The 72,089-nt window shown below is 44.8% G+C and overlaps 1 protein-coding gene across 1 annotated transcript; it reads right to left on the reverse strand.

Annotated features, from left to right (window-relative positions):
* Positions 1–11,351: 11,351 nt before the first annotated feature.
* On the reverse strand, positions 11,352–41,061 carry LOC139211585 (sodium- and chloride-dependent taurine transporter-like). Its single transcript, XM_070841846.1, has 15 exons — positions 40,914–41,061; positions 31,361–31,590; positions 30,998–31,132; positions 26,862–26,950; positions 26,154–26,299; positions 25,624–25,756; positions 23,935–24,069; positions 23,551–23,654; positions 23,317–23,441; positions 20,643–20,755; positions 19,128–19,265; positions 17,225–17,327; positions 16,563–16,663; positions 16,311–16,481; positions 11,352–16,161 (listed from the first exon to the last, which is right to left on the reverse strand). The coding sequence occupies exons 2-15, from the start codon at positions 31,587–31,589 to the stop codon at positions 16,003–16,005; spliced, it is 1,881 nt and encodes a 626-aa protein (XP_070697947.1). The 5' UTR covers position 31,590; positions 40,914–41,061; the 3' UTR covers positions 11,352–16,002.
* Between the last annotated feature and the right edge of the window lie 31,028 nt (positions 41,062–72,089).

Below are 72,089 nucleotides of genomic sequence, written 5' to 3' on the forward strand. Positions count from 1 at the left end.
CTTGCAATAATTCTACTGAAACACACACACACACACACACACACACACACACACACACACACACACACACACACACCTTTGGGTTGAACTGCTGTCACACAGTGTATTTCTCTATGGGAGCAGGAAAACCACCAGAGACTCTCCTGAAGGCCTCACGGTGTTGTTCCAACATAAACAACCACTTACTTGGCACTTTAAGCAGCCGTTTAAACTGATCTGGCTCTTTAAATATTGTTTTTACTTAAAACAAATGAATGAAAACCTGCAATTTGAGTGAGGTAATTTCAGCTGTGTTGTAATACCAGGCCGCAGGTTTATAGACATCTCTGTGGTGCCAGAGGGAGCTGCCTTATTACATAATAACGTGAGGGATTCTTGGAAATTTCAAGTGAAACTGTACTGATAGATTAGAGAAACTGCCTCGCCAAGTTTGCAGATTTCATTTGTTCTAAGAATAAAATAATGAGACTCAGCAGGAGACTGAACCAGCGGTCTCTAAAGGCCTGTGTCCAAACAGATGTAGCCATTGTAGAAGTCCATACTGCTGCTCACATACTGCTGCTCCATTGTGTTTCCTGAGCGTCACTTTCTGGAAAAGGTCAACTTAGGCTCTTTTTCCAGCTGCTGTATGAACATGGACTTGTATATTGGATACCTCTGGTCAGCACAGTGACACAAACCCACATCATTACAAAGTCAGGACAATGATGTCATCTTAACTGCCGAACTGTTCCTGTTGAATCTGGTCGTCGAAGGGATCGACCGGCTTCCCTCTGCTGACAACATGGCATCTTCATTTATTAACAAAGGCACCTTCAGCTGCGACACAACTGATGCCCGGAAAAAACTGTGTTGTCCAACAGAAGAACATCTTTCTGTGACTTTTTTTTTTTTTTTTTTAGGGTTTTCTTGCTTTCTTGCTGGAGAGGTGCCCGTCCGTCTTCATTGGCCAGTCTACAGTCTGACAGCACTGGGTTCATCTCACTGTGGTTTACCAAGTCAAAGAGCAGTAGCCTCTGTGTTTGCATTTCAAACAGCACGATCGGGCCGGTGGTCCAGCATCATCAGAGGTAACACAGGCCTCCCGAGGTGCTGTGTGTAGCACTGAGGAGACATTCAGGCCCACATTCATGAACAAAGGAGGAATAAAAGAATGTCCCACAACAGCCGACAGAGCTAACGCTCGTGACTTTCTGGTGAAAACAGATGGTAGAGGAAACGTCCAGCAGGGTCCTCTGGGTGCACATTGTTCTGTGGAAACGTAGACAGGTGGCCAGCGCCGCTCATGTCAGAGTGAACAGCGAGCAAAGTCAAAAAATAGTCACTTCCTCTTTGCTGTAGAAGCAACAGGATTCATCAGCAGCTCGTCTGTCTGGTGTAGCTGTTACCAAACACCGCCATCACCGCAGTCCCGTTTAGAACAAGCTCCACACGGCACCTTCAGGGGGTGAGGGAGACCGCTGACCTGTCACTGCTGTTTGGCTTTGGAGGGAGGCAACAGCATCACCTGCAAACTCATCAGGATCTCACACACACAGTCAACAGGGCCAACATGCACTGACAACAGAGAGACATTAAAACAATGCAGGGTGTGTGTGTGTGTGTGTGTGTGTGTGTGTGTGTGTCTACATGTCTGTGTATGATGTACATGAGTGCATCAGTCCGTTTCTTCCTGAGTGTCTGAAAGAGTCCACATATGTTCGTGCCGTCACCCACTCGATTTGGCTCCCAACTCTTTGCTAACAGAGTGAAGCACCGATCGATCGACCAGGTTCAGCTTTGATCAGCTGAAGGGCCTCAGACGGTCGATGGTGTGCTAGTTTATACAAATGCGGTCGGCAGGGTTGCACAGTAACGACTATTATCACAGCCAAGCTGAAATTAGGACTGAAAACACTTCATGTGTGCAGCTGAAGACAGAACACGTCGTCACAGCTGCTGAAATCATCCAAAACTGACTGCAGGTCGTTAGCTCTGTTAGCTCTGTTAGCTCTGTTAGCTCCGTTAGCTCTGTTAGCTCTGTTAGCTCTGTTAGCTCTGTTAGCTCAGTTAGCTGCACTAACTGTCTTTAGCTTCCAACAGATGTTCACCTGAGAGACCAGATATTTTCTAACACAGCCATAAATCTTTTGCAGCGATGCCCCTCGGCGCTCCAACTGTAAAACCTGGACCCATCATGATTTAATGACTTTTCTTAACTCCTCCTCATCTCCTGTTTTTGGTGTGTAAGCCCCCCCTGTTATCTGTGGATTAACAGGAACGACACAAGAGAACTAATAACGTGACAAGAGATAACACACACACACACACACGGGGATAATGCATGTGTGTGTGTGTGAGAAAGCGAGGGGACAGAAAATAGTCTTTGTCCTCTGAAGAATTGGAAACATTTGACACGGGAACAATCACAACCTCTGTTCCCCCCCCCCTCCTCCGTCTGTGTGTCTCACTCTTTACTCATGTTACATAATACAGTTCGACTCCAGCTGCCCCCCTTTGAGAACAACCGTGTGTGTGTGTGTGTACAATACATGTCTGTTTACACATGCCTACAGATGTCAGTTGTTTCTGTTGGAGTGTGTGTGTGTGTGTGTGTGTGTGTTGCGTGTGTGTGTGTGTGTTGCACAGATAAAGAGCTCGGTGGTGTACATTTCATTGTACAGTACAGTTTCAGGGCTGTGGGCCGTTACGAAACCCTGATGAGACAGAAACAGTTGTAAACTCAGTTTCTGTGAAAAAAAAAGGGACATTTACTTCTCTCCAAGCACTTACTACAAAAAAAGAAGCACACTGTTGAATACCATGCACTGTAAGTATTTTCATGTACAACGGAACAAATTTGTCTGAGTGTTTTTTTACGCGATGTCAAGTGGCCAAAAGACAAAAAACTAAAAAAATAACCTACAAAAAAAAAAAAAGTTTTGTAAAGCAACAAAAAAGAGAACATGCTGAGAAAAGCCTTCCAAACTTCTGTTGGTTTTTATGTATGTATGTATGTATGTGTGTGTGGTCATCCATACTCCCTATGCATCTCGGGGTCAAAGGTCAATTTAAAGCCCAAACCGGAATCGTAACAGAAGTGTCACAGATGAGAAAAACTAAAAACTCCCTCCCAGTTGTATAATGTCGGCTAATGTCCACATTTAAAGGGTAACTCAGTGTTTTTAAACCTGGAACCTCGTTTGACATATTCTGGGTCTGAAATGACTGATGGGTTATAAATATATTGTGTCAAATCACCAAAGTCACACAATAACACAAACAAACTAACCAGTCCAGGCAGCAGCAGAGCAGCAGCTCCTGTGCTCTGAGAGCTAAAATCACTGTTTTTGTGAATGGAGTCTGGTGTGTTGGAAAAGAGTGATATAACAGCTGTTTGTGGTTAAACCAAAAGGATCCTCCAGGATCACGTTGCAGCCCGTTTGGTGGCTGCTGGCTGAGGTGATCTACTGGACCAGTTCCAACACTTTTAGTACCTACCAGTCACTCAGACACCAGGATGTGGACACAGAGGAGCCTGATTTAAAACTACCAGAATGACGCTGTAAGTTACTTTGGTGGGAAGACGTGCTGCAGGGTCAGTCTGTGTTATTACTGCGGCCTGCCGTCATTACCCCCGAGCCTGTAACAGGAAGTCATTACATCTGACGTGTTATTATATAATCTGACAAGTATTACATCATCAGCCGCAGTTCAGGCGCTCTCACGTGCAGCCCCCCCCTTCGAGCACACACTCACACTGTGGTGTGTTTTTCTACTTCATCTTAACCTAAAGCTTAAAGATGAGTCCAGTTCCCTCCTCTTTTCTCAGTCACACCTCCAGATCTCTGCTTCCTGATTCTGTTCAACCTCATCTTTCTGTCTGTGCCGTTTGACGTCAGGAGGTTCTTCTGGGTCATAGCAGAGGTTCTTCTGGGTCATATTAGAGGTTCTTCTGGGTCATATTAGAGGTTCTTCTGGGTCATATTAGAGGTTCTTCTGGGTCATAGCAGAGGTTCTTCTGGGTCATATTGGAGGTTCTTCTGGGCCATATTGGAGGTTCTTCTGGGTCATATTGGAGGTTCTTCTGGGCCATATTGGAGGTTCTTCTGGGCCATAGTAGAGGTTCTTCTGGGTCATATTAGAGGTTCTTCTGGGTCATATTGGAGGTTCTTCTGGGTCATATTAGAGGTTCTTCTGGGCCATAGTAGAGGTTCTTCTGGGTCATATTAGAGGTTCTTCTGGGCCATATTAGAGGTTCTTCTGGGCCATATTAGAGGTTCTCGGCTAGACTAGTTTTAGCAGAAAACTAACTTCTTCTTGAGAAGAAGCAGAATGGTTAGTTAGTTTTCTGGGCAGTGGGCTAACAGTTTTCTGCTAAATCTAGTCGAGCCAGAAGAACCTCCAATATGGCCCAGAAGAACCTCCAATATGGCCCAGAAGAACCTCTAATATGGCCCAGAAGAACCTCCAATATGACCCAGAAGAACCTCTAATATGGCCCAGAAGAACCTCCAATATGGCCCAGAAGAACCTCCAATATGACCCAGAAGAACCTCCAATATGGCCCAGAAGAACCTCCAATATGGCCCAGAAGAACCTCTAATATGGCCCAGAAGAACCTCCAATATGACCCAGAAGAACCTCTAATATGGCCCAGAAGAACCTCCAATATGACCCAGAAGAACCTCTAATATGACCCAGAAGAACCTCCAATATGGCCCAGAAGAACCTCCAATATGGCCCAGAAGAACCTCTAATATGGCCCAGAAGAACCTCCAATATGACCCAGAAGAACCTCCAATATGGCCCAGAAGAACCTCCAATATGGCCCAGAAGAAGGTGTGGTTGAACAGAATCAGTAAGCAGAGATCCATTACTAATATTAGCTAAACATTAGCCTAGATAACGTTTAACTAGCTAAATTTAGCACCTTAGCTGCTAACCGTTATGTGGTTAGCTCGTCGTTAGCTTGCTACCTGGACAACTAGACAAAACCTTGTTATCTGGTTTGCTAAACATTAGCAGTTTCCCACATAGATGACTACAGTACTACAGTACTACAGTTAACCATAATGACTGGACTCTTATTGGATTCTTTAACGTCTGATCACTTTAAAAGATGAGGTCACGAGCTGTTGCGTCTCCGGATTGGGCCGTTAATAACGTATGCGTTGATATTGTGTATTTTTTTTCAAATTGTGTAAAGTTCTATTCTATGTAATATAGTATTTTTCTATGACGATATTACTCTTCCGAGTCGTGGGAGAAAACAAAACAAATGCTCAAAGGGAAAATAAAATGTATAACTTTGCTGTTGTTGTCGTTTTGTTTCTTTTTTCCATTTTCTATGAAACAAAGCGTGTACTGCTATACTTCTCTTTTGGAGAAGAACCTGAGAAAAGATGAAAAGAAAGAAAAATAAAATGTCTAATTTTACGTGGGGTGACTGGTCTGTTATTCTGGTGTGTGTGCACTAATAGTGTGTGTGTGACTGGTTGAGTGTCGCAGGATGAATCACATCTTTTCAGGCAGAATTCAGAACCGAGCTCACGACTAAAAGAACCTGGTTTTAGTTTAGAAGTCACAAACTAACAAACAAGTCTTAAATCACGTGTTTATTCCACCTTAACGTTTATAAATGCAAACATGCTGAAGACGCTTCTGCAGCACACACACATTTACATGCGCTGTGGTTTGTGTGTGTGTTTTCTTCCCTGTGTCGAAATGGTGTGTACACGTGATGTTTTTTTTCCTACTTCGCTTAGTAACATGGCTCATTTTGTGTGTGTGTGTGTGTGTAAACTTGTACATTCTGCTTCTGCTGACTTAATTATCCCCAAGAGTCGACTGTTATATAACACACACACACACACACACACAGAACACATGGAAAAGTATTTAAACAGCCAATGGACTCTACTGTATGCACACATTTGCACACACACAGTCTGACAGAAGTAGCTTATGAACACGCCCGCCCACAGTTCTCCTAAACAAACAAGCCAGCGCTGAAACACTGAGCGTGTGGACGGTATCTCAGGTGGAAACTAACAGATCTGAAACCTCCAAAGAGACGAAGCACACCAACAACTGACTTCCATCATCACATGCAGGAGCACGTTCTGACACACTGAGTAAACACAGAGGCGACACACTGGGCGGCAGGTGAAGTATGATCAGAGCTGTGTTGCTAGGCAACAGGCCAACACAAGATATCGTGTGTTTCTGTGCAGAAACAGAAATGAGAGAGAAAGATTGTTGGTCTGATAAATCATCACTCCCAAATCATATTCATCATCTGCTCAACACTCACAACGTATACACACACTTCAAAGGGTAACTCCAAGATTTAAACCGGGGTCATATTTTTACCTATTTAGGTGTGTGAGTGACTGGTAGGTAGTAAAAGTGTTGGAACTGGTCCAGTAGATCACCTCAGCCAGCAGACACCAAACGGGCTGCAATGGCTGCAACGTGATCCTTTGGGACAACTGCACCTGATCACAGTAGGTCCACTAAAAGAGCTTGTTTGATCCACTGACAGGCTCAGAGTGTTATTCTAAGTGTGTGACAGCATCATGGAAAGGATCCCTACAGAGAGAGACCTGGAAGATCCTTTTGGTTTAACCACAAACAGCACACACACCAGACTACATTCACTGAAACAGGGATTTTAGCTTTTACCTTAATATAGGAGTTGCTGGTCGACTGTGACCATCTTGTTGTGCTACACAGTTGTGTTGGATGTAACCTGTAAACATTTTAAAGTTTCACAACAACACAAACAAAACTAAGTGATTGAAGCAGCAGCAGCAGCAGAGCAGCAGCTCCTGTGTCCTGTTCTCTAAAATCCCTGTTTTAGTGAATGTAGTCTGGTGTGTGTGCTGTTTGTGGTTAAACCAAAAGGATCTTCCAGGTCTCTCTCTGTAGGGATCCTTTCCATGATGCTGTCACACACTTAGAATAACACTCTGAGCCTGTCAGTGGATCAAACAAGCTCTTTTAGTGCCCTTTAGTCATTTAGACACCAAATTAGGCTTAAAAGTGCCAAAGTCCCTGCTGCCTCCAAACGGCCAATAACAAATCAATAACTACAGGCGTAAGTAAACTAAACTAGGGGGGGGGGTACCACCTATGCTTTATGCCCACTTTCTACTGGAATGCTAAATGTGCAGCCGTCCACAGTGAGCAGTAACCCGACTGCACGTGGAGGGAACTGAATGTACCACACGAGTGTAAACAGAGGAAAAATCTGCAAAACCAAATGGAAAAAAGTGCTTTCCAGTGTCCCTGTGGTCGGCACCGAGCAACCGCAGCATCCTGGGATCAAAACCACGCTGGATTTTCACATCATCCCTCTCTCACTTTGCCCTTCCATTTCCTGTCTGTTTCTATTTTTGACTGGAGAACAAAAGGCGAAAAGCATCATGAAACACTAATCTAACCAAAAAAAAAATGATTTTGTTGTTTTTTCTTTCTGTGTGAAGGCCAAAAAACTGTCAGAAAGATGAAATGGAAAAAGAAATTCTCAGCAGCAAAGTCTATTCTTGGAGCTGGCAGGCGGAGAATGGAAATGTCAGCGCTGTTTCTTTCTCTGGAGTGCCGGTTATTTAAAGCACCGACTGCGGCAACGCAACAGCTAAATTACCATTTACATTGTTCAACAGCAGGTTCGGCTTCCCGCTGTTCCTGCACAACCAACGGGCTTCTGTTGGGTCACATGGGAGCGGTGATGATGATGAGAACCGAGGTGGAGTTTGGGCACTACTTTTCTGGGCAGAATGATAAATCACGACAAAATAAGGACACATGACCGAGTTTGTGCCCGAGAGCGTTTTGTGTCTTCACTGAAGCACAAACAGGACTATTTAGATTAGTACTTTGTGTAGGACTCATGTAAATGCTTTCATGGGAGAGAAGAAGAAAAAAAAAAGGGGGGGCTCATGTAACCGCAGCTATTGAGGGAAAATTACAGTCTGGGAAAATTAGCTGTGTTCGGTACCCAGCTTCTATTAATCACCAGCATGTCTGAGCCTTTATTTCCCGTTGTGAAACGGATGTTTGGGTCAAAATATTCCATAAACTGAAGCAGCAGCTTCACAGAGCTGCTTAATGCCGTTACTTTAGCTTAAAAGGGGAGGTGGGGGGGTTGTGTATGTTCTGTTTGTCTCCTGTTTCCAGTACTTAGGAGCTTAGGTAAGTGATTTGTGTTTTGATTTATTTTTCTTTGGTTAGGTAAGTGTAGACTGGATTGATTTAGCTCGGTGTCTGCGGCTCATTCTGCCACCACAAAGCCCAACACGAGCTCCTGACTTTGGAAAAACACATTTGTAAAAGGAGTGAGAAAACAAACTTACTCACCCCAACAGCTCCCAGGGCTGCAGAGGGTTCTGGAGCAGATTATCTCAGACAGACTGCTGGCAGACGGCCTCATATCCTCATGCAGGGACCAATCACCCACCACCAAACCACCCAATCATATCGGCACACCTGCAGCTCATCACACACACAGCCAGGTCTGAAATGTCAATACAAGCTTGGTTGTGACAGAGGAAAAGGTTTATCAGTGCTGATAACTAAATAGACATGTTAGAAAAACAAAAATCACCATAAAGTTTGACTCCAGTATTTTTAAACCTGGGCTTTATCTTTTAGTATTTTTTGATGTCTAAGGTACCAAAAGTTTAGGAACTGCTTCAGTAAATGGCCTAAATAGTACATGTACATCCACTGAAACTGCTTGTTTGTGTCTCACAGCATCATGGAAAGGATCCCGACAGAGAGAGACCTGGAAGATCCTTTTGGTTTAACCACAAACAGCTGTTATGTCACCCCAGATCCCATTCACAAAAACAGTAATTTTAGCTCACAGGACACAGGAGCTGCAGGTCTGCTGCTGCCTGATAGGTTGTTAGTGTGTTGGTATGACTTTGGTTTTAAGGGTTAGTTTAAATCCAACACAACATTATATGAACATACAAACAGTACAAACAAACTCAGATCTATACAGCAGCAGAGCAGCAGCTCCTGTGTGCTGTGAGCTAGAATCCCTGTTTTAGTGAATGTAGTCTGGTGTGTGTGCTGTTTGTGGTTAAACCAAAAGGATCTTCCAGGTCTCTCTCTGTAGGGATCCTTTCCATGATGCTGTCACACACTTAGAATAACACTCTGAGCCTGTCAGTGGATCAAACAAGCACTTTTAGTGGACCTATTGGATCTACTGGACCAGTTCCAACACAACAAAAAAATTGGGCCCAGGTCTAAAAATACAGGAAATAACTGATATGAATGTTCTCTGTAGCATTTAAAAACAGTATTGAACTAAAGTTAGGCTGCTCTTTGACTTTGTTGACCTGTAACTCAGTGTTTAATGGTAACAGCTCTATACTTTAAAATATATTAGAGTATATAATATAATATAGAACAGCAACAGTTGTAACTCCTGTAGGACTCTGGAGGTTTAGCATTATGATAATACAACAGAAATATAATCAGGTACCAGATGATGTGTGTCTTAATCACAGCAGGTTGCCGTTGGAGCATATGATTATTTTCACATATTCAAAGGAAGCAGGCAGCAGTGACTGTGTTGGAATGCGGCCTCCTGTGTTGGCAGGAATGCCTCCAATCTTGTATTACAGGCTTTGTAGGATTGAAATTTATTATGTTGTCATGGGGATTTAGGTACATAAGTCCCTCGAGTTGGGAAAATGAACTTGAATAGAATGATCTGTGTGTGTGTGTGTGTGTGTGTGTGTGTGTGTGTGTGTGTGTGTGTGTGTGTGTGTGACACATGAAACACAGACTTCGTTTTCTGAAGACAAATTTTTTATTAAGAAATAAAAAAAGTTTTACACATTTGTAAAACCTGTTCAAACACGTATTTTTTTTGTTTTGTTTTTTTCTAGCTTACAGGTTGGCCATAGAAATAAAAAATAAAAGCTTTCAAATTCTTTTAAAAATGTTTTTTTCTTCACCAAGAATTAAAAAACATTTTCCCGTGTACATTCTGAAAAAGGAAGGGCTGGTTTACAGGATAATGCAGGACAGACAGAGGCATTGTCATTGGAGACCATGAGCAGAAGGAGTCTGACGACAGAGAGGATGGGGAGGACGAGCGGAACTCCATTTCCCAGAAGCCTTTGCACTGTGACCAGCATCATTTCAGTTAAATGAAAAGAAAGAGTCACTTTCACAGGCTTTTGTTTCATTGGTACGATATTCTCACAAGTCAAAACTCAAATCAAAGCTCTAAATGCCAAAAATGTAGTTAGGTTACTTCATGACTGTGGTTCTCTGAGTGAGGACGACTTCTTCTCCAAACTTTAAACCATCTCTACAGGAAATGGAGCCCCGTTTATCTTCCTCTGCAGCCACGTAGAGTCACAGAGTGAAACAGACGGTGTGTCACCTCTACACAGCCCCCAGATCACATCTGTATGGTCTAATGTTGCACCAATATCACAGAAACAGACGGTCGGATTCTGAGTCCCGCAGATATGGCCGTGTTTTCATACCAGTAATGAACATGATGTAGGCAACATGGAATCTGAACTCCGTTCCTGTGTGGATGTAGTTTGGTTTTTTCAGTTTCTTTGATAAAGCACTAAGGTCGCAGGGATGGCAGAGCGGATTTCAATTCGATAGAAATGTAGAGAATGTAGAGATTTGCATACGAGGTTTAAAGAAAAGCCCACGTTTGATATGGTCGAATCTGGTTTTATCTGGTTTTTATCTGATTTACTGCTTTTGTTGCCGAGGACGTCCCTCCACGGTACTTGTTCCATCACTAGCAAATGAGACGTGCGGGCTCTCCGACGTTCTGGTCAGTAAACACGTCCTCACACCAAAACGACATATAAAATAGCGTTTTCGGCGCCCCCTGTAGGCCGGAGCAGGACGGGAGCCAGCAGATAAGTGGTGTTATGTTGCCTTTGTGACGCAGGTGCAGTTTGGTTAGGTTCAGGCAAAGAGGGTCGTTTGGGTTTGTTACAAAAGTGAAGTAAAAGTATGAATTTGATTTAAGTTACGTTAAAATAAGTAAGTGCTGTGTTTTCTACGTCACTGGACTTCCTCCTTCGCTCCCGTCATCACTACTGCGGCCACTAGAGGTCGCCTACGTAAACGTTGGTCATTTTAATGCCGTTTTATTTGATGGGAGGACGAGTTCGGTTCTCTTTCGATGTGTCGAAGAGTAGAAACGGTGAACTTTGGTGGTGCTGACTTTTGGAAGGCGGCCTGACTTTTAGCAACAGAGCAGTAGTGAGATGAGTGAAGGCAGGTAGACAGATGGGGGCTTAGTGGCAGTGTTACTGCGGTCAAACAATTAAATAAACAGTATTTCGCTAAGAAATTCAATTTGATGTGACGAAGTTTAGTAATCATTTTATTCTCAGTGCATTTCAAACCACAAGATCTTTGATGGAATAGTGGTTTAGTTTGGTTTAGTGCCACACTGCAGAGCAAGCTGTGGCTGGTTTTAATTTAACTGGACCCCCTGATTATTCAAATTTTCTTCAACAATTCACAGGCTAACGTCTTACTTCAAAGTTAGTACCACTTCCTGGAAAAACAGCATGAAAAGTAAAAGTATTCTACAAAGTATTGCACGTAACAAACCTAAGCTTTTTTTGTTGGTTTTCTGATTGGTAGTTGTACATGTTACTCCAATGACAGAGGTTCAAATACACTATATTTGGAATACAAAAGGCAAATGTGACAGACACACAATCAAAATAAGACAAGAAACTGCTGAATTCAATAAAACAAGATCAATGAAAATAAAAAGAAATGAATTTTTTTTTTCCCCCACTCTAAAAAATAAATCTTCAGAAACTTTTACATTCACCCGCAGGTGACTTTCACATTTCAACATTCGGCGGTAAAAACTTGTGCATCGCTAATGCTTCGATTCTCTTGCAAATTCATTATCTCTGAGAAAAACTGGTTAGCTTAGGTTAACAGACGGTTTACGTAGGCTAACTGACGGGGAGTGTGAGAAGGCAGAGGGACTGGTACACTGTAAATATACACAGAGGCAGAAGAGACCGATAAATGACTGCATTAGTTATTATTTCTAGTCCACGTTTCCCCTCCAGAAGAAGGATCTCAGCACCAGTTCAGCCACATTCACACAGCGTGAACACATTTTTAGTAGTTTCACACTTTGCGACGGATATTTAACGTCAAACATTTCTATCTTTACGATCTGAGGTCGTTAACCAGTTTTTCCCATTTTGTGCATCTTAGACTTGATCAATCTGCCTAACAACACAGAAATTTGGAAATTTCTTAAAATCTCAGTAGACAAAACTGCCCATTAAGTGCTCTGTGCAATATTTGTTTCCAAAATGCCAATAAGGGGTTTTCTATCTTGTATTTAACAGTTTCAGGTGCTGACAGATCTTTCCTCTCAGCATTGACATACGTTTTCTGCAGCCTTAATGCAAAGATCCTTCGGGGGAATCTAGGACCAGATCTGTACAAAAGTTTAAAGATTAAAATGAAGCTTTGTATCTGTATTAAAATGGGAGGTCTGCAATGGGAGCTTAACTGTACAAAGACGACTTATATAGGAAAAGTTTGTTACTGTATGAAAATAGATGTGTGCTGTGGATTTGGTGTCACAAATCCCTTTTAATGATATGAACTACTCTTTCTATTTGAAGAAATGACATAAACGAGTGAAACAATGATCAAAGCTTGGATAAAACACGACTTGAGGCTCTGGTCTCACCACCACTGCTGATGTGACGCTGTTGGTTAACGCATGCGTACTGTAGGACTGTATATCTGACGGGAATGAATCCTTTAGTGACATTTTGATCTCTATAATGTGTCTGCCTGTGGGAGAGCAGAAGCACCTCAAGCTAAAACCTGAAGTGTTTTGACAATATTCAGAGTTTTTTTTTTTGTTTTTGTTTTTTCCACTAAGGAGACCCTGAATAAAAAGATGGCAGTGTTTTATTTTGGCCTTGTCATTTGATATGAAGTCCAAATTATACAAATAAGGTGCACTAAAAACTCACATTGACTCACTCTCTCTGTATTTTTGCCTTTGATTGTGAATAAAATAGGCAGTTAAGGTGTGATTTTCTATTCTGTGTGACAAAGAGCAGCTCTCGCCGTCGTCCAAGCTGCACAAAAATGTGAGCAATGTTGATTGCTACCGTTAAATGTCGGCTCTTCGTCACCCACAGTTACATGTCGAATTTTTTGGACGCTGGGTTAATGCAGCAATACAGTAGATAAAAGCAGTACAGAGAAGGTCCTGAGTGGTGACACACACACACACACACACGCACACACACACACACACACACTCTGGGGCACCACCTGTTACATGGACATATTAAAATGAACGGTCACTCTTCTCAGATAGTCTGCTTTCAGGTGTTAATGGTTCACATGGTCAACATTATGGCCCTCTGTTATCATGAAGAATGAAATGTTATTTTGCTTTCGTGTTCGAAAATAAAGGCAATCAGCTGAGGATACAAAGATTGTTGATGTATCACAGGGACACAGCTTCTCACCACACCGACGACTGACAGAGTTTGGACGCAGCTGGTTTCAGTAGCAGCCATTTTATGGTATAGTTGTGGTGTCTGAGTGACCGGTAGGTAGTAAAAGTGTTGGAACTGGTCCACTAGATCACCGTGATCCTTTGGGACAACGGCACCTGATCACAGTAGTAGTAGTAGAGACCTGGAAGATCCTTTTGGTTTAACCACTAACAGCACACACACCAGACTACATTCACTAAATGTAGTCTGGTGCATCATCTCACAGCGGAGCACCGAAGCTGCTGGAGGCTAAACTCTTTGTACCTACGAGCCAAAATAGGTTTTAAAAAAGTTTGAATCTGAGTTTTTACAACATTTCAAGATTTTGTTGAATCATTTGAAGGTTGCAAATGATGTTTAATTCAGTGTTGCTGAGCCACAAAACTCGTTGAGCCAATTTGCACTAATTTCCAGAGAACTGCAGAAATTCAAATACTTGCAGTCACTTCATCAGCTGAGGTTCCATGTTTGAGGAGAAAAAGCGACGCGGTGACCGTTTAGAAACACGACCAAACTCTGTCACTCACCGGCTCCGGTTTGTCGGCAGCCAGCTGCCACGTTTCACGGCGTCTGCAGAGGAGTTTGACACTCAGACGAGTCGACAGCCGGAGCGACGGCCGCTCTGAGTCATTGGGTTGGTGACGTGTCGTTTAACCACCGGCTACAGTGCCCTGTCTGACTGAATTCATCCAAATTAAAATACTGTCCCCTGGTATTTACAGAAGAGGAAAAGCTATAAACCCCCAACACCCGCAAACTTACAGATGGAGCCATTGTAGAATTCCCATTTTTTTACTGTACAGTCAAATGTACAAAAGGAGATATTTGGGAAAAATCAGTTGCATTTTTAGTTTGTGTGACACTAACAACAGAGTAACGAAATGAGGACTGTGACTACAATGGCTGCCACTGTAAATGTATGATCTGTATAATAGCTTAGTATTTTCACCAGATGAAAGAAGTGTTCCTTCTTCTATGGAAAACTACAGCAATTATCATCAATAGTGAATACAATAACAATATAGTCTTAATAAAAAAATCTAAACATTGACAGAGGAAAAACTAATAATAATGTAACTTCCTCTGTATAAAATAAAACAAATCCAATCCAAAATTGTAAGCCAAGAGTGCCTAGTGCAGTCACTAATGTACTGTAAACTGGTCTAGGACAGAGAAAGATAGATAGATATAGATAGACTGATTAGCTACTACTGTACAGTACGCCACAGACAACACACTCAAGGGTTCAACCTCCACACTTCAAATCCTTTCAGATACCGTTCTCTTTGTGCAGGAGCAGGTTCCCCCCACACAGTCTCAGTGCTAGTTTTCTCTAAAACCCATAGTTTACTGCTATGGAAGATGGGGATATGTGTGCTAAGGTGCTTTTAAGAACCAGGATCCTGGTTTGATAAGGGTCGTCGGCTATCATGGCTGCGTCACCTCTACATTTATCTGGTTCGTCAGCGTGCTCGTGGTTCCCGATCTGACTGTTCTACGATCACAGGGAGGCGGCAGAGGAGAGGCTTTTAACTTTGGCGGCTGTAGCTTTGGATTTTTGCTCTTGAGTTTGGGTTTGTCGTGTTCGGTTGGTAGAGAAGGATCAGGATCTGACACCAGTTAGAGTAGGACAGAAAATCACTTCACAGATCGTTCGTCTGGTTCAGCCGGGACACCTTCCCTGTGACAGCCACATTTTGAAATTTAGGTTTCTGTTTCCTAGTTGCCTGGAGCAGCTGAAGTAATTCCTGATTACTGACTCTAATTGTGACAAGTTTGCGGTTAGAAATGCTTCTTCTAGCTCATCCCAGCCAGGACTCTGAACACAGCGGGACAGAAGAAGCCAAAGTGGAACCCTATGGCACATGTCCTCAGATAAGTGCACCCTGTTCATTGTACCACAGGCAAACGGCTGCTCTTCACTCCGCAGCAGCCATTTGTGATCTGTGATCAATATAGAAAACCTTTTTCAGATTGTGGCTACAAAAGGCTGTTTGATTCCAAGACTCAATAACCACTTTCTTCCTTTTTTAGATCAACAGCTGGTTTTTCTGCAAAAGTAGCTGGTGGAACAAACAGAAGAGCTCCAGCATGTGACCAGAGGCTGGTGCTGATTTGTCACTCTGCCTTTGATCAAGGCGACGGTGGGACGTGTAGTCACATGAATCTTACAAATAGGAAAAAAGCAGCTTGTGAGTAATTCAGAAATAGATTTGAAATGTGATTGCTACCCCCTTAACAAAACCACCAAGAGCAAACTACTTCCAAAGTATTCCTAAAAGATTTGAAACGGGAACTTTTTTTTTTTTTTTTCTTCTTTTTTCCTTAAAACCCTTATCAGTCCACCAGACAGACAGATAGACAGAGAGACAGAAAGCTAGCTAGCTTCAGAAGCATCTTAGAGGACAGGAGAGGAGAGGAGAGCGATCTCATGGAGAGCCTCCACCTCATTCCTTTACATCATGGTCTCTACGATGGTGTGGGTGGGGGCCTTCATCAGCAGACCCTTGTTCCCGTTGGGGTCCAGCGGGTAGGAGAGCTCCTTGAGGCCACGATGGTCTGCGGGACGAGAGCTGGCCCCGCCGCGAACCGGGGCCGCCACCGCCTTGATCCTCTGCAGGAGGGAAGGAAGGAAGGAAGGATTAGACATGAGTGAAAAGAAGAGAAGAGGAGAGAAGGGATGTAAAAGAGGAAGAGGAGCGAGCAGGAGAGAGAAGAGACGTATGAACCCTACAGAAGTAGGTGGAGGACGGCTGCACCCACCTCGATGAGCGGCCCATCAGACCGGATGATCTTGATGACGACCACCATGGGGATGCAGATCATGGAGGCCAAGGCCAGAGTCCAACCGATGCCGACGGCCCAGTCAGGATACTCGTAGACCTTGTTGTACGTCAATGGCTTGTATTTGACCAAGGAGAAGATAAAGCAGCCCTGAGAGGAAGACGAGTCAACGTTTAAACAGGGACGGAGTTACATCTTGAATATGAACACTGAAGAGGAAGAGGATCTCACCATGCACAGTAAAGGAGTGATAACAGTCCAGCTCCATTTCATCCAAGGATTTGGTCTGTAGCCCATCATGTCCTCAAGCGCATCATAGAAATTATCAACGCCTGTGACGACAGGAGAACATCTTCTGGTCAGAGAGCAGCAGAGCTACTTACAGACATAATAGACGAGGTACAACTAGCTGTTTAGACAAATCAACCAAGCAGCCAAGGTGCTCAGTGCTACTTATGTGTTTAGTCCATGAAGGGTTTTGTCTTCTATTATCTTTTACTAAACCTGACCAACCTTCCCAAACTGTGACCGTTAGCAACAGTAACCGTGTGCTTATCATCGTTACCGTGACGACGGCCCAACATTCCTATGTGACGCATCATATAAAAGCGTTGCCGCGGTGCCAGGATGTAACCATAACACCATCCCGTCACAGCGGTGGTCGTTTCACAGACTGCTGTGAGATCAGGAGGATTTTTGTGTTTTCTCAACAAAAGAAAGCAAAAACTACTATGATGCAAAAACCTCGGTGTGATTTTCAAACATAAACGTAAAAACCAGACGTCAGCGTGTGATGTGATGGTTATCCATCATTCACTGATCGTCTGTGCACCAACAAGTCATTAAACATGCATCCTACAGGTCTGTGTTGTCTGCTGGAGTGTGTTACTCACCATAAACCCAGGCAACAGCAATACATTCAAAGAATGCCACCCACAGAAGGCACACACCGCTAGCTGCATAGTAATCGAACAGCTGGAAAACATACATGCCACCCTGCAGAGAGACAGACACACAGGGGTTAACGTCAGCTACAGCAGCATGTGCAGAGAAAACCTGTGCAGGTCTTCAGATCCAGACCTGATGAGACTCCGTTTCTGTCCACGATCACGAGGGAGACGTTCAAAACGTGACCACACGTGAGACTGTGTGTGTGTGTGTGTGTGTGTGTCCAGTGTGAAAACTGTTTTAACAATCATGGGAATCCTAAACTTGAACCAGGCCACCGCAGCCATAAAAAGATGTTGTCATGGGAACAAGAGAGGGGCAGGAAATAGAAGAACAGTGAGGAGGCTGAATGTTGTGAGAGAACAGAAACACTTTAAAAAAAAAAAAAAGGGCTCATTCACTTTTTTTTTTGTATCAGAACGGATTCAAGCGACAGATGTTCAGTTTTAGTCGGTTTTTGTGGAAGTAAACACGTTCTAGTCTGATCACGTCTATAAAGGTGCCTGTCTGTCAGACAGTGTGGAGCCTGCACAGCCCATAGTGGAGATGTTACTTTGAGCTCCACACAATGACGGTGCAGTAAACCTTAAACTTTGACCGTATAAAGGGACATTCTGCTGTTTTCTGTGGCCGTCCACTGAGTGTTGAAGTGCAGGTTATTTCAGCTGTGAACATTTCAGCATCCCAAAATCTGAGTGCAGTCCAGCCGTCTCTGAGCGTCTGCCGCTGAGTTGGAGCCAGAGAAACACAGAGGCTGCTGCTGGAAGAGGATCTGGCCGGAGGAGACCGTCCAGATCCTGAGCTACAGAGGCAAACAGCCACTGAATCATTCTGCTGGAGTGGATTTCAGAGTGGACGCTCTTTGCTGTGATGCCGTTCGCTCACAAAGCGTCCGACTCCACCAGCAGGGGAGCTCAGCTTTCTCTGTCGATACAGCAACACTGATTGGACGTCTGCATAGAAAGTGGCTAAATGTACCTTGAAGGCTCTGACGGCTCTGACAGAGATGTTTGGAAAGCAGCTTCCCAAAGCGTTGATCACAGGACGGCATGTGTGACAAACTGTCGGTGCTCTCAGATTAAAAACGTCACCGGTCTGATTGTGACAGAAACCCAGATGGGTTCAACATCGTGGCACCAGATTCTATGGTGTCAAAAAGCTTGAGTGTTTCACTGAAGGTTAAAAAAGCAGTGACTTCTGATCAGAGCTCACGTCAAACCAGAACCAATGTCACAAAAATATTAGTTTGGTGATTGAACACTTTTTTTTTTCTAACGAGTAAAACAAAATAATTTAGAAGACATTCCCCCGACCCACCGGCATGATGTATAATTCAGGGGGGAGGAAAAGTGAGGGCAGGGGTCGAAAGGGAGAGAATGAATGATGCCAAGAGAAAGATGGTCAGAGAAAGAAAAGAGTTTGGAAGAGAGGAGAGAAGAGGAGTGTGACAGAAATAGGAGGAGAGGAGGACAAGAGAGTTTAGGAAAGGCTAAGTCAGTCTCCTGGATCTATTAATACCAGAGGGGGGGAAGGGAAGTTCTCATGACTCGACAGTATAAATAGAAGCCATCATCTCCCCAGGGATGAGCACTAATAGCCGTCTGAACGCTGGTGTATCGAGCTGCGAGCTGAAAGGAGGTCGTCGGCCTCAGTGTCCATATGTGTCCATATAGAATCATCAACATGTGCTGTGAGTGTATTTCTACAGGACGGATGCTGTAACTGGGACAGAAGGTCTTCATGGCACCGTTTGAGGCTCTCAGCAGTTCTCAGGGTGTTTTCTGAGGTTTCTACTCGTCCTACACTCTTTACTTTACCGGTACAGCTGTTTTACTGTTCTCCCGTTACCTTGGTAACCATGGTGAGTCCAAGCAGGTAGCTGATGCAGCAGAGGACAGCGATGAAGATCTCTCTGCGGTAACCCTTCCTTAGGAAGGACGGATACAGATCCACCAGTGATGTGATCTGCCCTTCCACCTCCACAAACTGCAGGGGGACACAGACAGAGTAGATCCACTGAGCACACAACCTCCTGTTTCACACTCTCATCTCTTTTAGGTTCCTGATGTCCTGTGACAGGACGTGTAGCTGGAGGTGTTTGGGAGCAGTGATGTGTGACTTCATTTATTCTGTGTGTGCGCTCATGTTAATGACAGCATGTGTACACTGTTAGAGGAAGTCACGTCCTCATCTCCAAGTCTACCTCTAACAGAGTAGGAATCCTCTGAGGGGCCTCCCACTGGGACCGAACGTCCGTGAAGCTGATGCAGCTCATCATCGGTGTGAAGCTCATTAACGAATCAGCTTCTTTGTTCAGGTGTTTTAAACAGAAGTAAATGTATGAAATGAAATAAACTCCCAAAGTACCGCTAATAATATCCACTTTTTAAATTGATGTTTGCATCCAACATTTTGATTTTAGAACATTTCTTAGAACATCACCCCTCCACCCAGCTGCTCACCAGCAAAGAGTAAAAAAGAAAAACCAAACACAAACCAAAAGTTTGTACCCACATTGGGCGTTATCGGTTCACATTTGCTGTGCGTCAGTTCTTTGTCTGGTGCTCACGTGGTTCCAGGAATCGGCTCCATGTTTTCAGGAACAAGCCTCGGCTTCCTGAGAGTCTGAATATGACGCGTTCATAACTTGCTATGCTGGACTTTATCTGATCCGGTGCTCAGATGATGAGACCACTACTCTACTCTGTTAGTCTTAGACGACCCTTTATCACCTGGAAGACGAGTGAAACGTGTAAAGAAATAAAAGTAAATCAGTGAGTTTAATTAAAGTGCAGTCGGACCCCCTTTCTGAACCTCTCGTCCATTTGTTCTGGTCCAGTCAGAGACCAGTTTACAGGACCACCTAAACTTGTGATGCGCAAGGAAACTGCTCTCTGATTGGTGGAGCAGATTCCTGTTGTTCTGCTCCAGAAGGAGATCGAGGTGCCGCTTCCTGGTCGCTGTTAACGACACCGTCTGCTTTCACCACTTTAGTTAAACATACGGTGTGAAAATGAGGCCAAAAATAATGTGCTGAAGTTGTTTCGGGTGCGACTGCTGTGTTCACACCCCCCCACTACAAAAGGCAGGTGTGAAAACGTTATTTATCATATTTATTTTGACTTTGCGCCACACTAAAGAACGTACTGAACTATCTGCACTGGAAGTCACTGGAATGGTGCGGCTTTGTTTCTTTATCTGTGTTAATTAGCCTTCGGCTTATTGGAGCCTCTCTGGTTTGTCTATTTTAAATCCACACACACTCCAAACATTAAAATGAGCACCTTGAAGTTTGAGCACAGATTTCTGCTCAAAGGCATCTCGGTGCAGTGACGGCGTGCAAAGGTTGGTGTCGGAGCTCACCTGACTGTCGAGGCCAAGCAGCAGCAGCATAACGAAGAAGAGGATTGCCCAGACTGTAGGAAAAGGCATCATGGTTACAGCCTTGGGGTAGGCAATGAACGCCAGGCCTGGACCTGCAGAGGAGGGGGTCGGGGGTGAGAGCAGACAGAGGGGGGCGGGGGGGGCGTCACATTAGTGTCATGATAAGCTCATCTGATCTGCATCCCTGAGGGAAGAACAGGCCCCAAACAATCAAGACGCAGAACCAGAAATGAATGCATGAACAAAGCAGTGTGTGTGTGTGTGTGTGTGTGTGTGTATTACAAACATCTGATACAAATCTTTACTTACCTGTTATTATTCCTTACTACTAACATTATCTAACTTTATGCACTGAGCACATGAGGAGGCACCATTAACAGAGACATGTTGCAAAGAGAACTTAGAACATTATAACAGCAGATAACAACAGAAGAACAGTGAGGAACATGTGGTGCTTCATAATGTGTAAAGTAGGATCGTGTAACTGCATCTCTATGGAAGAGAGTCCAGAGATAAACTGAAGCATGGAGGTGTGTGTAGTGTGTGTGTGTGTGTTCACAGTATATAGACATCATGTGCCACAGGCCGCTGTAAACATTAGAGCAACTACAGGAAGTATGTAACCTGCTTAAGGTACGCTTGATTCACCTTCCCAGGTTAACAGTTAACTGCTAGAAAAGGTTAATCAAGAGTATCTTGGTGACTCCAAATAATTTGAATATGTCATCATCTTCGTCACTCAAGCAATTTTGCATCCCTGACTGAATTAAAGCACAATCCTTTCTAAGAGGAATGCAAAATGGCCGTTACAAAACAGCAGCAGATGCAAACTGGGAGGTCAAATATTTTGTTTTTCTGAGGTCTAATTTGACATTGATGCTGCACTGGGAACTGTAAAACAGAAGTCAAGAAACAAGGGAGCAGTCGTAACAGTAAAACAGCATTGCAGCTGATAGCCAGACACATCAATGTGTTCCATTTTTGTTGTGAATTATGACAAGGCATCCAACCAAACACCGCGTTGACTCCAAAAATAGTACCAACTTCCATTCCCTGAGAGGGGAAACATTACTCAAAGCTGAAGTACCTCACATCAAACGGGGTCTCCGTGTAGTTCCTGTTAGCCTCGAGTCAACAGAAGCCAGAGCATGCTCACGCTGCACGGTGACAATCTAAGGACTCGCTCTGCACAATCCCTGATGCCAATAACATTCATACATCAGAGGGAAGCAGACCGTTAAGGCAGACTAACCTGACTGTTCCTAAACTTCTGATTACTTCCTCACCTGGCGGACGGCCTCACTGGGGTCTGAACACTTCTTCTATTCTGCCGTCTGTCTGTCTGATCTGCTCTGTTCTCAGGCTCGCGGCTCTGGACACACAATGACCTCCTTATTATTAGTAGCTGGGAGCCTTGGAGGGTCCAGGACCGCAGTGCTAGTCTAGTTCCTCTGGTGAACACTTCTATTCTTTGGTCACTTGTGGAGCATCAACCCACTCACAATGTGGATATTACACAATTCTACAATAAACTGTTGGGCACTGGATTTAAAATCGGAGACTAAACAACTGTCCATTATTCATACTGGCTGGGCCGCCAGCGTGGACACCGTTAGCAGAGGTTGAGCTAAATGTGCTAGATGATCTCGGGGAAACAGATGAAGCCTGGGATTCACAAAAACACTCGACGCCAAGCAATAGAATTATTCTGTTATAAGCAAAAATGACTGGATGCTTTACGTCTTCAGCATTTAACAGAAGCAGGAAAAGTCACAAAAGAGGAGATTCAAACTTTCCAAACAAGCTCCAAAAGCTTTCAGTCCTCTGAGGGTGTGTGTGAACACCTTTCTTTGTGTCACTGGAACTTCTAAAGAAACATTCATCTGCTTTGGGATTTGAAAAACAGGCGTGAATGAAATCCTGGTGTGATTTCAGGTCAGAAAACCAGAAACAGCTTCTTTCTTCAAAGGTGACTTTGGTATTTTTAAAGCTCGGTCCTGTCTGTCCATATCCGGGTGTCTAAACTTTAGTTTGAGCCACTTTTGTACATTTTGAAGCCAAAACATGTAAAAATAGGGTCCAGGTTTAATAACACCGGTTCCCCTTTAAACTGTCTCCTCACAAAACCTTTGCATCCTCACACAGTTCTTGTTAACTAGCACTGGAAGACATTTACATGGACAAGATGTTAGCAGTTTGCTGGCAGTTTGGCACATGTTGGTAGAAAAGGACCCAGAACCAGACCTCTGATGGTATGCTAGTATCTGATCAAAGCTCCTCCTTTAACTCGGACTGTCTTCAGCTCTCGCTCTTCAAAAAACGGTACGTAACTGTCCTGTGATCTCTCTCTAATCCATCAACTTGCTTTAATGATGCGAACAAACCGACCAGATTTTCTCACATTCTGCTTTTGTCAAGTATGTCAAGAGTGTTTGATTGCGGAAACTTCCATATTCCGATGCCGTCATTTGTAATTTATCAAGGAATCCATTTAATTCATCAAGAAATCCATTGAATATTCAAATTGAAATCAAGCGTTTTGGCGAATTCTCTTTTGGGTTTCGTTGCTGTTTTCTTTGTAATTGCTGTTGATTAATTTGTTAACCAGGAAGCAGCGCCCACCATCACTGCCGCCTTTACAGAACCCTCGTACCTGACTCTGCCACATCAGCAATGTCCACCCCTTGCTCTTGTGCCATGAAGCCCAGGACGGAAAATATTGCGAAGCCAGACACAAAACTGGTACCACTGTTGAGGGCTCCCAGCAGCAAACAGTCCCTATGTCACACATATGTCATGAGGAGGATTTGTTAATGAACACACAAGGATCCCTTCACTTCCCTCCCCCCCCTACAGCTAAGCCCCACACTGAAAACTGAAGCCTCACCTGTAGCAGTTGTATTTGTACTTGTTGTAGCTCCCCAAGGACGTCATGGCGCCCAAACAGATGGCATAGGAGAAGAAGATCTGGGTACCTGCATCAATCCACACCTGCGAGATGGGGGGAGAGAGCGGGGACAGAAAGGCTGAGGCCTGCTGCTGAGTGGAAGCCCAGGGGTATGAGGAATGCATTGAGAAGCTCGGGGGGAGGTGTGGGTAACACTAATGTGGAGGGGGGAGGTCGAGGTCTAAAGTCTAAACAGTTTTATCAATAGATTATAGTGTTTCAATACGTGCCACTGTTAAGCCAGACACTTCCTGTTCCACGGGGGGGGGGGGGCACAGATCTAGACAAGGTGACGGCTACAGAAGGCAGCACAGGGGCACCTACCTCTGGGTCCTTCAGGCGAGCGAGGTCAGGATACAGGTAGAACTTGATGCCCTCTGAAGCACCTGGCAGCGTCACGCCACGGATCAACAGCACGATGAGCATGATGAATGGGAACGTGGCCGTGATGTAGACCACCTGAGGAAGACCACGACACGGAGGAGTCAAGGTCACACATGATGGGAACGGTCCAGTTTGTGTTACTCTACAGTTAGTGTTTAAATCTGGAGTCTCTGCTTTGGCAAAGACACGGAGCTACTTTGTTACTTGGCCCACCGGCCGACATCCCTGGTGTCATCACAGAGAATTAAGGTTGATGAATGTGTGAACTGTGGAAGTTATTTTTGGATTATGACTACGACAGACCGCAGGTTGTCCCTTAAATCGATAGCAGAGACCACACTTGGCCTTGTAGGAGTGACTTTACTACCAGAGTTACAACTTGGAGCAACCAGAGAGCATAAATCAGTCCACAGCAATCAATAAGGAGTGCTGAGGCTATAAAAAAAGACCAGTCTGGAATTGATTGAGCCGCCTCTGGTCTGGAGAGTTGTTGTTGTTGTTGTTGTTGTTGCAGCAATTGAACACAGTCTGACATGTTCCCTTTGTGTGTTCATCGACGGCTCCATCCATCCTGCAGGACTGTACTAAACCTGCTCAACAGACACATCTGTTATAATAGATGTGTGGATTTATCTTTGGTGTAAATGTCAGCAGTAAGTGTGTCCATTTACTAAACTATATATTTATATTCAAAGTGTTTTTTTAAAGTAGAAGTAATAAAACCGTATCAGCCTAAGCTTTGGCACACTCGCTAATAACTAATACATTATTATTATTCTTCTTCTTCAGGTAAGCTAGTAGGTTTCCTCCCTGTTATTAAAGTCTTCCCATTGGCCAAATGACAGAAATGGTGCCGTGCTGTTGTTGGGGGTGGAGGACACACGTCAGGTCTGGGTTTGGCTTTGATAACAGGCTGCTGGACAAATGGGATTTCAGTCCAAGGGGACATTTTTCAGACTGTCGGGATTTCAGAAAATGGGGCCGACAGAGCGATGGCACGGCACCGTTTGCTGGCTAGAAGTCTGAAATGGAGATCAGGTGATACATCAGTTTGGGGAAACGCTTCTGCAACGCACAGCATCTGTGGGAACTAAAAGTGGAACCAGATGTTGCACCAACAGGATTCTGTTGTTCCTCCTGAGAACAACCGAACAAAGACATGTTTGTACATCTAAAACTCTGCACACAGAGCGAGCCTCGACGTGCCCGGATCATGATCTCAGCCCCCTTACGACACATGGGATGTGACACACGCTGAATCACTGCGCATGATTTCAATAGTTTCATAATGTCTTTTGTTTCTATTCCATTTCTGTTTCATTAAAGCGATAGGGGGATGCAGACCTACAGCATTATGAGCAAATGTACTTCCTCAGCCCACCCGGCCTTCAGAAAAACACTCCGCTGGAACATAGCTCCTATTGTTCTCTTGGACCGCAACGAGGAATCATATGAGCATCATCATGTCACGGTTGCTGGCAGTCCTTATGATACAGCAATGATACATGTGGAGAAGCTAGTTCTTGCATTTTTTTGGGAGTTCAGCAAGTTCAAGAAGAGCACATTTTGTTCTGGATCAACCCAACCAACAACACGGGACAGGAGAACAGGCACATGTGCTGCAGTTACCTTTCCAGTGGACTTGACTCCTTTCCAGATGCAGAAGAAGCAGATGACCCAGACGAGCAGTAAACACAGAGCCAGATCCCATTTAACAGGACCAATATCCTCTATACCATTGGTGATTCCCAGCACATTATGTCTGCAACATAAGAGGAAAGCTCTGTAAGTGTGTGTGTGCGTTTGTGCAACTCCCCAAATACACCCAGGTCCCTTTACAGTATGGATTTAAGTTCCTTCAAAGACATATTCTGGGTTCAAAATGAGTAGTAGGTACAAAAAGTGTTGGAATTGGTCCAGTCGACCAAAAGTAGGTCCACTAAAAGTGCTTGTTGACAGACCATCAGTCCTTTTGAACATAAGACATGTACAAATAGGGCCCAGGCTTAAAACCTCTCCTCTAATGTCACCTGGAGCTGCACAAAGTGGTAGGATACCACCTGAGTATTGACTAAAGACGTGGTACCTTAACACTCTTCACATGAAGCCTTTGTGTGGTTATGCAAGTGAGCATTTACGTGTGTTCTTATGTAACTCACTCCCAAAACTCGGTGACGGGGGAGGTGAAGTTGGAGGCGTTGGCAGCCACCCAAAGGGATTTGTTCTTGCGGTAGGTGTCCTCAATGCAGCGAGCAGTGTTCCAAGGCTGATTGCACTTGGCCCAGGGCAGCTCCGGCTGAAAACACTGAAACACACAAAAAAGAGAAACAGGAATTACATTTGAGAGCAATTTAGCTTTGGATTATGGTCACTTCTGTCCTCATGGTTCCAGGCTACAGTTTAACTGCTGCTCTAAATCAAACATGGATGTACTTTGAAAGTCTGAGGTAGGTGGTCCCGACACTGCATTCTGGGTATTTGGGACGGTGGACAGGATAACTGTGGTCTGATACAAACTGGGCAAACTGATGTTTTTGGATTTGATTTCCATTTGACAAACAAAGCAGAACTCGCTAAAGAGAAATATCGTGAAGAAAGCAGGAATAACCTGCTTGTTCCAGCAGTGGAAGGTCAAAGACACACTATTCATTTGTTGATTACACGTTTTATTCTCTGGGTGGAAGCGACACGCCCCGTCCTGAACGCTTCGCCTCTCTGCAGCACCAACGCTGTGCAACACTAGCTGACGTTAGCTTAGCGCCACGGTCGCTTTCCAACATTAGCTGATGAAGTCATTTGTACACAGCGAACTAGTTAGCATCACTAACCTGGTCGACCTCTGGGAGAAAAGCACAACACAGACCTACCTGGAACAGGTAGTAGACACCCCAGGCCAGGATAACGATGTAGTAGATATTCAGCAGGGACACGATCACGATGGAGGCGTAACCAATACCTGGAGGGGGGAGAGTCAAGGTGATGATACAAGAAGGCACCAACAGTCATTAAATCACCAGAAGGTCACAATGTGTCTCTCTGCTGCCGCCAGGAAATTAACTCTTTATTTTACTTTTCCAGTAAATAAATGATCTAAACTCTTTAAAAACACCTTTTTTAAATAATATACATCATTTATCGTGTTGGGGGTTCACTGACATCTGCCTGTGTGACTGATCGACTGTCAGCTTCCTTCAGAAGAGCCACACTTTTGACCATATTAGTCCCTTCAGCGTCTCTGCGGTTTGTGCAAGAGGAAGGTTTGTGATTGGCCAGAAAACAGGATGTAACAGTAGCTGGTTCACGATGAAGCCACGTTTGTGTCCCAGTCGATGAAATGAGAACAAACACAGCTGATTTTTTTTACATTCGATAGAAGAAACAAACAGGATTAGGCTTCAACGTTGGCTTTTGTCAGAGTCCTTCAGTCCTCCCGACAAACTTCATGATAAAATCTGGCTGCTCTGATCTCAGCTTACACCACATTATGAAGAAAGCGTGTATGAAATTACATAATACTTCCACCTGGTGCAGCTATCACAAGAGCTTTAAGAAATGGAACAAGAACAAACAAGAACTTGTCTCTACTTGGAGATGAGAAGTCAAGACTGAGCTGAAACCTGAATCTGTAGTATTCATGTCGGTGTTTTTTCACATTAGCTGGAGTTCATAAATTACAGGCCGTGTATTTAGTCTGCTGAAGGTCTGCAGCGGTCGTGTTTTACTGTTTTAACCTTCAGCGGTGTCGCCCTTTTATTTGACATGTTTAGGAGAGCGATGAGCCGACTTTCATTACATCAGCACTGGCCTTGAGAGAGCTGGTGGCAAACACAGTATCAGCACTGTGTGTGTGTGTGTGTGTGTGTTTCTACCACACAAGGATATTAAGATAAGAAAAATCCCCCAAAATGAGAGCAGGTGTAGGAGTGGGGATTTGGGTCAAGATTTGAACATGGATTAAGTATTAGGTTAGAGTAATGATTGGGGCCGCTGTGTGTGTGTGTGTGTGTGTGTGTGTACTATCAGTCAGCACACATAGACAACAGAGGCCACTCATCCAAATTAATGTCCTTCAACGTCATTCGCCATCTGTGTGTGTGTGTGTGTGTGAGCTGGTCTTTGTGAACTTAACTGTCCATGTGAATATGAGTGTGTGTGTGTGGAGAAGGGCTATATGAATGTGTGAACTATTTCACCATCGCAACATGTCCTTTTAATCAATCGGCTAATTAGCAGCTGCATCCACATCTCTAAACACACACACACACACACACACACACACTCTCTCTCTGCTGCTCGGATCACATGGGACAGTGCTGATCAAACAAACAGATGAGTCCTCCTCCATGATGTCATTTCTTGTGTTCCTCTGCTGACCTCGGCTGACCCTACTTGCTGTGTTTACATTAATAACTGATCCTTTTCAGCGCTCACAGAATGAAAACGTGACGATTTCCAGCAGGACAAAGTCTCTTTGGAGGACTGAACTTAAAGAATTGTCTTTAACGTTATTTCCTCTGTGTCCTCATCCTGGTGTCTGAATGACTGGTAGGTAGTAAAAGTGTTGGAACTGGTCCAGTAGATCACCGACAGACTCAGCAAATTTACCTCACAGTAACATTTAGAAGTTTAACACAGTAAAATAGACAATTTTGTCAATGGAGTCTGGTGTGTTTGATGAGAGCCATAGAACGGCTGCTTGTAGTTGGATCTTAAAAGGTCTATCAACACTTTTTGTACCTAACAGACACCAAAATATGTAAAAAAAAAAGTGCCTGAGGTCTCCTTTAACATCGGAAACTAAATAGGATTTGGGCCCAATGACTGATCCTGAGTCTGTTCCAGTTTGGGGCACAGTTTTTAGGCGGTGGGATTCTCCGACATTAAACTTGCTGCATTTGAAGGAATCTGCAGCCATATTTTCTGTCCCTTATGTTGGAACATTTCATCCAAATTTAGCATTTTTCCACCATTCGAGGAGGAAGACAAACTGTGGATGTTTTCTTGTCCCAAAACGGAAACATTGCCGAGCGCCGTGACTCTAACAGCAGTCTACCTACCGGCTCGGCAGTACAGGGGCATGTTGGCAGAAACGGTTGTTATGTGTGGGGCGTCCAGACTCTGCAGGGGTCAGCGTCTGATCACAAGCTGCTCATAATTACACGGAATTGTGTTTTGTGTTACGTTCACGTTGCATTTCTGGTTCATTGGCTCCGAGTGATTGAGCAGTGGTTGATAGTACAGACACTGATGGTGGGTAACGCACTGTTTTCTTCACGTTAACAAAAATGTTGACTGAAGAGTTGTTATTGCTACGGACTTAGAACAACCTGTACGGCCGGTTTTATTCTCTGGATGAGACGGAGGCTCTGATGGTTTTCATTCGCTGAAGAATCAGAGCTGTGGGCAGCAGTTTAGACGTCTGCAAGCTAATCTCACATCTCCGCTCTCGTTCTGATTTCAATCCATGAGCCTATATCATCATCATCATCATTATTATTATTATTCATCCCTCATATGTCGACTCCTCTTTCCATCTCCATCTCTCCCTCCCTCTGCCCTTATATCGCTCCCCCTCGTCTCTATCAATCCATCCCTCAGCTCCTCAGATCTTGCTGCTCTGCTTCTTTTCTTCCTCCCTCCATCTCTCTGATGTGTTGCTGCAATGTTGCTATAGCAACATGTGATTTGGGACACTGTGTTCACCGTCTCGGTTGTGTGAGTGTGTGTGTGTGTGTGTGAGACGGGGGGGGGGGGGATAACGCGTCTGAAAGAAAGAAAGAACGAATGTGTGTGTGCATGTGAGAGTGAGGACGGCAGCATAAATAAATAATTCAGTGACGACAGTGAAACAACAAACGGTAAAATGACTGATAAACGTGAGCTCCAGTTAGAGGGAGGTTTGTGTGCGTTCGCTCAAGACACATCGTCATGTATGAATATTAAAAGGAGAAAACAGAGAAAAGCCACTGAGCAGAAGAGACAGTGAATGCATTAACCTTATTCATCTGAACAGGAGGAGAGGGGGAGGTGAGACGGTTGGGTGAGGGAAAGGGAGAGAGAGAGAGAGTGAAGTGGAGACGCTTAGAGGAGAAGAAAAATGAAACGACGCAAAGAAGAAGAAAAAAAAAACAATCTGATAACAGAAATATAATCAAGGAGGACATCTAAAGAACCCTGCATGTGCTTTCCTGGAAGAGGGAAGGTTTTCGGGGGAGAGGAGGTGGGAGCTGGAGAAGGTTAAGGCGGAATAGAGGCCTCAGTGTGTTGGTGTACCAGTGCAGGCCTGGTTGCCTGGTAACGGTTGCAGGGTGAAGTCTGAGCAGCGTGATTGGAGGAGAGCCGGCTGTGACTCAGCCTTATGCTGCGCAGCCATTCCTCTGTGAAAAACAACAGAGGTCTGGAAAAATTCAGAGCCCAGAGTGGGACAGGAAAAGGCTGGAGACACGGGTGAGATGTCACCGGGGCGTCCGAGCCGACGACTACACGCCACAGCTGCTCCGACCAGCTAAGGCTTGTTACATGAGCACCGAGGCGTGTACTGCACACAACAAAGCATCATTCACCTACTGTTTATTCAGTGTCTGTATCATTGTGGGTCATGTGGCCCGACTAAGGTGGTAACCGACAGCCACGTGGTTCATTACACTGAACCGTCCGAGAGTCGGTTTGTAACAGGTGAAAACGCCTAGCAGGTGATTGGCTGAACCATCTGTCACTCACCGTCTAACACCGCCCACCTGCAGCCAGTCGGGAGAAAAGCAAAAACATCTTTTCCACTGAGAGAAGCCTTCAGTGCCGTCCTGAGCTCTTCCTCTCCACTTCAGATACACCTGGTGCTTTAGCAGCATCTGTGGCCAACAAGCCCCGCCCCCCCAACTGCTTACAACAGCATAACTTGCCAAGATGGATTCTGGCGTGTTTGTTGTCTCACTAGGTAAGGTGTTACCATTTCTCTCTCTCTGTGAAAACAGCTCTATGGTGGTGGTGGTGGGGGGCTACGTACCAGTAAAGATGGGGCAGAGCTTCTCCCAGCAGGTGATGCCCCCCTCGGAGGTGAACTGCCCCAGGGCGACCTCCAGGAAGAAGACCGGCAGACCTCCGCCAAACAGGAAAATGAAGTAGGGGATGAGAAATGCACCTGGGAGGAGGGAAGGAAGGACGAAGGGACAGCAGGAAAGATGAACGACGGAGAGAGAGAATGAGAAGAAGCAGGGTTGGAGAGAGGAAATGAAAGACGGGGTTACGTGGAGGGCAGAAGAAAGAGGAGAGAAAACATCATCAGCACAAATTCAACATGGAAAGAGAAGTTTCTGATAAGTAAATGTTCACTGTGTGTGAACTAACGGTTGGTGTTCTGTCACCTTACCTCCACCATTCTTATAGCAGAGGTACGGGAAACGCCAGACGTTCCCTAAACCGACAAAGCCGCCGGCCACAGACAGAACAAAGTCCAACTTGCTGGCCCACTTCTCCCGCTGGGGGTGTTTGCCCTCTGCCTCGTCTTCAGGCCGGGTGCCAGGGCTCTTACCAGGAGATGGCTTCAGAGTGTCCTTATGGAAATCCTTCAGGCACTGAAGTTTCTCTTTTTGAGCCATTCTGTAGCAACAGGAGACAGAAAAAAAACCCAGTGAGTCAAAACCCAAACCAGCAACAAGCCTTTAAAGACCGTCAACACATCAGACACTAGACTTTATTTCAGATTTTAATAAAACCGCTTGTCGGCCCAACCTGGGCCCCATTTTTATTCAAAATGGATGTTAAAAAGTGTGTGACAGCATCATGGAAAGGATCCCTGCAGAGAGAGACCTGGAAGATCCTTTTGGTTTAACCACAAACAGCACACACACCAGACTACATTCACTAAAACAGGGATTTTAGAGCTGCTGCCTCCATCAGTCAGTGTGTGTGTGTGTGTGATCCAAACTCGCCCTTAGAAAACACCAAAGATGCACAAAGTCCAGGGTTCTGCTGACTGAGGTGATCTACTGGACCAAGTCCAAAACTTTCTGTTCCCAACAGTCCTGTAGACACCAGGATGTGTCCCTAATGGAGCTCACGTGTGAAGGTAAACATGGCTAAATGTAAGCTCAGGCCCAGGGAGGGGAGGGTGAGTGTAACGTGGAGAGTCATGCCGACCTCTAAGAACTTAAAACAACAGTTAGTTTTTCACTACATTTGCAGCAGCAGAGATTTTTAACGTGATTCGGGACCTTTTCTCCATCCAAGATCTGGAGGGCATCTTTAGTCCCTGGCAAACCACTGAACTACTTTTACATTTGTTTTGGATTAAATACAGCTTCCACTAAAACTGTTCCATGTCATCACATTTTATTACCCGTTAACCAGCACATCCATCACAAAGAAACCTGCAGGGCTGGTTTGGCTTCCAGGATTGTCTCTGATCTGCACCGAGGAGGTGTGACTGAACAAGTGGCAGCACAGAGATGAATGCGGCTTCCCTCCGTCGTGTACATGCCGTCCCAAAATAATTAGCCAACCACAAAGCCGTGCTCTTGGCTTCACTGGTACGATGCTTCATAACAAAGCCAGCGGCTACAGCCTGTGATGATATTCATTACCGCTTTGATTTTATTATATTACAAATCTGATTATGCTCCCATGCTCAGAGCCAGCGCTGCCTGAAACACAAACTACACTGCTGAACACAGCAGGGGGGGAAGAACCGCTTTCTTCCACCGAGGACACAAGTAGACATAATGTGGTTTTGTTTCACACCACAGAAGAAACACTTACATGGTTGAACTTTAGTATTTGGCTCATCTACGTTCGCACAGCTCGGTGTCATATCAAAGTCAGAGCTCTTCGGTCTTCTGCGTCCGTACGAGAAAGAAATTCTAACAGAAATACGACGACTCTAATCCTACTCTTCCTTCGCCCTCCCTTCCTCATTAAAACTACATGCTACTCTCTGATTGGTCGGACATCCAAGGAGGGCCACAATGACACAAGCGGAGCTGTAAATTTCCACCTGACAATAGCAGCGAGGGGAAGCGAGAGAGAGACACCGGGGGAGAATCAGACAGACTTAGTAGTCAGCAGATGTCTGTCACGGTGGAAAATGTCACATCTTTATCTCTTTCCATCTGCCGGGCCGGCTGCTGTGCCTCCAACTTCTCTCTCTTTGCCTCTCCTATTTGCACATGGTGGGATCGAGGACGAGCCTCCATGTTGGACAAATCCCCTTTGGGTTCCCTCTGTTGCTGCCGACACACGCACACGTTTCGTCTTCCACGCATCAAGGATGAAGCTCAAGCAGGTTTTCAAAAGACACAATGCAAAGATAAAGAGATAAAACACATTGTTGTGGCACAGAAGCTTCTTCTAATGAAGAACTATTGGGAGAATGTGCTTCCTGTAGTGAGAGGACGTGTTCAAAGACATCAGGAGAAAATTATTTTACTTGATTTAATTTGTGAATTCACATTCGTGCCTCAAAATGTGGTTTTTCTGCCAGTGTTCAGGCGTCTGTCACTGCTACATGAGCGCATGTGCAGTATTTCTGCCACCTACTTCATAAGATCCCCCAGCAAGTTAATGATTTAACACACACACACGTCTTCATGACCAACTTCCTCGACATTAACTTAATAACACAAAGAGGAAATTGACAGCACTGGCTTTATGTCAGTGTGTGTGTGTCAAACCGTTAACAGCAGCAGATGACTGATGGTTAGATTACTGCCAACAGGGAAGTAGACTGATGTATTAATGTCACTTGCAAAACCAGCAGCAATGACAAATGAGAGATGAGGGGAAGTCCTGCAAACCCACGGAAAGCATGTGATGCACTTGTTTTGAAGCACACCTACCGTTATAAAAAGGGTGTGAACTGCCTTTAATGCCCGACATTCATTTCAATCTGGGAGCATCGAGTGAGGACACAGAAGGAAATCATCAGGAAATATTGTGCTAAAGTTCACATGATGAAGGCCTCTGTCTTTTGTTTGGGATTTAGTTCACCGTCACTATGGCAACTGACCAAAACAGCCACCTTCCTGCCTTATGTAACATTAACAGGCTACTCAAATAGGAATGTATAGAGAATGAAAGCGGTTATCTGCAAAGCACACAAACTTGTTCCTGCTTGTATGTAATGGAAACCTTTCCCCCCAAAAAACTGCTGGTTCTGTGTTGTTCAAATCTGATGACTGCAGAGGATCAAATGAGCCGTGTCGGTTATCACTTTGAGGATCTTTAGGCTTTAAAGCTCTGTGACTTGCTGAGACTGCATCATGGCTTATGAATGTACTTTCATGTAACTGCCCTGCTTTGATTATTTTTGCTGGAGCAAAATAGCCTAAAAATAAAATAACTTCTCTACTAATAATAATAATAATAATAAAGAGGATGGACACAACCATATAGTTGGCGGTTATCAACAAATGCAGATGAGACTGAAAGGAGAGGACCCAGAATTGAGCCTTGTGGCACTCCGACTCGCCTGTGAACAGCTGCCAGTTATTATGGATGAAATTTATCAAATGAGACACGCGGTCCTCTAATCCATTTATCTCAAACAAAGACAATTTAAACAAATATTTGTAAAATAATCTGAGAGACATAAGCATTGTTTTCACAGGGAGCCATTCAGGCACCTTGCTGAACAAGAGAAGAGGATGATCAGATTTAATAAAAGGTCCACAATCAATACTCATGCACATCTAGATCAATTATTAAGGAAGTAATAGGATGTGTTAATGTAAATAGATTTTTGCTACTTTATGTTTCCGCCTTCGACGTTATCAAGTTCATGAAAGCATTTAAATTGGCGTAACTCATTTACCCTCAGGTCATGTTTTGTAATCTCTAAATTCTGCTGTAGAGGAAGTTGATGCCTTTGTACGGCCAAACTGCTGCTGCAGTTCTTCTTCCTCTCAACATTTAAAAAAGGTGCAGCGTGTGGGATTTAGAGGCATCTAGTGGTGAGGATGCAGACTACAGCTCTCCCTCCCCTTTCCAAGGATCTACGCTCTCTTGCTTTTATGTGTTTAAATAATAAGTCAGATCCTCCATTTGTCAAAAGCTCAGATCTTCTCACAACACAAATAAAAACTGGTATTACCATTTGGTTTAATGTCGAACCGGTTTGAAAGCGTTCCTCTAGGGTTCCTCTAGGACTGTTCTTATTTGTCAACCGGCACATGAACTGAACGTCTCAGTGGGGCTCACCCTCAGGGACCAGGAGAGGGGGCCACTGCTCCTTTGCACTGAAAGAAGTCGGCTCAGGTGGTTCCTGAGTCCATGGCAGACCTGGAATATGGGTCCAATCTGGCCCAGGACGTGTCCGGGTCCCCCCAGAACAACTGGAGGGGGTGTCCCGTATGAATGGGCCACTAGGTGACCCGATCAGCCAGCAGAGATCGATGGAAGCGGACGGTGATCGTGAGCAGAAGGAGAGAAACTCCATCATGAAGGCGAGGATGTCACCACACGGCTTAAGTTTAAGAATCTGGAGAGTCACTTTTCAAGCACAGAGAGTTTTTGACAGCGAGGCGTGGAGAGGAAGTCATCAGGAGTTTGGGTCATAACTTCTCAGACGGCAGCAGCGATGTCAGCAGGAAATCTTCATGTTGCAACCAAACGACCTCCAGAGGGCCGGACCGGCCAGGAGAACCGCAAAGCACTATGGGAGGATTTAACGCTCAGGCCAAAAGCTCGGTGTAAAACAGAGACTCATTGTCTGAGGTGTGTGTGTGTGTGTGTGTGTGTGTGTGTGTGTGCTGGATTCTGAAGTCACTACATGAGTCTGGGCTCTCACACACACACACACACACACACACTACTTACATAACACACTCTCCTATTTTAAGACCATGTATATTTCCACTGGACTGAACGCCTATTAAATCCCCTCCTCTCCTCCGTGTCTTTCACTGCTTCTCCTCTCTTCCAATTGCCCCCCCACCCCAGTTTCATCATCTTATTTCTCTGCCTTCATCTCCCTCAACTCTCCTCATCCATCATGCATTCCTTGCTGTGTTTCTAACCTCCATTTTTTCCACTCCTTCCTCCTCCTCCTCTTTCTTCGGCACACTCACCCTTTTCCTACTGTGTCACTTATCTTTTAATCAGCTCCTCCTCACTGTCTCTTCCTCTTGTTTCAGCTTCTCATCTCGGTTACTCTCCTCCACATGCCCTTGTTTTTCCTCCACTTTTCTACCTGCGTTCTCCTCCCTCTATTTCCATTGCTGTTCCCATCCCTTTCTGTCCCCCCCCCCCCTCTATATCTCCATTCCTCTCCTCTATCAGCTCTTCTACTTCCCTCCTGCCTCGCTTTGCATATTCTTTTTACCACCAACTACCTCATTTTATCCTCCGCGTCCTTCTGACTTTCATTTCAGACAAACAGAAAATAGAGGTCACTGTGTGAGAGAAAGCATGAGGAGAAGCAGAGGGGAGACAAGGTAAAAGAGAAAGTGAAGAAGAGGTGACGTGGAGGGACAGATCCAGACTAAAAATGAAACTTACAGAAAGAAAGAGTTCAGTCAGTCAGAGATAGATGTGACTGATAAAGGAAACCCAGTGACTGAAACATGAACAGGTCTCAGCGTGAGACGCACTGAGGCAGCAGGAAGTCTACAGATCAGCACGCCGCTCGGCCTCATCCAGTCAGGGCGAGTTCATGATGAGAACTTTTAGCACGGCGGGTTGTCAGCGTTCATCCCAACGTCACACTTTAGCCACCAGTCTGGAGAATTTAGTGGCATCTAGTGGTGAAGCTACAGATTACAGCCGGCTGAATGCGGCTCGGCTCGGCCCTCCCTCTCCAAGCGTGTAGGAGAAGCTACGGTGGCCCACGAGGATTCACGCTCCATTGGTCCTCCATTTGACACAAAATGGTGCGACCAGTTCAACATAAAAACGTGAAAGGCCCCGTTTGTCCGTTCTGGGCTACTGTAGAAACACGGCGGACGACCTGCTCCATACGTGGACATAGAGGCTCTTTTAGCCAACGAAACCACAAAGATTCTTAGTTTCAGGTAATTATACAATAATAATAATAATAATAATAATATCTTCCTTCTCTGCCAACAGACTCTCTGAACTGTCAGAATACCACTTGGCCTGTTTTCATGAAGTCCTTTCTCAGAAACAGGTCAGTGTGTGTAGGCGTGTCCATCAAACTGAGGCGTACTGTGGCTGTTCAGAGGAGCGTCGCCCCGACAGCCCCTGTTCTTATCCTCAGCATCATTTGAGCACTAAGCTGGGGCTTATCGTCAACTACGTGCTCGCTGCAAAAACATGGCAGCTTTTATCAATCTAACCCCACAATTATGTGATATCTGATATGTGAAGTCCAAACTGCTAACTTGCAAATTCCACATTAGCACGTGGAGTCAGATCACAAAATATTCTGCTGCCACAAAGTCTGAATCATGCAATTCTGAGAGATAAAGAGGAACTGCTTTAACTTACTGCCGCTGATAACACCAACATGTTATTTTACATCAAGCAGACATGGAGCAACGTTAGCGTTCGTTTGGACTGTTGCTGCTGAGCAGGTAGTTCTTAAAGCTTTATAAGAAGCACCGCGACGTGATGATTCTATGAGGCTGCATCCAACCAGCGCTTCTGTCACAGATGAAGCGAGAAAACAACCAGCAGATAAGGATGCTGTGATGGTCATTTGTCGCTGTTGTCAAATGATTTGAGCCCAAGGTCACCTGTCTGTCTGTCTGTCTGTCCGACAAATCCTCCAAAACATTCTCTTTACTTTAATACAAAAGCAGCCAACACATGGAGAACCTGAAAGAGGACTTAAATGACTAACCTGGTCTTACTTCATTGGAGGGTATTTATCTACTAATCTGCACAAACACTGCCCCCCGATGTAGATGTTCAGATTCTGACAGCGTGTCCTCGTACCAAAATGACAGAATAGGATGATTCCAGTTCAGCGCCCTCTAAAGGACGGATGGGGAACAGCAAGGACTCTACGTTACAGAGTTAATGTGGTGAAACTGTCTCCGTTTGGTTAGGTTTAGGACAAGTTCCTGCTTTGGTTAACGTAAGCTGTTAAATTCCATTATGCATGTGACATAACTTACGTTATCAGCGGTCTGTCAGCACTGACTTTTGGTTTCACACTGACACAAACAGACGCCTCCTGGCTAGAGTCCAGTTTCTAGTGATCATTGGTCGTTTTGGAAAAACACCAGCGTCGTCATTTTGAGCCCGCTGACTGAGAGCACCCGTCGCCTCACCCACACCGACTAAATTCATTCTTTACATTGGAAACAGCCGCCGACACGACGACCAACAAAAAGAAGCATTTATCCAGCAGTAAATAAGCAAGTGTGCAGTGAGGGTTTCCTGGGGGAGTGTGAAGCGTTCAGTCTTCATCAGCCGTCTGCTCAGCTGTCACTCAACATCTCAATGTCTGACTTCCATCCTGGCAATGAGGGAAACGGCACCGCTGCCAAACATCCGCGACTATCGGCCGAGCAACTACAAAACAATTCCACAACACATCACGGTGGACGGACAGGTCGGTGTGAACGTATGTGGGTCAGTGGTTCATCCTGGTTAATGTGCACAGTAACAGTCAAGGTCCTGAAGTCAAGGACACGTGGTCATAAAGAGACAGCAGCTCCTGTGATGTTTTTATTAACTGTGTCACTGTAGGCGCTCCACCCAGACCTCAACACACACACACACACACTCCACTACTCTCAGGTTACTGATTCAAGAGCAAACACACCAGTTAATACAGCAGTTGTCATTGCTGCTCTGACAGACGGACGGAGGACAGACAGACTCAAAAACGACTAAATTCCAGTACATCATCAGGTAAAAGTCCTCTGGTGAGACGTGAACCGTGAAAGCTGTTGCTACTGCTAACGTGCAACTGCATGCGTTTCCCTTGAAATGCTCAGTGGCACACAGGAAGTGTGTGATGCTGATTTTAGCCACCTAAAAAAAAAAAAAAACCATCATGAGTTTAATCGTCTGATGTGTCGTCATCAGACTGAACCGTCTCAGCAGGAACTCGGTCTGTTAGATCACCCAAACCTGCAGACTGAACATGAGAGTAGCTGGTCTAGTTGCGGCGACTTTGGCACGTTGACGCGTCAGTTTGGGTCTGAAGAAGAGCAGCAACTCCTGCGGTCTGTCGGCTAAAATGACTGCTTCATCAATAGAGTCTGGTGGCTTCAGTCCACCCCCCCATGGGAAAGTCTGTCTGACAGTAAAGTGGTGAAAATAGTCTAAATACAGCAAACACTTCAAATGATGATATTCTTTGCTGTTTTCTACTGTAGGAGCTCAGACAGTGTTTGGATGACATGACAACAATGGGACAGTTATTCTTTCCCATCAAGTCACATCAGGCAGGACCAGGACCAGGACCAGGACCAGGAGGGGTCCAGACTCCTGGACCACAGACTGAGCAGCGTCTCTGGATGTTGTAGCTCTGCTGATGTTTGAGGTTTTTCTGCCGCCTTCCTCATTCCCCCCCACATGCTGACTGAGGGCGTCTCAAAGAGCTGCTAATCAACTCGACCCTCTTTGCTCTGGCTGTCAGAGGGGGGGGGGGCTTGTGTGTCCCATCAGGGGTCTGGAAACGGTTTCGGGTGATTTTCCATCCGGTCAGACGCACAATTCTGAGCAAATCACAGAATCCTGTCACAGCAGCTGATAACAAATGAGCGCCTGGTGCTGCGACACAGACCTGGAGGTGGAACCCAGTGTGGAACCCCGTGTGGAACCCAGTGTGGAACCCTTTTTTGCTTTACATGGGAGAACTAACTGTACATTGGGGCTAGTCGTGCCGTGTGGATGACATTCCCAGCACACGGCTGCCTGGATGTTTTAATCAGTGCTCTTTGCTAATAAAGATTCCAGTGGAGGTTTGTTACGCTGAGCTTTAACAACTCCGGGGAATTTTCCAACCTTGAACCTGATCCAGAACAGAACCAGCTCAGTGCCAACACAAACAATCCTACAGAAACTCTGCAGCTCTCATCACACCGCTTTCTTCCTCAGTCTTTTCAGCACATGCATGAGTCCACAGACCCAAAAATAACCCCCCCCCCCCTCCCCAATACAGCCACTTCATTTCTGAAGACCAGCTGTGGCAGCAGGATGACCGTCTGTCTGCAGGATCGTCCAACATGCACAGAAGAGCAGAAGAGCAGGCTAAAATAAAGCTGAAGACATGTTCCACTGTCCCTTTATCACCCTCTAACAGCAAGTTCACCATAAAGACAGGGGGGGGGGGGGGGCATGGTGAAGAGGAGCAGCGCACGATGTGCAACTGAGGAGCATCTCCGCCTTCTCACTTCCCCTTTTCTGCCTGAGCTCAGAGCAGAAGGAGGAATAAAGTGAGCCCAGAACAAAAGGTGAGCACTGCTTCCTGTGTGAGGAGCCCAGAGACAGCAGGCTGGTGACAGGGAGGAGGACACAAGGAGACCTGGGAGTCTAACACGTGAACTGTGGACGTCCTCAACACGAAGAGGAATAAAACTAATAAAGAAGAATCATATAAAAGATCCGCTTCAACACGTTCTGCAGCTCACACATGAACACAGACTCTGATCAATAAAAACCATCTCACACCAGCTGCGTTTAAAAAAGGGGGAAAGGAAATGAACCAACAATCCTTCCTCAGCCCCCCCACCAGGAAACATCCCTACACACACACACACACACACACACACACACAGCAGCCAAGCCTCCAATAAACACACCTCTACACTCATCTCTGATTTTTCCACCCAGAAATAAACAGCTTCTTCATTTCGCCTCTTAATTCGCCACCAGATGTTTAAACACAGACACATGTGCTCCCACCATCCAGGAAATAAACTCATTTCAGCCCTTTTCTGATAAAAAGGGAGGCAGAGAGCAGCTCAGCTCCCCCCCCCCGGTGCGCACTGAGGATGGGCTGTCTTCGTTACCTGCTCTGCTGATGTTCTCACTGTTATTTTGTCCTTTTAATGTCCTCTGTCCGGTCCCGTGTCCGGTGGCTCGTGTCCGTGTCCTCCTGTGTCCGTGACAGCGACTGAGGTGCGGACGCGTCTGCAGCCTGAGTGTGAGCCTGCTTATAAGCCTGACCTTTGTCTGCCCACCAGAGACACAGGCGGCAGTGGAAAATCACCGGCCTGCCTCCTCTCAGCAACAGGAGAGCTGTGTGTGTGACGCCTTCACGGACCCCGCACCGCCCCGGATTTTCAGCTCTCTGTGCCAGCCCCCCCGTGAAGAGCACGTAAAGGCTGCGCTGTGTGACGCAGAGATGGAGGAGGGGCAGATTTCCGAGCGGTACTTGAAGGCAGCAGTAAGGAGAATTAAAGTGGCAGCCGCCCCCTCCCCTCTCCTCAGACGAGTTGGTTGGTTGGTATCTTAACCGATTCTCACGCGCACAGTCTCAGGCGCGCCTCCGGCTATCCTAACCCCCCCAAACCTCCACGCGGCGCGCATGCCCTCGTGCACGCGGTGGCGGAAATAAAGGGAGGTGGTGTGAGGAGCGTGCAGCTGATGGTGCAGCAGATTAACAGACAGGCTGCTCAGGTGCTCCTCTTATTGAGTCCCCCCTCCCCCAGTGATCCCCCCTCCCCCAGTGATCCCAGTGGGCCCAGTGAGCCCAGCTCATCAGCCAGCGTCACTGTGGTGTCACAGACTCTGTCCATGGTGCTGCAGGACTGTGCTGGTACCATCTAGTCCTCTAGAACCATCTAGTCCTCTAGAACCATTTAGTCCTCTAGAACCATTTAGTCCTCTAGAACCATTTAGTCCTCTGGTACCATCTAGTCCTCTGGTACCATTTAGTCCTCCGGTACCATTTAGTCCTCTAGAACCATTTAGTCCTCTAGTACAATCTAGTCCTCTGGTACCATCTAGTCCTCTAGAACCATTTAGTCCTCCGGTACCATTTAGTCCTCTAGAACCATTTAGTCCTCTGGTACAATCTAGTCCTCTGGTCCCATCTAGTCCTCTAGAACCATTTAGTCCTCTGGTACCATTTAGTCCTCTGGTACAATCTAGTCCTCTGGTACCATCTAGTCCTCTAGAACCATTTAGTCCTCTGGTACCATCTAGTCCTCTAGAACCATTTAGTCCTCTGGTACCATTTAGTCCTCTAGAACCATTTAGTCCTCTGGTACAATCTAGTCCTCTGGTACCATCTAGTCCTCTAGAACCATTTAGTCCTCTGGTACCATTTAGTCCTCTAAAACCATTTAGTCCTCTGGTACAATCTAGTCCTCTGGTACCATCTAGTCCTCTGGTACCATTTAGTCCTCTGGTACAATCTAGTCCTCTGGTACCATCTAGTCCTCTAGAACCATTTAGTCCTCTGGTACAATCTAGTCCTCTGGTACCATCTAGTCCTCTGGTACCATTTAGTCCTCTGGTACAATCTAGTCCTCTGGTACCATCTAGTCCTCTGGTACCATTTAGTCCTCCGGTACCATCTAGTCCTCCAGTACCATCTAGTCCTCTAGAACCATCTAGTCCTCTGGTACCATCTAGTCCTCCGGTACCATCTAGTCCTCCGGTACGATCTAGTCCTCTGGTACCATCTAGTCCTCCGGTACCATCTAGTCCTCCGGTACCATCTAGTCCTCTGGTACCATTTAGTCCTCCGGTACCATCTAGTCCTCCGGTACCATCTAGTCCTCTGGTACCATCTAGTCCTCCGGTACGATCTAGTCCTCTGGTACCATCTAGTCCTCTGGTACCATTTAGTCCTCCCGTACCATCTAGTCCTCCGGTACGATCTAGTCCTCCGGTACCATCTAGTCCTCCGGTACCATTTAGTCCTCCGGTACCATCTAGTCCTCCGGTACGATTTAGTCCTCCGGTACCATCTAGTCCTTTGGTACCATCTAGTCCTCCGGTACCATCTAGTCCTCCGGTACCATCTAGTCCTTTGGTACCATCTAGTCCTCCGGTACCATCTAGTCCTCTGGTACCATCTAGTCCTCTGGTACGATCTAGTCCTCCGGTACGATCTAGTCCTCCGGTACCATCTAGTCCTCTAGTACCATCTAGTCCTCCGGTACCATCTAGTCCTCTGGTACGATTTAGTCCTCCGGTACGATCTAGTCCTCTGGTACGATTTAGTCCTCCGGTACCATCTAGTCCTCTAGTACCATCTAGTCCTCCGGTACGATCTAGTCCTCTGGTACGATTTAGTCCTCCGGTACGATCTAGTCCTCCGGTACCATCTAGTCCTCTAGTACCATCTAGTCCTCCGGTACCATCTAGTCCTCTGGTACCATTTAGTCCTCCGGTACGATCTAGTCCTCCGGTACCATCTAGTCCTCTAGTACCATCTAGTCCTCTAGTACCATCTAGTCCTCTGGTACCATCTAGTCCTCTATTACCATCTAGTCCTCCGGTACCATCTAGTCCTCTGGTACGATTTAGTCCTCCGGTACGATCTAGTCCTCCGGTACCATCTAGTCCTCTAGTACCATCTAGTCCTCCGGTACCATCTAGTCCTCTGGTACGATTTAGTCCTCCGGTACGATCTAGTCCTCCGGTACCATCTAGTCCTCTAGTACCATCTAGTCCTCTAGTACCATCTAGTCCTCTGGTACCATCTAGTCCTCTATTACCATCTAGTCCTCCGGTACCATCTAGTCCTCTAGTACCATCTAGTCCTCTGGTACCATCTAGTCCTCCGGTACCATCTAGTCTTCTAGTACCATCTAGTCCATTCCAGGATGAGACATGTGAACACTAATGAAATAAGGTGAGGAAGATGATGGTGGAGGATGAAGGCCTTCTTTTTTTACTACATCAAGGCCAAAACTAAAATTCATACATTCGCCATTAAAGGACCATTTCACTGATTTTCAACCTTCTATCTGAGTTGAGGTTGTAGTGAAAGTCGGCTTTCTTTTAATTTATTGGAATAACTGACCACATTTACCACCAACACTGATAAAAAAAGGAGGCGAAATGTTCCTTTAAATGTAAAGAGCCCTTTCATACTGCAGTGGCCCCTAATCATGTTTCCTTCAAGGACATTCAGACTGCCTGGTCACTGTCTGAGTCACACACCTACTCTATAACACATCCAATGTGGCAAACGAACTCTTAAAACAGACTGTAAGCAGAAAGCATTCGTCTGCTCCCAGTTTTCAGCCTTACGGGGGTGAAGACGTAGGGAGAGGAGCGGATGAATAATTTGAATACTTAGACGTGACGAGGAAACGAGCAAACTTAATGAGCGAGGCCTGTTTACATATCTGATGCTTCATTCAAATAGCAGAGAAGGTGCATAAACTGTGTGATGTGTTCCAGAGCTGAACGCTGGCTGAGCCTCAGTGGTGTTTTCTCCTGTCCTGGAACCACATGGCTTCACTTTGCAGCCGATGACATCATCAAATTATACTTGAATGGATATAAACGGATCAGGCCTTAACGCAGCACTTGTGATCTGAAGCCCAGAATCAAGTTTTTCTTCTTGTAAATTTGTGACTTTAATCTCAGAGGAAGTTTGTTTTCTTACAAAGTTACAACTTTAATATCAGAAATTCAGGATTGAGGATTATTAAGCTCCTTCCAGCAGCTCTATATGTTGTTTCTCTGTACTAAAACCTCTTCACGTCCACGTCTTATCTTGGCTGGGAGTGAATGTCACCACTCAAACACCATCTTACTACTAGTTTACTCCAGACGCTCCTCTTTCACCTGCCAGCGCTCCACCTTCTTTAAATGCCGGCCTCCTAACCCTCCAACTGTGCCTCAGTCATCAGGAGGTGGTGGTGCTCAGTTGTCTCTTTCAAATGTAAAGTCAGTGGTCAATAAAGCTGCTGATTATTGTTTTATCTTGTGTGCAGCCCGTTGAGGGATGGCCGGTGATGCTGGGCCATAATAAACTCTGACTTGACTTGGCCTGATGTTTACACTGGCCTTATGTAATGACTGCCAGCCCCCTCCCTCATGTATGCTGTGGTTTTGGGAGCCACATTTGAGGAAATGAGCTTAATGCAAACAGCTGAGTAAGAATAACAGATTCAAGGGCAAATATAAAGGGATCTAAACAGTAGCATTAAGCTAGGAAGCAAACCTGGATGTTAAAGACCTATAAATTCTTGAATAAAACCAAAAGATCGCCTCAGCTGACAGCCATGATCACAGTAGGTCCACTAAAAGAGCTTGTTTGATCCACTGACAGGCTCAGAGTGTTATTCTAAGTGTGTGACAGCATCATGGAAAGGATCCCTACAGAGAGAGACCTGGAAGATCCTTTTGGTTTAACCACAAACAGCACACACACCAGACTACATTCACTAAAACAGGGGTTTTAGCTCACAGCACACAGGAGCTGCTGCTCTGCTGCTGCCGCTATTGATTAGTTTGTTTGTGTTATCGTGAGCTACACAAGAACTAAACCTTTAACCTTTACAACACTGAAGTCACATTAGCATTAGAATTGTAAATTACATTTATGCACTAAAGACCAAATGCATTCTTTTTTCACATCACATCTCCATCAGGAGGAAAATACATACACAAACAACAAAACCAACAAAAACATGTGTCTACGGGTTTAAATGTGATATAATTCAGATTTAGCCCCAGGAAACAGGTGTGAAAAAATGTTGATGTGAAAGAAAAAAGCAAACATCATCAGCATAAAGGGACAGAAGATGTAATAATAACCTTCAAAAACAACAGCAAAATAAAACGTGCTTTTGTTTCTTATGCAGATCATACCCAAGAACTCATGACCTGAGTTCTTGGGTCAACTCAGGTCAGTCAGCCAAGGGAAGGGAAGGAAGACATTAAAAAGAGAGACAGCAGCTTCGCATCACTTCATTTTAGTCCTAATTTAACTTTTTGACGGCCGCAAACTCTTGAAAAGCAGTTTTTAAACATATATTGTGCCGTTCACACTCCTGGGCCAGCGGAGCGTTATCTACTCAGAGCAAACGGCAGCGTCCATGTGGTGCTAAAGTTAACCACAAAGCTGGCACGGCGACGGCAAGCAGCGGGGTGGAGTTAAGGACGGTTTCTGTTTCACCGCTTGTGACCTGCAGCATAACAACATCTCACAACAAGGAGATAAAGTAGAGAAACAGAAGACGCAAACGGTCTGAAGAGCTTTTGGACTCTTTGCACTGAGCCGCTGTGGGAGGAGCGACCGTTCATCTCCTGATGAGGAACTCACTGACCTACGAACTGCCATGTCCAGGGAGCTTTATCTGATTTAAGGTTGTCAAACAGGAGGGGAGAGTCCTCCCGGGGCTGTCCAGTGATGCCTCTGAAGCCATCGCCCAGTTATAAGTCCACTTCCAGTTTGACCTTTATGTGCATGTCAGAGCGAAGAGCCTGGGGGCATCGTTCTTATGTAACATGCAGCACATTAGGAAGGAAACATTTCAGCATGAGAGAGACGATAACCTGTCCTCTTGTCCTCCTTTCTTTCTTTCTTTCTTTCTGTCTTTGTGTTGCTTTCTGCTCGCTGTATTAGTGGAAGGTTGAAAATGATCAAATGTCTTTAAATTCACCACTGATGTCTGTCTGTGACCGACAGACCACTTACTGTGTCCATCCTTTCAAATTAAAAGCCCAACAAGGTGCAGCTCCCAAATGGAGTTTGAGTTTTTTCCTGCAACCAACCGACTCTTCTCCTCGACTGACGTTTGGTCGATTGTTAGGGGGCAGCTGTGCCACATTAGACTGCATGATGTGAACTAAACAGGAAGAAAATAACACAGTGACTGAAGTCTGAGCTATAGCACACACACACACACACACACACACACACACACACACACACACACACACACAATGTTGCTGACTGTATCTACATGTCATGTTTATTAGCTGATAGTCAATAAAAATAAATATAAAACACAAATTTTCATTATATCAAACCTAATTTTCCATAATATTAATGGGCAAACCCCATTTAATGTGTTAATGCATTTCATTAATGGCCTCTCTGTGCAGTGGCTTCCATTGTTAGTGGCGGAGTCCGCCATTCTCACAAAGGATTCAAATAGTGGATATTCGCCCACAAGGGATTTACAAACGATGCACTGATGGGATGTTCTGCAGAGGACGAATGCAGGTGCACGCACACGTTTGAAGATGATGCAGAGCACAACATTCAATCATGGGGCCAGTGCTACCGGACGGTTTCTCCCTCAGATATCCCCTGGATGTCCTGCTCTGGTTGTGCCGCGCTGCCATCAAGGCTCCATTTTCTGCAGGAGGTTTTCCTGATTTGTACTGCAACTACTGCACGATCATTTCCCTCTGGATAAATACAGCATCGATGCAGTGAGTGTTAACGTGTCCTGTTAAAAGGATTAATGCAGCGTGTGTTCATACAGGATGTCTGGATCTTTGAAGAAGGACATTTAGATTTCTTATTTGATATTCTGACATACAACACATCCAGTGGTTTGCAGTGAATTTTGTTCACATTTAGGAGCATTTCACCAACACACACACACACACACACACACACTGACGAATAAATGTAGACAGGCTGGCAGGCGGATGTGGAGCACATCATTTTCCATGCTTTGGCATTGTTTCCCTGTCTGTTATATAAGCACTAAGGACCAGATTTGTTTAGGATCTCCATAAACACACACACAGACACACACACAAACACACAAACAAGCACGCACACATGCAAACACGTCCACACTGGCTTTTACAAACAGAAACAAAATTGCTTCACTCAAATAAATGGCACAAACATGCACACACTTGTCCCTGAAGGCAACTTTGCATCATCCAAATGATTCAGTTTGACCGCTGAAATCTGCTCCGAGGAACCAAACATCCTGCTTACTTTCCTTTCAAATGAAGTGGTCGGTCTGGATATTAAAGTAGCACTCAAGGATCTGAGAGTGTGCTGTGATGCACGTGTTGACCTTTCCCTGCTGAGGCAGCTGTGTTTCATGTATCTGCACAGCGATGAGACAGGAGAGGGCAACTTGTTTAGGATGCTATTTGTAGATTTTTAACAAATCATTGTGAAACTGATTATAGCACCATGATAGCAAGAGAACACAGTAGGTGGGGGGGAATTTGATAAAGGTGAGGATGCTTGTGCCAAAGTAAGACAAGGTTTATTTGTATAACCTGTTTAACAACCACTGAAATAACCAAGTACCAAGTGCTGCTGAAACTTCTCCAGTCAAACGATGCCAACATTCAGTCTCTTTTGTACTAGAAAACATTTGCATAGTTCTGCTCACCACAAACACTCTGTGACTTAATGTGATGAGTGACTGGGCCGCTGCCGCAGCAGCATCGACCCGAACAGCCTGTGGTGGCGAAGTCGAGCGCAGTTTATGTGACAGACGGCACCAAAATGTTCACTAGTGTGGCTGTGCTGCACACGAGGGGTGGACGGTATAAGCGTATGAACAGTATGAACGGTATGAATGGTATAAACGTATGAACGGTATGAACGGTATGAACGGTATAAACGTATGAACGGTATGAACGGTATGAACGGTATAAACGTATGAACGGTATGAACAGTATGAACGGTATGAACAGTATGAACAGTATGAACGGTATAAACAGTATAAACAGTATGAACAGTATAAACGTATGAACGGTATGAACAGTATAAACAGTATGAACAGTATAAACGGTATGAACAGTATGAACGGTATAAACAGTATGAACAGTATGAACAGTATGAACGGTATGAACAGTATGAACAGTATGAACGGTATAAACAGTATAAACAGTATGAACAGTATAAAGGTATGAACAGTATAAACAGTATGAACAGTATGAACAGTATGAACAGTATGAACGGTATAAACGTATGAACGGTATGAACAGTATGAACGGTATAAACGTATGAACGGTATGAACGGTATAAACGGTATGAACAGTATGAACGGTATAAACAGTATGAACAGTATGAACGGTATAAACGTATGAACGGTATGAACAGTATGAACGGTATAAACAGTATGAACAGTATGAACGGTATAAACAGTATGAACGGTATAAACGTATGAACGGTATAAACGGTATGAACAGTATGAACGGTATAAACAGTATGAACAGTATGAACGGTATAAACGTATGAACGGTATGAACAGTATGAACGGTATAAACAGTATGAACAGTATAAACAGTATGAACAGTATGAACGGTATAAACGTATGAACGGTATAAACAGTATGAACAGTATGAACGGTATAAACAGTATAAACAGTATGAACAGTATGAACGGTATAAACGTATGAACGGTATGAACAGTATGAACAGTATGAACGGTATAAACAGTATAAACAGTATGAACAGTATAAACGTATGAACGGTATGAACAGTATGAACGGTATGAACAGTATGAACAGTATGAACGGTATAAACAGTATAAACAGTATGAACAGTATAAACGTATGAACAGTATAAACAGTATGAACAGTATGAACAGTATGAACAGTATGAACGGTATAAACGTATGAACGGTATGAACAGTATGAACGGTATAAACGTATGAACGGTATGAACGGTATAAACGGTATGAACAGTATGAACGGTATAAACAGTATGAACAGTATGAACGGTATAAACGTATGAACGGTATGAACAGTATGAACGGTATAAACAGTATGAACAGTATGAACGGTATAAACAGTATGAACGGTATAAACGTATGAACGGTATAAACGGTATGAACAGTATGAACGGTATAAACAGTATGAACAGTATGAACGGTATAAACGTATGAACGGTATGAACAGTATGAACGGTATAAACAGTATGAACAGTATAAACAGTATGAACAGTATGAACGGTATAAACGTATGAACGGTATAAACAGTATAAACAGTATGAACGGTATAAACGTATGAACGGTATAAACAGTATGAACAGTATGAACGGTATAAACAGTATGAACAGTATGAACGGTATAAACAGTATGAACAGTATGAACAGTATGAACGGTATAAACGTATGAACGGTATGAACGGTATAAACAGTATGAACAGTATGAACGGTATAAACGTATGAACAGTATGAACGGTATAAACGTATGAACAGTATGAACGGTATAAACGGTATGAACAGTATGAACGGTATGAACGGTATGAACAGTATGAACGGTATAAACAGTATGAACAGTATGAACGGTATAAACGTATGAACGGTATGAACGGTATAAACAGTATGAACAGTATGAACGGTATAAACGTATGAACGGTATGAACGGTATAAACGGTATGAACAGTATGAACGGTATAAACATATGAACGGTATGAACGGTATAAACGTATGAACAGTATGAACGGTATAAACAGTATGAACAGTATGAACGGTATAAACGTATGAACAGTATGAACGGTATAAACAGTATGAACAGTATGAACGGTATAAACAGTATGAACAGTATGAACGGTATGAACTATATAGCACCTCCTTCACATCATGGAGGGAGCTCCTCTGTCTCAAACTACTGCCTCAAAGCATTTCTGTGCTACTACAATAAAGGTACGATAAGTTCCTGCATATCTGACGGGGCAACACAGTTCAGAGTGCAGCAGGTGCTGCCATACGAGTGCTTTACCTTACTTTATTTAAAAAATAAATAAATATATCATGATGTGCCGTTACTGCCTGTGCTTCAAATTACACAGTGATATAAATTGCATGCCGTACCGCCCAACTTCTACACACCTGGGTATTGAATGAAGTGGTATCACCTCAAGGGTGTTGGTATTGTAATTTATCAACAATACCAGATGTAAGAATGAAATGAAACTCCAAACCACAAAGATTCACTTCCAAGCGACTAAAGTACTTCAGTCAGACGCAGGCTGTCATGATGAGCAAGGAAAACAACCCCTTCTCAGGCTTTATGTGGGCGGCTCAGGTGCTCAGGTGTGCTGGGCACCTTTTCTGACTCTGAGCTGGAGGCAGTCATATAAAGTTGTACAATCGTTTCAGATTAACGAGTAACTTCCTCTTACCAGATATTTCCTGTGTTTTTGAAATGGATATCTCCACCACAAGTTCCCTCCTGATTCGACTCCAATAAACCTTTTATTGGGTCATTTGGCAGGAAGGTAAACCTGAAACGTACCTTCAGATCCTGTTGACAGCCGTGATCATCCAGCATTAGTCGCCATGGCTACAGCACATAGTGGATAAAACTGCAAAGTTAAGGTGTAGACTCACTTCAGCAGTCTGCAGAACTGTCAGACACAATGACTGTTTGTTCTGACTGTTTTCTGTATGAGAGTGAACCTAAAAGAGAGGCTTGTTGTGGTCAGAGTGTGACGTTCACTCTCAGTGAAGGGGTCAGGAAATTCTTTACTGTTAGATTATATATCAAATTCACATCAGATTATCTAATATGGGGCAGGATTGATACGATACGTCGATGATTCGTGATTATTTGTGATGATTCCTAAACAACCAAGATGGCTGCCGCATATTTTCTCACTTAAAGCTTTTTTAATTTTGCTGTTCTTCCAGCAGGATTTGGTAAAAGTTTAATTACACCACGTGTCGTTGCTCTGATCCCAGAGGCAGGTTGGTCTGCGCCTGCTGCCCTTTGGAAATTGAAACTGAACAAAGAGGTTCCATACTAATCGGATTTGCATATTGATTGCTAAACATTTGCATTTTATTTCTTTATAATCATCAGCCCATTCTCAGCCCATAAGGTTTTGTATTTGTTACTATTCTTCAGCCATGTCACTGTATTTCCCCCCACACACACCTTATGAAAGGTTTTACAGTCTGACGACAGTTTTCATCTGGACTGCAGCAGTTCGGTGATGTCCGTGAATCAGTCTTTGATAATAGTCTTAATGACTTAATGGCTCCTGGTTGCTACTATGGAGCTAGCTGTTAAATGCTAACAGTATAATGGAGAATCCATTCCCTTTGCTTTACTTGTTGGTGCACCTGCTGAAAAAATGCTGACTCATCATCATATATTTCCACTCACATGGTCTGAAAAGTATCTGCTTCTTGTCCTAAATGCCATTTAAGAATCATTGTCTTCTCCTAAAGGTAGCTGTGGTGGTCTTTGGCTCCACTGCACTGCAGACAGCAGCCACTGGCAATCGATCACCAGCTCCCAATAAGTCGCTCATGGGTGCCATGAACAGTCAGTGTTGTTCAAACATATGCATTCATGCAAATTATGGGAGATGATTATCCAGTCGTCAACTTCCTGAGCGTGTGGGAGCTGTGCCTTGTTTACCTTTTGCTTTTATGCAAATCATGATCAAGAAGTTCTGGATCCACAGGAGACACTGGGAACAGAAACTGCAGTCAACACACTGTGCATCCACTGTTTTCAACACCTTTAACAATAAAATAGATGTTTAATAGATTCTATAACGTGTTTTTACACATTCCATGATGCACATAAACGATAGCTGTGGTAATTTCAAACCTGTGCTCTATTTTTCATATATTTGGTTTGATGTAACTGGCAGGTAGCACACGTTTGGAGTTGCAGTGGCTGGTTTCATCACGTATTGTATTTTAAGAGGTATTTGGCCTCTTAAAGCTCTGATGCTGCACCTTCTGGAGTCATTTTAGAGCTTGGATCTTTCTTGTCAGAGAAAAGCAGACGACAGGAAGACAAAAATAACACGAGCAGAGAGAAACTCTATTGAGCAAAGCCAGTGTGTTCTTTGGTGGTTGATGTGTTAAGTAGCTGGTTGGTGAGAAATCTTGCCAGTCACTCTGTGCAGCAGTTCACCAGCATGTTTCACTCTCCTTCAGTATTTCACTGCACGGACAAAGGTGAGCCCACTTTTCACCAGCATGTCCAATAACTCCATAAAGTTCAAATAAACCAGCAGGACTTATTTCCCTGATGTGCATGACCTCTTATATAACAACACAAAAGACAAAACAAGGTGCAGGCAGCCATCTTAGACGTCATCATCTGCAGAGAAAACAGATAAAATCCTCTTTCAGTGAACTTTGTGACTTGGCAGATTGTGTTTTTGTGTATTTGGAACACAGTGAACCACAGAGAGCTGGATTATGCCACAGATGAGGCCTCTATTCACTTCCCACGCTGAAACTAGGTCATTATTAGAATCCAGTCTGTCAACAGCAAACAGTGAAACTGTTCCACGTCACCTTCCTGGGCTTCACATCAAATCTTTCAAAACAGTATGTACATTAATCTGCCCTCGAGCAGTGCCTTAAGATTCAAGTCCTCACCTAAATGAAGACAGACGCTCCCTCTTATCGGTAAAGATTCATGGGACAGAAGGTCTGTTCCAAGAAAGACTGACAGATCAGAAGATCCTGTGTTAAAATGGGTGAAAGTATCAGATCTATATCTCAATGACTGATGCTGCTTTCAATACCTGCATGTTTACCTTTGATATCTTAACAACCCTAACTGTCTTTGGTGCGACTCATTCAGCACATCTATTATCATTACAATCATTATTAGTAGTATATTAGTTAGTTATATATATAGTTTTGACCAGCGTGCAATGCTGAGTGTTAGGAAGGTTAAAATTTGAAAACATGAAATCATTAAAAATGATGCTATGAGATTGTTGGACAATGGAGACAAAGAAAAATGTAAAAAGAAACAGTTCACAGAGAAAGAAATCATGACAGGAAAGTGTTTCTGGAGGAAATGCACAGCCACAGTTCTTTATGAAGTAAGAGACACCGTTTTTATCTCCAGTGTCTCTGCAGCAGCCAGGATGAGGCTGCGTGCAGCCTGCAGCCTGTGGCACCATGAAGGGAGCTGTGTTTGCACGGCGGCTGTTATTGTCGTTGGATGGGGGGGTCACATGACAGGAAACGTGACAAACATCTAGATGGGAGACTTCCTGAAACAGGCAGAGAGGCAGAATGAACGCGAGGCTGTGTTCAATGTCGAACAACCTCGTGTGCATTTGTTTCCTGTCAGTTTGTCTCTTACAAGGTGTTTTTGGACAAAACAGTGAAGCTGATTCTTCAGTCTTGTTGCCTTGTGCATATACACATGTACTGCATGTGCTGTGGCTATGAGCGTGTTATCAAACCACATTTGTCCTCACTTGTTGTTCAAGAAATTTCTGACAGCAGACAAAAAAAGAAAGTGAGATAAAAGAGAAAGAGACGAAGGGACGGTGAGAGGAAAAGAGGAGAAAACAAGAGTGTTTATCTCCAGAGGAAAGAGAGAGGCGACAGACTGAAGATAAAGAGAGCGGCAGATTGAGAGAGAGGACGACTCAAGTGCTTCTTGCCTCCTAAAAGTCAACTTTTCCCCGTCAACGCAGAGGGGGAGTCGATGGAGGGAGGGGCTGTGCAAAAACATGTAGTCGGTCGGTGTGATGCACAGTGGAAAACAACCGAATCACAAAACACACTCAGCTTAACAGGAAGTGAAGGTGTTCCTCTGAGTTTCTGCTCAGTTCCTCAAAATGTTGCAACGTCTAAATGTGACTGAACATAATGTAAGCAGACGCCTGACTCTGACAAATACAGAAGTATTCTGCCACTCCTGATCAGGTCACCACAGCTTTTTTCATGAGCTCTATTTATTCGGAGTTTGTTCCCTCCATAATTCTGATGTGTAAACAGTTAACAGATGTTATTTCCACCTGGGACCTCTTCCCCCAGAGAGAAAATCTATTTTATCATTTAGATTTTTTTCCATTATTTATGTTATTGGGATTTATTTTTCTCAGAAATGTTAATGGTTTATTTTTTACATGCTCTTAGTAAAGCGAACCAAACTGGTTTCACGTGGGATCCTGACCCATTGATCCACCACATCCTCCCCCCTCTGGAAGCTTTGCCACAGAACAGCTGCCGTCACCTGCAAACAGAAATGGTTGCTTGTGATACGGACTATCTATGTCTAAAGTCATTTAGTGACTTTAACAACATTTCTTTACATTACTTTTAACACAAGGGGACTGAGGCTGCAGTTAATGGACGTACTGAGAGTTCCCCCCATTCATTTTGAACGGGACACACGTTACTGTAAAAAAGGAGGGGCCAAAAGAGGAAAGGCTTCAGCTCAGTCCCTCTGGGTGTGATTATGCACATGTACTTGTTACTGTTACTGTCCTTTGCTTCAGGAAAGGACGGTCCAGTGTCTCCTAAAGGAGATAAGAAAGGAAGCAGTGAAGCACCTTTCCTCAGTGTTCAGACCGGCTCTTCTAATGGCTCACACTTGGATACTTCCAGGCCATTTCACTCAGCGACTGGACCGCAGACTGAAGGTGGAAAACACTGAGGACCGGAGTGCTGGAAGAGAGCAGCAGGCGCTGAAGTGACTGACGAGAGGAAAAATGATGGAAATTAAAAGCCAATCGTATCTATGGTCATGAAGTAAGTCCCTTTGGGTGCATTAGGTAAATACATATTTAGGAAACAAGACTTTACTCTTTAATATAACAATATAAATGGTTTGTCAGAGTACTTGTGGCAGCAGGTTTATCAGTGCAGCTTTAACAAGTCTTTTTCAGATGAAGTGTTTGAGATGTTACAGAAGAGAAAGAGCACAGAAGAAAAGGGTAAGAGGGGAAAGAGGTGACAGCTCATCATCTGGCCGCTCCAGTTCACCGGGGTCACCGCCGCCACTCACCCCACTTGTTGGGTGGAGAGCCGGCTACGTGATGGAGGCGTGCTAGCTTTTAATCCCATATTAGCAAGCAGGCAGTCAGTCAGGCAGGCAGTCCAGAGATTAGCGGCCGTCATCTGACCGCCCCGGCAGGCCAGGGAGAGGGATTAAACCGAAATAAATGCACCACTTCCTAGTAAACACCAGCATTACTGGCAAGGGGGGGGGGGGGGTCGGTCCGTTTTTCCAAGCTCAGAAAAGGTTTTTCTTTAGCGGAAGAAAGGACACAGTTTATACACATTCATACCAGCGATAGATGGTTAGATAGATGGATGGATGGATGGATGGACGGATGGATGGATGGATGGATGGATGGATGGATGGATGGAGCCTTTATTAGGCCCTTTGGAGCTAAAGCCATCTCTCTCTCGACCCATAATTTAGCTCACAATCTCATTAGTCAGCCTGTTTCTCCATTCATGCGTGACTTCATGCAGCTCTGAGCAGTCAGACAGCCTCTGGTCATGACATCAGGATTATTTAAAGGACCATGCTACTGTTTTTTTTTTTTGCCTATTATAGCTCTTTAACTAAAAGTCACGTGCAATTTACATAAATGCCAACCCTTTTTTTTTTTTTTTTACATTGATGTCCAACTCCAAGCAGCCATTGTTTTTTTTTTTTGATTGATTTTAGTGATGCCTGCAGAGGTTTCAGACCTGCTAGTGATTGGTAATCCATCCATCATGGTAAATTAAAACCTGTTAGTCAAAGGAAATGGTGATTTTGCGTCAAGCTGCATTTAAGGATCTCCGACCACTGGATAGAAAACACAACGAGCTGCTATGACACGTTAGCAAACAACGGAAAACGTACACGTCCAGCAGATGTGGAGCATCGTTAGTGTGAGCACGTTACTATCAGTGTGATGTGTTCATCCCACTTTTAGCTCTGGTTTGGTCTCCACCAGCCTGTGAGGAAACAAATACATAGTACATCTGTCTCTTTCTTCACCAGCCACTAGTTAAGAGCTGTAGTTAGCGTTTAGTCAGTCTGACCCAGGCTGACATGACAGGTTTGATGAGAGCTGAGAGACTCAACCACGCAGCCTGTGATGCAGCGGGAGAAACAGACGAGCTAAAAGGCGCTAAAAACATTTCATTTGATTTAGCATTAACATATTTAGCCCGTCCTCACACCGTAAATGACAACAGTGGGTGTTTGTTCAAAGGGGGCTATAATGATTTGTTAAGATAGGCGACCTCTAGTGGCCGTAGTGATTATGACAGGAGCAATGGCGGAGGTCAGGTGACGTAGTATGAGTCTGCATAAGGAGGCTAAAAGGCAGGATCACTGTTTCACGTTCACTTATTTTAACTCCTGTCACTTGAATAACAAAGTTTAACATGAATCATGTCCCGTACAAAACCTACAGTAACGTATTTATGTACCTATTTTAACCCAAAACATCATCTTTCCCTAAACCTAACTGCCCTATAGAGGGCAGAGCAATGCTCTTATATATCATTTGGGAAATCAAGCTACTTGTTTCGGTCTGAGGACACGTTGAAACTGTGCCACAGCCTGATAAATGACCTTCATGTAGTGTAAAATGTGCAGAAAGCGTTCTGTGAGTGAAAGACAAGCACAGTGAACCTCTGAACACTGTGCAGTCAGCAGTGATCAAACAGAAAGAGGCAGGATGTCCGGTCACGATATGACTGCTGTGTTTTATGATCTAACGTGAACATGCTGCCTTCCATGCTTTATTGGAGTAATTATTTAAAGAGTGATGTAACAGTAAGAATACTGCTCCATCACAGCTCCGGTTGTGGATGTTGTTCTCCTTCCCCTGCTCCCTCGGTCGCTGATCACTTTCACATGCAGATAAATGAAAACAATCGAGCCTTTATGTGACTTTTTCATAACAGCCTGAAGTTAAATAGGCCTTAAAGCAGCAATATGAGAAAACAGAAGTGGGACATTTGATGTTAAACTGAGGCATTATCTCTCTCTCTCTCTGCTCGGAGTGGGAATGATAGAAGACAGATAGAGAGGCATTACCATTCAGATCTGGCAGGCACGCTTATGATTGTTACCATGCAACTTTTGATAATGTTGCCATGGAAATAATCATTGCTGCAGAGCACAAGACAGAAAGTCGATCTGTTACCATGGCAGACGCTGTGTTTTGCACTGCATTCTGGGGGAGGGTTGTGTTCTCCAGAGTCTGGAGCTCACGCGTGAAGAGTTCTTTGTCTTGACATGCAGCGAGGATCTCTGCCACCACTCATGTGTGACATGTTGAGTTTATTACAGGTGTGATTTTGTCTCTTTATTCCTGTGGGGAAACTACACAGAACATAGAGCAGATGAGTGAAGCCAAACACATGTCCACAGGGGGGGGGAAACTATCTTTGGCAGAAACGTTTCAGCCTTTTTTCTGCTCCAGTGTCAGAACTTTATTGACCAGAGGAAACATTTGCAGCTCCTGAAGTGTCCCGACACTCACGTTGTCCAGGTTCCTCATTAGGGCCCCCTGCCCCCTCACTAATGATTTTGACACACTAAGTCTGTGTTTAAGAGAGTCGGTTTAGCGGAGTGTCGTTCATCACTAACTAGATGATGCTGCTGCTGTCTGGACTTCTGATTTGAGGTTATGAAAGATATTCAAGTCATGAAAGATTTGTGATCAGAATATAACAAGTTTCTTCTTGTTAATTAATCAAGTTCATGACATTTAGGGAAGAAGAGGTAGAATTAGCTTAGAATAAGGCTTCATTTACACTTGACATGTCGGGTGTTTCGCCTCCAGATGAACCTAAATGAAAATTCAAATGACACTTTTATGTTTTAAAGTCCGGAGAGCTGAAGCTGTTTGCTAACACACTATCATTTCTGTCATGTTTGCACAGGAGCCTGCTCTATGTTCTTTGCTTCTATGCGATTCCTTACTTGTGACTTAACAAAAGACCTCATTATTGTGGTGCGTCTGGTGAGGGATTTAGCCGGCAGGCCAATCAGCGTCTCCTTAACGAAGCATTATCCGCTTGGCTGAGCTCCTGTTCTGCTATTCGCTCATTAAACGCTCTAAGTCACTTATTTTTTTCTCCTTAGAAACGGACCTCAAATCTCTCCTTGACTCGATTTAAGGGATAAATTCTCAAAGACACAGTTTCACTTCACCAACAGCGCTCATGGTCTCTCTCTCTCTCTCAGCTTTAAAGCTCAGGTTTGGTCTCGTTAACAAAGGAAATATTCCCCTTTTCTCTGCTTTTGTCCTTTGACCCCCCCCCACCCTCTCTCTCTCTAGAAGACGTCCCTTATTAATAAAAACATTTGCTCTGTCTACCTCCTCCTCCTCAGCCTCTCTTCCCCCTGTCACCTCAGGGACGAACACATGCCCTCTGGAATGTGTTTATCCAGCTCACGGCCTGACTGTTGGGTCACTGCACTTGGTCACTTCTCCTTCTCCTGCCCCCCCCCTCCTTCTCCACCATGAGGCCTCTCATTCATTTCAATGAGACCACTGTGACCAGTCAGCGTCCTGAGGCAGGCAGGCAGGGAGGGAGGGGGGCACAGAGTCACCCAGCAGGAAAGTTTCCTTCCTCAACTTCTGCGACAAAAACAGCAACATCATCGAGTCGAACCTGAGAAAGTTCACATTTACTTGATGGTAAAAATCTACTTGATCACTTGTTGATCTGATTAGATGGCGGATCAACAGAACTGTGTTTGAGTTGTTTTAGTGTTTGCCTCCTTTCAGCATCAAAACTGCACGTTATCAGTCCATAAGGGGTCAATGTCCGTAAACACTTTCAAAATAAAGCTCCCTGAGAGACACCTCTGGTGACGGTCACCGTGTGGTCAAACTGCACGGTTAGGGTTAGGCAAAGAAATGGTGGTAGTTATGGGAGTAAAGTTATGTTATGTACGTGTTGTTCAGTTACATCACCATCATTACATTACCCCCCCTGTTGTAATGTCCCTTCAGTGGCTGCCAGTTTGCTTTCAATGGTCATGAGGTCACCGGTGAGGCCCGGTTAGCCGGTCGGTGCTACAGGCCGGGACCTCTGGAAAAGTTCACCTGAGGAACTGAGAGTAGAAAACCCCCCGTTACTCTGACCTCCTCCTCTGATCTCTTATCTTATCTTGTTCTTAATTTTAGCTGTGATCATCTCACACTAACAGTTAACTGAGCTAATACTAAAACTACAGTCAGAGTAACTTTATTTATATGGCTCCTTTAAACTGATACTGATACAAACTGCTTCACAAACAAGGACAAAATAAAATAGAACAATAAAAGTAATAAAAATCAACAAACAAAGCAGCGTTTTGGCCCCCTGTTTGTGCACTGAATTATCCTTTGAGGTCATTTGAGGTAAAAAGTCCTTTCTAGAGAATAATTCATGGTGTGCAGGACAGAAACAACACTCCCTTAGTTACACATTAACAAAACACCAAGTATCAGTAACAGAAGAGGCCAATCTATGTCTGACCGTCCCAAAAGGAGACGGGATTCCTGCGTGAAGACAACATCTTTCTCCAGAGATCCCTCCAGTCAGGGCCACAAGAAGAACTGGATGGATGGAGAAGAGCGATGGTTTCTGTCAGCTACAATAAGTCAGCGCTGACTTTTGGCTTCACATGAACGTTGGTGTCCTGCATGAAAATCATCAGCACCTCACCGGACTTTATCACGTTTTACACAACATCACCGGACTTCCTCCTGATGTCCTCATTACTATGATCACTAAATATGAGTGATTCCATCTTATCAATAGGTGATAACAGCTTACTGGGCCAGTTAGGGGAAAGGGTAGGACCTCATATCTTTGCTCCCACTGACAACTGATAACAGCTATTTAAAAACAGATCCACAGTGTCAGCGATCATCCAAACACTCAGCAGCAGCAACACTGTGACTCTTCTGAGGAACTCTGTGATACTTACAGGTAAATCATTGCTGCGCTCTAGATCTTTAACTGAGCTGTTAAGAGTCACTAACAACACAATCAGGCTTTTAAATGGAGTCGTTAAACTTCAAAACAGCGGCGCCGCTCTGCAGTGACCTGAACTGAGGAGGCTGTGATGAATCATCTGTCATGTGTGCATTCAAACAGCAACCTTTGGTTAGGATGATGGGTTAATTAGCTTAAATGAGGCTTCTTGTGACAAAGTCCATGTAAACTCCATTCTGTAAATAACAAAATGAACAAAGAATAACTAGATAAATAACACTAAACCATGGAAGTCAATGAGTCTTTGCTTTGAAATAACTAATAGTCATTAATCGTTAATGGAACCGTTTGCAAGGCTGTATGATTATTTTAGTGAAGAGTCTTTAGAGAAGAAGTGACTGAGTGCAGCCTTGATAAGAAAAGACTCAGTGACAGAGCAAAGACAGAGATAATGGAGGTGAGTTCCCTCTGCAGGGAGTCTGCAGGGAGTCCGGTCTCCTCCGTCTGGACGGCGTGAGGAGATCAGACAAGTGGACGGAGCTCAGAGAGCAAGAGGACCACGGTGAACACACCTGTTTAGACAGAAACACCACAGAGTAAACTTCTTCACTCTCCTTTAACACACTGTGGACCCAGAGCGACCAGCAGGGGGGAATCAGGGGGGGCTGGATGCTGAAGCAGGCGGTGAGCTGAGAGGACATGTTCAGCACGTGGAGGGAGGACTGGGTCTGAGTGTGGGGCTCAGAGATGAAAGCTGAGAGCTAGAACTCTCTAAAGTGTCCCCGTCTCTTCCATCCCAGCAAGCAGGAAGACAGACTGTGTCAGAGGAGTTTAATATTTCCACTCAGTGCAGTGAAACCTGCAGCCCCTCAGTCTGGTCGGAGGTTTAGCTTCTGGCTGCTAACGTAGCTAACATCTGGTGAACACTAAGGCTCTAAGGCCACGTCCACATGAATGGGTTTTCATTCTAAAACAGCCGTTACAACAAAAACCATCTCCACACACAAACATTCACTGCACTCACAGGCACTGAGCATGTTTGTCTGTTCTGTGGTTGCTCAGTTGTAGTAAGTCAGAGTAATTAAAGGCAGCGAGGGGAGGGAAGCATCCCAACTCGTACCAGACCTGATCAGAAAGTGATCGTGTTTCTATGCGTCATCGTGTCCAATAGTCTGCTTCGGTACATCTGTAAAACGGCCTCATCAAAAGTCTCCATCCTGGGGGTCAAACGCACCAGAGCAGCGTCGACACGGGATGTAAAGTTCTCAAACGACAACATATTAGAGTGGATGTAGTTTAAATCCTCATCCTCAGACTGTCCTCTGGTGCCAGCACGCCCACCCTGACGCCCCGAGGGTCCTTCAGGTGCTGGCAGGTGTCTGCTGCTGAGCTGATAACAGCCAAACAATGAGCTGAGAGCTGGGCCCCTCTCACATTATACAAAGTCTGGTCACTTAAACACACCTATTAGTGCTGCTTTCAAAGGAGCTTACATCAGTTTGGAGTTCTCTCTGACATTTGAACATTTTCTTTACGTGGGAACAAATGCAGAAAGTGTTAATGAGAGCAGACTCATGTAACAGAGAGATAAACATGAGGCAAACCCACACACAGTGAGAAGATATTATATTATGAAGTAAACAGACGGTGAAGGTTTACACAGCGAGAGCGGGATGTGCCAACACACACACTCACTTCCTGTTGTTGCAGTATTGAGCTGGTATCGACGGACAGTTAGCTGGTAATGATGTCTAATGTTTTGCCCGTCCGTGTTCCTGGAAGCTTCCTCACTCTCTCACAGGAGCGTTTCTATCAGTCTGATCTTTTATGCAGACAGCATGAAGGGACCGTTGAGTTGTTTTGGTGAGAGCACAGCGAGGGAGCTGAACCCTGGACCTGGTGCTGAGAGCGGCCAACTCACACATGCAGCGTGGCAGTAAACAGCATGGAAAAGCATTTAGATATCACAGGAAACTTACAGAAGTGTGCAGATTCACTCCTGTGGTCGACAGCTGGATCTGTTTTCTTTCTTTCTTTTGGTCTATGAACACTCTCGAAGGTCTCTGTGGTGACGAGCTGCGGTCGCAGGTGTGACACAGATCCAGTGTCGTGTTAGTCAGCAGGTAGTTTTCATCTGAACATGAATTTGTTTCCTTAAAGTTTCACCGTCGGTGGTCACTGATCTGTGTTCAGCCACAGTAACAGTACACTGCTGTCTAGTGTTCTGCCCCCCCCCTCTGGCTCATGGAAAACGTGTTACTAACTGTGATTTTTCCCGGGAATGTCGCCACAGACGCTTGAACGTGTTAATGATTCCTGCAAATACAGGAGGTTTCATCAGTGCCCGTCGTCTGGTCTCATTCAGAGCCTAGAGCTCAGGAGGTTCCTCAGGTGGAGGCTTCAGACTGAATCAGGCTCTCAGGGTTAGGATCGTCATCACTGGTAGAAACAGCTTGTGTATGAAAATGTGTCCGCCTGCTTCAACATGTTAATGATTTTGTTATTAGTCATCATGTTTCCTGAGAAGACGCTGACGTCGACGACGTGCTCTGACTGATGTCGACTTTCTAATGTTGACATCATGAATGTTTCAGCCGTGACTTCGACCCCAGACACTCCCTGCCGCCCTGATCGCTCCACCTGCAGCGTCAGTTCCTCACTTGGCTTCAGTTCTGGTTCAGTGTGTGTGCACAGGCTCAGCTCAGCTCAGCTCAGCTCGGCTCGGCTCTGGTTTGGTGGCTGATGTGGTTTATTATCAGCTTTTCGTTGTGCTCTTGCAGATCTGCTTGTGTTGTGTTTTCAACTCATACAACTCAAATCCACATGTCAATAAATAGTCATTTAAATCTTTAAAACTTTTCTTTGAAGCAGCGACAAATCAAATCAAAGCAAGTTTATACTGAAGACTGAGTTTAATTTCATTAACTCGTTGTTACTTGAATCATTTAGTATCCCTGATCCCTGTAGCTTTATCTTTATATATATATATATATTATATATTCACCCAAAGGTCCCAAACTAAATTCCAAATGCACACTAGTGTTCAAACCTCAACTTTATATTTGTTAATCATCTTATTTGTAAATGTTTTTTCTCTTCAGTGTTTCACAGACAGTCAGTTTCAAGTCTGACTCCTTTAACTGTTGAACTGTTTTATTTTGTATTTGCATTGAAATGAACTTTTCCTCTTAGTTCACACTTGCTCGCTCTAATTTGAAACACTGGAAGCATAAAGACTAGATTTGTGATTCTTCATTATCTGGTTCACAGAATACAGAATAACAGAATAACGTATGTGTCGTCTTTTGTTTTGTGTAATATCACAATGTGAATTTTTTCTTTACCTGATTTATTTGCGTGTCTCATTGCAGAACACAATTAGAGTCACTACATTAAGGATCCAGCTCGTGTTTAAGCTCTCTCAGAGACTAAGAGGAATATTTCCTTACATCATAGATCTGGAAGCAGGACGAGTAAACAGGCTGTGAGATTTGTGCAGCAGCAGACATCAAATTACGAGCTTGTATCTCACTACAAGACTGTGTTGGCCGAGCAGAACGCTTGAGGTTTGGCTGATGTACTTTCAGGGAGGGGTTGGGAGGTGTGTACATGCATTGCCTCATGATTTTATCTCAAATAAAATGACTCTGGTTGAGCAAAGAAGCAGCTTTGACTGGATCCAGCACGTCAGCGGTTATTTCCAATAACACAAACTAACAAGAATAACGTGACGCTGAAGTTCCTACTTCAGCCACACCATCACTGCCTTGGGTTCCCTGTTTTGTTTTGATGTATTTGTTGTGTTCTGTTGGGTTCTTGTATTGTAAATGTAAAAACTTAAGTCATAAAAAAAGAATAACGTGACGCTCACGTGTGACGGCAGGCCTGGAGCCTCGGCCCACAGCGACATCTCCGTCAGATCAGACGTGATTTTCCGGGGAGGAGGAGTGTGAGGGCAAGCTGAAGGATATGAGTTAACAGATGGTTGGCATGGAAACAAGGCATCCTCAGCGCCCAGGGAGACTCAGCATCCTCCTCCTGACAGACAGGGTTCTGCGGGCAGACGGCCCGGATGATAGCGACACACACACGTGATGAGAGGCAGAGCTGCATGACGACGTCCTGCTGTCATTACAACACTTCGCTTTGTGTGTGTGTGTGTGTGTGTGTGTGTGTGATCATCTCCCAAAATGTCTAGTCAACCATTTCAAGCAGAGGATCCATACAGATGTAATGACGTTTAAAACATTTAGAGTCTACAAGGAAAAACGCTGCTGCAGCAAAAGAAGCTGAACTACAGAATACACTGTTACTGAGTTTCATTGAATTTGAATCAGAGCGTGTTACCTAACAGCCTCCTCACTAAGCTGTGTGTTGGTACACTCAGTCCAATGGAAAACAATGTCCCCCTGCAGTTACTGGTAAAGACAGATAAGAGGTCACTGCAGAGACAACACAAGCAACAAAAGTCCTAACGATGAGGACGCCTCAACATGTTCTGCAGAAGTGAGGAGAACCCTTAAAGTCTGCCTGGTAGCTTCTCCTAATGTTCCTGCGTGTGGAGAGAAAGTGCTGCTAGACGTATTCACTGTGGAATCATCTGGAGCACGTTCAGCCACTCGACCGCAGACAGTTTAAGACATTTCTGGAGCTTTGAGATCAAAAACTACACTGAAGATGTTTTCAGACCTGCTGGGAGACGGTTTAAATGAAACTATTGGCACAATGAAGTCCATCCAGGTTTGTAGGAGACATTGGGGCCACTGTATTAGTCCGGCAGGTTTGTGACTGGGAAGCTTTGAATCCTGACAGTCTGGGCAATATAATGTTTCCATGGCAGCTCAGTTAGAGCCTCTAAGTCACAACAGTGTTAGTTCCTTCGAGCCTGAGCACTGCCTTCAGACTAAAGCAGGAGGACCGAGGGCCTCGACCTCCATCAAACATCGACCACCAACAAAACACAATGAGAACAGCTCAACATTCATCACCAACGGAGAGAAAAGAGACGTATTAACCCTCATCGACATTGTCCTCACGTCCCAGGACGGCTCCATATACACAGACAATAGATATAATAGATATAATAGATAGAGATAACAGATGTGTGTGTTGGAAACTTGTGGGCACAAAGACAAAGCCAAACATTTTTACACTGCATAACAGAAACATTTTGTGCGGCTGCTGAATGTGACATGAAAGGCAGCCGTTATATTTTAATAATCCGTGATCCATTTCAGTTCTTTAACCTCCAACGGCGTAAATTATAAAACACTATTTAGGTCATACTGTGAACCCCCCCAACAGGAAGAGAGAACCAGCAGCATAAATAGAGAAGTCAGTAATAATACTGTGTCATGTGATGTGTGGTAAAGTGAAAATGTCTGTCAGTGTACTCACTAATGCTGAACACTGCAGCATCCTGTGTGTCCGTCTGAGACACAAAGTGAGTTTGATGAAAATAAAGAAATAGAAACTGAGCAAAAAGAGCCGATGTCACGTGGAGGGCACGAAGAGAAGTCCAGATAAACCTCCGAGTTTAATCTGAGCCCGGACAGAGGCCTTATCACTGCACTCAGGACAGTCGACACGCTCAGTCAGTCAGTCAGTTTGAGTTTGACCCCCCAGTGAGTATGTGTGGAAGTCCCCCCCCCCCACTGGAATATCTAACTGTAACTGTACGCTCTGAATCATCCCACCGTCCCATTACGAGGGGCTGAGTCACAGTCTGGGGGGGTCGCCTGCAGCTATAGATAAACTAGGATCAGGCAGCTGCACATAGGAGTGTGTGTGTGTGTGTGTGTGTGTGTGTGTGTGTGTGTGTGTCTAATCTAAATCAGTGGCAGAAGAAGAATTCAGATCCTTCACTTAAGGAAAGAGTCCTGCATTCAAAACCTCACTAAAGTAGAAGTATGTAAGTCTGATCAGAAAAATATACTTAAAGTACTTAAAGTAATTAAAGTAAAAGTACTCAGTAAAATATTGATATTGATATATTGATGTCATTATTATTGCTCATGTTACATTTTATTTTGGAGGTTTAAAGCTGAGCTCATTTGAACTGTTGGCTAGTTTAATCTACAGAAATGCATCATGGGATATCAGATCATCATGTGTTTGTAGTGTGGAAACCAGCCTGTTTTCTGCTCTGTGACGAGGGTTTGAAGGGGTTTATGTAGCCTGAGGAGGAGGAGGAGGATTTCTGAAAGCAGCTACGGCCGTCAGACCGATGGAGTAAAAAGTACAGTAGTTAACATGTGGTGGAGGTAGCAGTCTAACATGGAGATATTATTATATCAATATAAGTGGAGTCAACGTTTATTCACACTTGTTTTGCTCCAGCAGGGAAGGTTTTGGAACAGGGGTGTCCAATACGTCGATCGAGATCTACTGGCCGATCGCAGAGGTAGTGATAGTGTGACATTAAAAACGTACAGGGCGGCCGGTCTGTGATCTCCTCTCTGCTACGGGTCCCCGGCAGGGACATGAGCACGCTAGCTACTGCAAAACTCCAGCGAGCAAAGTGACCTAGTTAGCCTTCTAATCTATATCTACTAAAGAAGGGATACTCTGGATGGGGAAGGGAGATTAGACTCAGGTCATCAGAGGAAGGTAGAGACCATCCATGTACTGAATGTTCCAGTTCCTCTGGTCACTTGTGTGCAGTATTGATGGTTCCATCACTGTTTGTCACCTCTGTGCATCACTGCTGTCAGTTTTTATGTGTAACACCAAGAGGTTCCATTAGCTGCAGTTATGCAGTGTACGCCAACATCTATTGTTCATACTCAGTATCAGTAGGTCTTCTCCTCTGGCCTAAAACAAATATCTGAATCACAAACTGATGTTAATTACATTTTGTCCATGAATACTTATTAAATAATTCCAAATGGTCTGTCCGCTTCCTTTCATAGCTTTTATGGTTGTGCTGCTTCCACACATGTATTTTCATATTAAAGCATTTAACCAATCACATTTCAGCCATCATTTGTTGCCAGGCAGGGTCAAAGTCAAAGAGGTCTGCCCGAAGGCCTTCACAGTCCGTTCTGCAGGCCCTCTAACACAGAATAAATGTCCATGAAACTGTTGCTTCACCAGGACCCTCTAGCAGGCGTACGGCACCGTCACCGTATTCAGACCCGCTGACTGGATAGTCTAGATTGGACAGAATAATCTGTACGACAGAGTAACTGAACTGTTTTTGAGGAAAGAGAGGAGGATGGATTTTGGTGAGTAAAATGTTGCTACTTTCCTGAATAATCTTGTAAGTTTATGAGGTTATTATTGATGTTTTTTATGTGTGTAGCTGCAGTAGAAGTTCACCCCTGGTTTGTTTACAGGCTACAGGAGTTCTCTATCTGCGATGCAACGGCTCTTTATACTGTATTTCTGCATAATAAGATGGTTTTTATAACCATAAAATAGTTCTTGAGGGGTGGATTGATTCAGACAGAGCACTGCTGAAGGCCTAGGTGTGAAGTGCACGGTCCTCCACTGCTCAGTATATATAGTTTATGAATATATGTTTAGCATTTTTAATGGAGGTAGATCATTTTGTCCCGGTCATTTTAAAAGTAGCTCGCGAGCCGAAAAAGTGATGGCCCCCCTGTTTTAGAAGTCAGTGTGTGTGCTCTTTGCTGCTGTGTGGTTTTGTTTCCAGAACCAGCAGGAACACCACAGCTCGTCACTCCACGCTGGGGGGGGGTTCTCCTCCGCTTCACCTGCTGACAGCAGCAGCAGCAGGCAGACGTCAGGGACATGCAGTCAGGGGAGGCAGTGCCTCACCTGTCATCATCCTCACCTGCCCTCATGAGATGTATACTAATGATAAAATAAATATTTGTCCACTGATCTGTGCTATAAATGCAATTTCTGTATGATTTGAATAATTTCAATCATTTTTATAATCAGAATCGCTGTATTTTACGTATTTCCTGTTCAGTTTATTATCATGTGTACAGTGCAGAAACAGGTTTCCCTGTACAATGTAAAGGTGGAGCGCTCTGTCACTCGTGTGTTTTAATAATATTTCTTCCATGTGCGACACAAAATCCTTCCACCTGCTCGCTTGTGTGAGTCATACGTGCATCTTTTTTCACGAGGTGTAAACACAACAGTAGCAGAGCCGGAGGGAGGAAACAGCATTAGTTTGCTTTCTCACGGTGATTCATCACAGCTAGATCACACACACACACACACACACACACACACACACACACACAGATTTACACACTAAACATACTGAACATGATGATCTTGATGAGGCTTCAGAGACAGAAGTGATTGAAGGCACTTTGTTTTTGGAACGTCTTTAGAGCAGCTGGTGAAGTATCACAGCTGATTAGTGTGTCTTACTGTTCCAGGAGACAAAAGAAGTTAGGGACAGACAGGGTTTGTTAGGTAGGAAGCCAGATGAGGAGGGAGGAGACAGGAAGGAAAGGAAAGAAGGGAGGAAGGAGGGAAGCGCTGCTGTTGCTGGGTGAGTCGGGCGTGGGAGGAAAACAGTGTTGACAGACTGGAGTGATTATTACAGTAAGGTCAAGGAACGGCTGCTGCTCGTACTGCTGACTGCTGCAGTTATGATGATGAGTCTTGCATGAAGAAAACAGAAAGATGTTTTCAGACTTGTGTCGACATGATGGAACAGTTCAGTGGAGACACACTGAATGTAAAGTAAATCCAGTGCTGAAGACTTTTCTCTGCTCAGACTGGGGAACAGATTTCACAGCAGTGATGACTGTTAGTTTGTAAAGCTGCAAAGAGACTGAAGACAAATCACATACAAAGATCACAGCAGCTTAAAGTTTAAACGCTTCTTTTGGTCCAGTAGATCACCTCAGCCGTGATCCTTTGGGACAACTGCACCTGAAGTTTGCAGACAACAACAAAAACTCACCTGACCTGACACTTTTAGAACGTTTTGCTCAGCTCCTGTTGGTTTTATTTATCTCACAGCTTTGATCTGTTTTTAATTTTTTATTTGAACTGCTGCTTATTTATGACTGACTTTATTACTTTGTGGTTTTGAAAAGTGCTTTTTAATTAAAGTTTATTATCATAATCAAAATCATCCCAGATATATAATCCAGCCGTCTTCGGGTGGGGACGACGTTACTACATAACAGAAGTAATTCAACTTCTGCATTTGTTTTCCGTCTTTGTAAGTCTGAGTGGTGACCCCCCCGTGACCTCTGCACATATGGTGTTATTTACCTGCACTGACAAAATATCACAATAATGGATGTTGAACTTTTGTCTAATTACTGGTGAAATAACTCGATCATACAACTCAAAGACAAAGGTGACGTCCAGGTAAAGCAGAGATAAAAGACCGACCAAGAACAACGGCTGGAGCGCTTCACACTTACTGACACGGCACAGACTACACATGTGAGGAGGGAAGGAGGACGGGGGACAGGTGAGTCTGATCGGGGGGCTAGACAACCACACAGGTGGGAAATACACATGAGCAGGAAGTGAAGTGTCTGAAACAAGAGAGCGGGTGGGAAATACAAAATAAGGCAGGAAACAATGAAAAATAGGAGCTGTTACTTTGTGATGCACAAATGTGAACTAATCCTTTAAAACACCAAAGTCAAACTACAACACGAACTAACTACCTGACGGAGGCAGAAGGAGACCAGCAGCTCCTGAGACCTGAGCGGTAAAATGACTGTTTTTGTGAATGGAGTCTGGTGTGGCTGTCTGGCTGTTTGTGGTGAAGCCTAAAGGATCTCACAGGTCTGTCACTTTAGTACCCACCAGTCATTCAGACATCACAGAAACCTGCTGAAGTTATGTCTTAGGAGCAGGTTAAATGTTGACACAGCTACAATGGATCTGAGGGTCAAAGTTCACCAAAGCTGCACAAACATATTCAATCTAAATGAGTAAATCCACTCATTGCTACGGTTCCACTGGAATAACTTGAGTATTACTTTAAAGATCTGACTTTTCGGGCCTTTGAATATAACTAAGACACACAGATAGAATCATATACAGCAACATAAATGTTACTTAACACTAAAGGAATTTGACAGTTGCACACTCGTTTTAACCTCTGGTGTTATTGAAAGTCTTATCTGGTACAATCAGACATGTGCTGCGTGTTGGTGGGAGGAATCAAGAGCTGCTGGGGGGGCTGGGGGGGCCGGGGGGTGGGGGGGCGGTCTCCCCCTGCTGTGTGTGGCAGTGAGCTGGATGCTTGTCGTGCTCTCTGCATGGTGCCAGAGTCAAATGTAGCCAACAATGTCGTCAAGTCTCAGATTCAATTCCAGCACTGCATGACTCCCATTCCTCTCAGTGCCCAAACACACACACACACACACACACACACACACACACACACACACACACACACACACACACACACACACACACACACACACACACACACACACACACACACACACACAGATAAAACAACGGCGGATGTTGACGTGGGATTTTATCCTACAGCAGCTTTATTTCTTTTCTTTGTCACAAACATCTGAGGACGAGGACTTTAACAGAGACATGAGGGAGATCTCTTCTTGGCAGAAATCCTTTAACCTCCTCAGACCCTCCTGCCTGCTGCTGGCCAGGGTCTGGACCAGGGTCAGGACCAGGGTCAGGATCAGGGTCTGGATCAGGGTCAGGACCAGGGTCAGGACCAGGGTCTGGACCAGGGTCAGGAGCGATGCTGCAGACCCACAGCAGCTCCTCCTGAGCAGCTCTGAGGGTCAGCAGGCTCAGGAGCGATGCTGCAGACCCACAGCAGCTCCTCCTCAGCAGCTCTGAGGGTCAGCAGGCTCAGGAGTGATGCTGCAGCCACAGCAGCTCCTCCTCAGCAGCTCTGAGGGTCAGCAGGCTCAGGAGCGATGCTGCAGACCCACAGCAGCTCCTCCTGAGCAGCTCTGAGGGTCAGCAGGCTCAGGAGCGATGCTGCAGACCCACAGCAGCTCCTCCTGAGCAGCTCTGAGGGTCAGCAGGCTCAGGAGCGATGCTGCAGACCCACAGCAGCTCCTCCTCAGCAGCTCTGAGGGTCAGCAGGCTCAGGAGTGATGCTGCAGACCCACAGCAGCTCCTCCTGATCAGGCTGAGCAGCTCTGAGGGTCAGCAGGCTCAGGAGCGATGCTGCAGACCCACAGCAGCTCCTCCTGAGCAGCTCTGAGGGTCAGCAGGCTCAGGAGCGATGCTGCAGACCCACAGCAGCTCCTCCTGAGCAGCTCTGAGGGTCAGCAGGCTCAGGAGCGATGCTGCAGACCCACAGCAGCTCCTCCTGAGCAGCTCTGAGGGTCAGCAGGCTCAGGAGCGATGCTGCAGACCCACAGCAGCTCCTCCTCAGCAGCTCTGAGGGTCAGCAGGCTCAGGAGCGATGCTGCAGCCACAGCAGCAGCTTAGCGAGGTCAGGAGTTCCCACACTTCTTTGCTTGTGACCCTTCAGTACACTGGGGGCACGACAGCAGGCCTCACACTCACAGGTGCCTGAGCAGTGGAGCAGGCCGAGCAGCTGCCCCCCCACTTTTAGACTTGGGGGAGCAAGCGTGTGTTGCTGTACACCCACTTTTTGATCAGACAGTTCAGCTATTTTTTAAAGATTTGAGCTAGTCTGGATCAGAATCAGCTCTTTCTGGCTGTTT

This window comes from Pempheris klunzingeri, chromosome 2 (assembly GCF_042242105.1).
Source record: "Pempheris klunzingeri isolate RE-2024b chromosome 2, fPemKlu1.hap1, whole genome shotgun sequence".
NCBI classification, from domain to species: Eukaryota; Metazoa; Chordata; class Actinopteri; order Acropomatiformes; family Pempheridae; genus Pempheris; species Pempheris klunzingeri.

Bases quoted from the DNA above. Each gene is read 5' to 3' on its own strand.
- LOC139211585 (XM_070841846.1), bottom strand. From the start codon at position 31,589: ATGGCTCAAAAAGAGAAACTTCAGTGCCTGAAGGATTTCCATAAGGAC. The intron at 24,070-25,623 runs GTAACTGCAGCA...GGTCTTCCTCAG, and splicing joins GAGTCAAGTCCACTGGAAAG to GTGGTCTACATCACGGCCAC. The intron at 16,482-16,562 runs GTGAGATCCTCT...TCTTCCTCTCAG, and splicing joins TCACTCCTTTACTGTGCATG to GGCTGCTTTATCTTCTCCTT.